Genomic DNA, 68,181 nt, shown 5'->3' with positions numbered 1-68,181 from the left:
AGGTCAGGGAGGTGGCACCCCTGTGCCCCACTGTGCATGGATTAATTGGGGAGGTGGCAGCCCTGTGCCCTCCTCACACATGGACAGAACAGGGCTGGCAGGACGGGGTGTGTGTCCCCTGTGCCCCCAGCATTTATTGGAGCCCCAATAAATGCCCCGAGCCCCCCCTGCATGCCCGCACTGCCCAGCCCCTGGGACAGAGGGGCTGATGGCAGCAGGGCCCTGCTGAGGGACAGCCAGGAGGAGCCGTGCCCAGGGGGACAGAGCTGTCCCTGGCTGTCCCCCTGCCCAGGGACCCCCGAGCCAGCCCTGCTGCCAGCCCCTGCACCCTCTGGGCAGCTGCTGACACCCGATCCCCCCGCACAGCTCCAGCCGTGCCAGCCTGGCCGAGGCACCGCTCAGCTGTCCCCGAGGAGGGGACAACAGCGAGGGCAGCACACGGGAGAACCCCCCAGCTCCAAAATCTCCTGGAGGGAGGGACACCCCCTGTGACACCCCCTGTGCATGCTGGTGGGTATCACCGGTGTCCCCCCAGCAGGGCAATGCCTCCCCCGGGTTTATTTACCAATAAAGGGATTTTTTCTGCATGGCCTCCCGCAGCTGGCGCTGCTCCTCCTCCCCCAGGCTGCCGAACTCGTAGCGGGGGCTGCCCTCGGCCGCGGGCGGGCTGGTGAACTTCACCTCGAAGGCCGAGGTGGGGAAGTCGATCTGGGGCAGAGGCACAGGGTGAGGGACCCCCGCCAGGAGCTCTGGGGGGGGGGGTCTGTGCCCCTGGAATGCCAGGACGTACCTGCAGGATGACGCTGTCGGGCTGGTTGAAGTTTGGGGCGCTCGACCTGGCCCTGGAGTTGTCCTGAGTGGCCGGCCACAAGCCCAGGAGCTTCCGCCCGCAGGTCAGGACCCTGCGGGGGACAAAGGGTGGCACTGGGGGGGCACTCTGCTGGGGCACGAGGGTGGCACCGCTGCTGGTGCTGAGCTGAGGCACTGGGGACCCCTGGCACTGGGGACACCGAGGTTTTTGGGACCCCACAGCACTGGGGACCCTCCTGTGTCCCCCAGGGATGCCAGCCCAGCTATTCACCGTGCCCAGGGGACCTCACAGCACTGGGGACACCGAGGTTCTGGGGACCCCAAGGTTCTGGGGTCCGTCCTGTGCCCCCCAGGGATGCCAGCCCAGCTATTCACCGTGCCCAGGGGACCTCACAGTACTGGGGACCCCAAGGTTCTGGGGACCCTCCCGTGCCCCCAGGGATGCCAGCCCAGCCCCTTGCCATGCCCAGGGTGCTGGCACACCCCACGTACTGCCTGAAGTTGAAGAGGGGGGTGGTGACCCAGCCCAGGGCCTCGGGGACCCGCCGCTGCTTGTTGGCGTCCGAGGAGCCGCCCGGGGGTGGCACGGGCACGGCGAAGAGGGTGACACTGAGCAGGGTCTCCCGGGGCAGCCGGTTCACCTGGACCGGGAAGCAGATCCTGCAGGAGAGAGGGTGGGGATGGGCTCGGGGTGCCGGGGATGGGCTTGGGGTGCCAGGGACAGGCTCAGGGTGCCAGGGATGGGCTTGGGGATGGGCTTGAGGTGCCAGAGATGAGTTTGGGGTGCCAGGGATGGGCACAGGCTACCAGGCACCAGCTTAGGGTGCTGGGGATGGGCTTGGGGATGGGCTCAGGGTGCCAGGGACAGGCTCAGAGTGCCGGGACGGGCTCAGGGTGCCAGGGACAGGCTCAGAGTGCCAGGACGGGCTCAGGGCGCCAGGGACAGGCTCGGGGTGCCAGGGATGGGCTCGGGGTGCCAGGGACAGGCTCAGGGTGCCAGGGATGGGCTTGGGGTGCCAGGGATGGGCTTGGGGTGCCAGGGACAGGCTCAGGGTGCCAGGGATGGGCTTGGGGTGCCAGGGATGGGCTTGGGGATGGGCTTGAGGTGCCAGAGATGAGTTTGGGGTGCCAGGGATGGGCACAGGCTACCAGGCACCAGCTTAGGGTGCTGGGGATGGGCTTGGGGATGGGCTCAGGGTGCCAGGGACAGGCTCAGAGTGCCGGGACGGGCTCAGGGTGCCAGGGACAGGCTCGGGGTGCCAGGGATGGGCTCGGGGTGCCAGGGACAGGCTCAGGGTGCCGGGACGGGCTCAGGGTGCCAGGGACAGGCTCGGGATGCCAGGGATGGGCTCGGGGTGCCAGGGACAGGCTCAGGGTGCTGGGGATGAGCTCGGGGTGCCAGGGATGGGCTCAGGATGCAGCAGATGGGCTCAGGGTGCAGGGACCAGCTCAGGGTGCCAGCGACAGGCTCGGGGTGCCAGGGACAGGCTCTCCCAGTCCCTTGCTTGGGATGCCCCGGGAGAGCCCGGCCCTACACCCGCCTCTTCTGCAGGCACCGGGGTGTCCTTGGAAGTCCCTGGAAGTCCCAGAAAGTCCCAGGTAGTCCCTGAAGTGCCAGCCACCCCGCAGGTTTGGGGACAGCCAGCTGGTGCTGCGGCAGCTCCGGGGAGCCCGGCTGCGCTCTCCGTCCCGCGAAGGTGACCGCAGGGCCAGGGCCCTCCACGGGGAGCCCCACCGGGCACTGACCTTGCCCCACAACCCGGGGGGAAGGGGCCGTGTGGGACCCCCGGGGCTGGGATTCCTCTCTGCCGCTCCCAGGGAGCTCGGGGTGGCAGCTACATCCCGCGGGAAGGAAGGGGAAGGATCCCCGGGATCGCTGCGCTCGCCGCCGTCCCGCCGGGCACCGTCCTTGGGGGCACCGGCGCCGTCTAAAATTATCCCGTGCCATCCCCACCTCCCGGGCCGCTGCGGATGCCAGGCGTGGCGAGGGCTCAGCACGGCCTCCCCGCCTGCTCCCGGAGCTATTTTGGGAGCAGATCCCCTTTCCCGGGGGTTGCTATTTCCGGGCAATGACACAAAAACTTCCAAAACGCGCGCAGAGGAGAGGAGGAGCAGGGGAGGGGAGGATGGTGGTGAGGATGATGAAGGCAGCGTGGGTGGGACCCCCGTGGCCAGCCCGTGGCCTTACTGCTGGTCCCAAATGATGAGGTGGAAGAGGTATTTGTAGACGTGGGCCTTCCTGGTGAGCAGGGGGCTGCACAGCTCCTTCCCGCCGTGGCTGAGGGAGCACGAGAGGTAGAAATCTTCATAACTGCGGGGAAAACACCAAATGAGCCGGGGGTGGGGGGGCACCTGAGCCCCTAAATCCTGTCCTGAGGATGGGGAAGGGGTGAGGGAGGGCTATACCAGGGTCACCAGAACTCCTAAATCCTGCCCCAAGGATGGAAAAGGGGGGGCTTCACCCAGATCACCAGAGCCCCTAAATCCTTCCACAATGATGGGAAAACCCAGATCACCAGAGCCCCTAAATCCTGCTCCAAGGATGGGAAAACCTGGATCACCAGAGCCCCATAATCCTTCCCCAAGGATGGAAAAGGGGGGGCTTCACCCAGATCACCAGAGCCCCTAAATCCTTCCACAATGATGGGAAAACCCAGATCATCAGAATCCCTAAATCCTGCCCCGAGGATGGAAAAGGGAGGGCTTCGCCCAGATCACCAGAGCCCCTAAATCCTTCCCCAAGGATGGGAAAACCCAGATCATCAGAACCCCTAAATCCTGTCTCAAGGATGGGAAAGGGGTGGTGGGGCTTTATCTGGGCCACCAGAACCCCTAAATCCTGCTCCAAGAATGAGAAAGGCAGGGGGAGCTTTACCAGGATCACCAGAGCCCCTAAATCCTGCCCCAAGGAGGGGAAAACCCGGATCACCAGAACCTCTAAATGCTGCCCCGAGGATGGGAAAGGGGGACAGGACGGGGACACGTCCCCCCCGCCCCGATGTCCCCAGCACCATATGGCACGGCGCATTCCGGCACACGGGGGGGCCCTGCCATGTGGCAGGTGCCGAGCGACAATCCGGGCAGGGCTGCGACAATCCGGGCAGGGCTGCGGGGCGCGGGGGTCAGGGGCTGGCGGCATTTCCCAGGCTCGCCGCTTTGTTCGGAGCCACTCACCAAGGGAATACATTAAGGACAAGGACAAAGGCGAGGGGTCCCCGGCGGGGCGGCTCTGCCGGCGCCGCTGTCGCCACCCCCCGGTCCCCTCCCGGTCCCCTCCGGTCCCCCCCGCGCCGGGCACGGGCACGGAGGAGCGGAACAAAGGGGCCACGCCGCTGGCGCGGGGCGCGGGGCCATCTGTCACCTCCCCCGGGTGGCCTCGGGATGAGCCAGCCCGGCCCGAGCTGCGGTGACATCCCGGCCTGCCTGGCAGTGCCAGCGATCCCGGGAACAGGCTGGGATTTTGGGGTGTCCCAGTGCCAGCGATCCCAGGAATGTGCTGGGATTCTGGGGTGTCCCAGTGCCAGCATTCCCAGGTGAGCTGGGATTTTGGGGTGTCCCAGACACACGTTGGGATTTTGGGGTGTCCCAGTGCCAGCGATCCCAGGAATGTGCTGGGATTCTGGGGTGTCCCAGTGCCAGCATTCCCAGGTGAGCTGGGGTTTTGGGGTGTCCCAGACACACAGTGGGATTTTGGGGTTTCCCAGAGCCAGCATTCCCAGAAATATGCTGGGATTTTAGGGTGTCCCAGTGCCAGTGTTCCCAGGAATGTGCTGGGATTTCGGGGTGTCCCAGTGCCAGCAATCCCAGGAATGTGCTGGGATTTTGGGGTGTCCCAGTACCAGCAATCCCAGGAATGTGCTGGGATTTTGGTGTGTCCCAGTGCCACCATTCCCAGGAACACACTGGGATTTTAGGGTGTCCCGGACACACAGTGGGATTTCGGAGTGTCCCATTGCCAGCATTGCCAGGAACATTTTGTTTTTTTGCTGACTCTGTCAGGTTTCTTTTTTGTTTTTGGTTTTTTTTTCACTATTGCATTTGTATTTTAATTTCCCCAATAAAGCACTGTCATTCCTCATTCCCACACCTTTACCCGACAACCCCTTAACTTCAAAATTACAACAATTCAGAGGGAGGGAGGGTTTAAATTTTCCCTTTCAGGGGAGGTCCTGCCTTCCTCAGCAGCCAGCTAGGTTTGGACACCGAGGCAGCGGGCGAGGAGGGCCCGGGCGATGGGGTGGCGTTGGGTGGCCTTAGCACACACCTGGCTGTGCACAGCAAGACACCAGGTGAGGAGGGCCTTACCTGGTGGCCCAGGTGATGGGGATGCGGTGCGTGGCGTAGACGGTGAAGCTCAGGGGGCAGGTGAGCAGCCGCGCCTCCTGCGCCACGCCCAGCTCGCGGCTGCCGGGCGCGGCCGTCTGGAAGTCGGCGTTGAAGGTGCTGCAGTAGAGCTCCACCAGGTTGAGGATGGCGGCCGTGAGGCTCTCCACGATCCTCTCTGCAGAGGGAGACACGGGGCGGGGATGCGGCAGTGCCTCGGGGATCCGCCTCTGCCTCAGAAACGGGGGTGGGGATCCATGGATCCCTCAGGGGAACATGGACAGGGATCCATCGACCCCTCAGGGAAACATGGACAGGGATCCATAGAAATCTCAGGGATCCATCGACCCTTCAGGGAAACATGGACAGGGATCCATAGAAATCTCAGGGATCCATCGACCCCTCAGGGGAACATGGACAGGGATCCATCGACCCCTCAGGGGAACATGGACAGGGATCCATCGACCCCTCAGGGAAACATGGACAGGGATCCATAGAAATCTCAGGGATCCATCGACCCTTCAGGGAAACATGGACAGGGATCCATAGAAATCTCAGGGATCCATCGACCCCTCAGGGGAACATGGACAGGGATCTGTCGATCCCTCAGAAAGAGGGGCAGGGATCCATTGATCCCCCAGGGGAACATGGACAGGGATCCATCAAAATCTCAGGGATCCATCAATCCCTCAGGGAAACAGGGAGAGGGATCCATCAATCCCTCATGGATTCATCGATCCCTCAGGGAAACATGGATAGGGATCCGTCAGTCCCTCAGGGAAACATGGATAGGGATCCATGGATCCCTCAGGGAAACAGTGACAGGGTTCCATTAATCCCTCAGGGAAACATGGATAGGGATCCACCAGTCCCTTGGGGAATCCATCAGTCCCTTAGGAATCCATCAACCCCTCAGGGATCCATCAATCCCCCACAGATCCATCAGTCCCCCACAGATCCATGAGTTCCTCAGGGATCGATCAATTTTCCTCAAGGAAACACAGACAGGGATCCACTGATCACTCATGGATCCCTCAATCCCTCAGGGATCCATCCCTCAAATCTGGATTTGGGACCCCCACGCTGTTTCCCCCCTACTCAGGGATGAATTAATGATGGGGGAATTCCAAACTCCCCATTTGGAGTAAGGGGAATTCCAAATTTTCCGTTTGGAGCTCACAAGGAGCAACAACCCCCCCCAAAATCCTCCTTTTTTTTTTTTTCTTTTTTAACCAGACCGGTTTCCAACGCGTTTTTTGGCCTCAAGAACTGAAAGGGGAGGAGGGGTTTGAAGATGAAAAGCATGGCACGAACTTGAGCCCAGAAAGGGGAGCAGGAGAAGAGAAATACCTCGATTTTCCCTCTTGGCCAGAACGTTTGGATCCTGTGGAGGGAAAGAATAAAAAAAATAACAAAAACCACACAGAAAAAATTGAGAAACCACCAAAAAAAAAAAAAAAAAAGCGAGAAAAACCACCAAAAAAAGAGAGAAACCACAAAAAAAAGAAGAAACCACAAGAAACCCCTGAGCGCTGCCAAGGCGGATTTTACGTAACCACCCCAGGCTGCCAGATCCTGGCTGCTCCCGGCTATTGAGGGATTTTCCCACAGCCAATCCTCCCTCCAGGAGATCTCTGCTGTCCATGGCCACTGAGTGTCCCTGCATGGCTGATCAAATTCCAGCATCCCACTGGGAGATGCTCCGCCCAGGGCAGGAGCCAAGCATTCCTACCTGGATACAATCTGAGCCTGGAACAGCACAGCAGCCTTTGCCCACTGCATTCCCAGAGGAGCAGCTTTCTCCTGCCCTGCATTCCCAGAGGAACACCAGGCCCATCTCCAGCAGCCCTGGAGCTCCAGAGGAAAACTGCAGCCTTGTGCAGGATCCCTGCTCCAGCAGAAGCACAGCTGGCACTGCAGGAGGGCTGAGCCCCCATGGGATGGGACTGTGCCACCACCCTGACACACAGGGCTCAGCTCCTGCTCTGGCTCTGGCAGGGTTGTTTTGTTGTACTACATTGTTATTTTATTTTTATTTTCTTTCCTAATAAAGAATTGTTATTCCTGTCCCATATCTTTGTCTGAGAACCCCTTAATTTCAAAATTATAACAATTCCGAGGGAGAGGGTTTACATTTCCCATTTCAGGGGGGCTCCTGCCTTCCTTAGCACACACCTGGCTGTTAAACCAGGACACCCCAGGCTCACCTTCTGGATTTTGGGCTGCTCCTCTTCTGACTCTGGCAGGGTTTGGTTTTCTTTTTTTTTGCACTATTGCAATTGTATTTTAATTTTCACACTAAAGAACTGTTATTCCTGTCCCATACCTTTGCCTGAGAGCCCTTTAATTCCAAAATCATAACAATTGCGAGGGAGGGGTTTCCATTTCCCATTTCAGGGGGGCTCCTGCCTCCCTCAGCAGAACCTGGCTGTTAAACCAGGACACCCCAGGCTCACCTTCTGGATTTTGGGCTGCATGCGGGACGGGCAGGGCGGCATCTGGTTGAGGGCGGCGGTGATCTCCTGCGACTCCACGGCCGCCAGGGCGCTGCAGATGGCCATGACCGACTGGATCACCCGCTCGGCCTTCAGGGGGACGTCGCCCTGGGGGGGACAGGGAGGGAGCCGGGCTCAGGGGGATGGAAGCTGTGCCTGGGGCTGGGAGTTCTATTGAGCGGTTAGAGGTGGGGCAGTTTTGTTTGTCTCTTTATTTCTTTATATTTATATTTATATTATGTCATATTATAGTGTGATACAGTATAATTACAATTATATTTATATTTATATTTATATTGTGTCCCAGTGCCACCATTCCCAGGAACACACTGGGATTTTAGGGTGTCCCGGACACACAGTGGGATTTCGGAGTGTCCCATTGCCAGCATTGCCAGGAACATTTTGTTTTTTTGCTGACTCTGTCAGGTTTCTTTTTTGTTTTTGGTTTTTTTTTCACTATTGCATTTGTATTTTAATTTCCCCAATAAAGCACTGTCATTCCTCATTCCCACACCTTTACCCGACAACCCCTTAACTTCAAAATTACAACAATTCAGAGGGAGGGAGGGTTTAAATTTTCCCTTTCAGGGGAGGTCCTGCCTTCCTCAGCAGCCAGCTAGGTTTGGACACCGAGGCAGCGGGCGAGGAGGGCCCGGGCGATGGGGTGGCGTTGGGTGGCCTTAGCACACACCTGGCTGTGCACAGCAAGACACCAGGTGAGGAGGGCCTTACCTGGTGGCCCAGGTGATGGGGATGCGGTGCGTGGCGTAGACGGTGAAGCTCAGGGGGCAGGTGAGCAGCCGCGCCTCCTGCGCCACGCCCAGCTCGCGGCTGCCGGGCGCGGCCGTCTGGAAGTCGGCGTTGAAGGTGCTGCAGTAGAGCTCCACCAGGTTGAGGATGGCGGCCGTGAGGCTCTCCACGATCCTCTCTGCAGAGGGAGACACGGGGCGGGGATGCGGCAGTGCCTCGGGGATCCGCCTCTGCCTCAGAAACGGGGGTGGGGATCCATGGATCCCTCAGGGGAACATGGACAGGGATCCATGAATCCATCAGGGGAACACGGACAGGGATCCATCGACCCCTCAGGGGAACACGGACAGGGATCCATCGACCCCTCAGGGGAACATGGACAGGGATCCATCGAAATCTCAGGGATCCATCGACCCCTCAGGGGAACATGGACAGGGATCCATCAATCCCTCAGAAACAGGGGCAGGGATCCATTGATCCCCCAGGGGAACATGGACAGGGATCCATCAAAATCTCAGGGATCCATCAATCCCTCAGGGAAACAGGGAGAGGGATCCATCAATCCCTCATGGATTCATCGATCCCTCAGGGAAACATGGATAGGGATCCACCAGTCCCTTGGGGAATCCATCAGTCCCTTAGGAATCCATCAACCCCTCAGGGATCCATCAATCCCTCAGGGAAACATTGACAGGGATCTATCAATCCCTCATGGATCTATCAATCCCTCAGGAATCCATGAATCCCTCAGGGAAACACAGTCAGGGATCCATCAATCCCCCACAGATCCATCAGTTCCTCAGGGATCAATCAATTTTCCTCAAGGAAACACGGACAGGGATCCATTCATCACTCATGGATCCCTCAATCCCTCAGGGATCTATCCTTCATAGCTGGATTTAGGACCCCCACGCTGCTTCCCCCCTACTCAGGGATGAATTAATGATGGGGGAATTCCAAACTCCCCATTTGGAGTAAGGGGAATTCCAAATTTTCCGTTTGGAGCTCACAAGGAGCAACAACACCCCCCAAAATCCTCCTTTTTTTTTTTTCTTTTTTAACCAGACCGGTTTCCAACGTGTTTTTTGGCCTCAAGAACTGAAGGGGGAGGAGGGGTTTGAAGATGAAAAGCATGGCACGAACTTGAGCCCAGAAAGGGGAGCAGGAGAAGAGAAATACCTCGATTTTCCCTCTTGGCCAGAACGTTTGGATCCTGTGGAGGGAAAGAATAAAAAAAATAACAAAAACCACACAGAAAAAATTGAGAAACCACCAAAAAAAAAAAAAAAAAAAAGCGAGAAAAACCACCGAAAAAAGAGAGAAACCACAAAAAAAAGAAGAAACCACAAGAAACCCCTGAGCGCTGCCAAGGTGGATTTTACGTAACCACCCCAGGCTGCCAGATCCTGGCTGCTCCCGGCTATTGAGGGATTTTCCACGTGGTGGAAAGGAGGGAAAAGAGCCAGATGTGACAATTTTTGTTCTCCTCCCACTCCTGGCTGAGTTCCTTCGGCTCCTGGATTGCAAGATAAGAGTGGACTCTATTGCCAACTCTTAAAGGAGGAGCAGTTGTCTGCTGTTCATGGGCCGTTAATTATTAATTATCTTCTGTCCATGGCCAGGGAGTGTCCCTGCCTGGCTGATCAAATTCCATCATCCCATGGGAGATGCTCCACCCAGGGGAGGAGCCCAGCATTCCTACCTGGATACAATCTGAGCCTGGAACAGCACAGCAGCCTTTGCCCACTGCATTCCCAGAGGATCAAAACCCCCCCAAATCCCCAAATCCCCAAAAACCCCAAAAACCCCAAAGCCAGCGCTGGCCTCACCTCGGCCGCCAGGAACGCGTCCACCTCGTTGTGGAAGGTGTCGAAGAGGAGACTCAGGGCCTGCCTGGGGGACAGGGGACAGCGCTCAGCCCCGGCCAGGGGACACGTGGGGACAGTGCCACCATGTCCCCTGGGTGGTTGGCACTGGGGACAGTGCCACCGTGTCCCCAGCCCTACCTGCTGATGGTCTGTTTGATGGGTCGCTCCTGCAGGTGGATGTGGTGGTTGAGGGTGGACGGGCTCTGGTCATCGCTGGCCTGGGGACACAGAGAGGCTGAGCGGGGCCACAGGGAGGTGACACCAACCCCTCGGTGTGACACTGACCTCTCAGTGTCCCAGGGAGGTGACACCAACCCCTCGGTGTGACACTGACCCTGCAGTGTCCCAGGGAGGTGACACCAACACCCGGTGTCCCAGGGAGGTAACACTGACCCCATGGTGTGACATCAACCCCCTGGTGTCCCAGGGAGGTGACCCTGACCCCTCAGTATCCCAGGGAGGTGACACCCACCGTGCGGGCCAGGTCGCTGCGCACCCCCTTCCTCCTGAGCAGCTGCAGCCGGATGTCGATGTCGAATTTCCTGCAGTGCTGGATGTGCTCGTGGCTGCCCAGCGAGTGCTTGCTGTGGGGACAGGGCCACGGGCTCACCCCACGCCCCAAAAACCAGCCTGGCTGCCCCAAAATCCTGCCTGGCTGCCCCAAAATCCCGTCTGGCTGCTCCAAAATCCTGCCTGGGTGCCCCAAAATCCCGTCTGGCTGCCCCAAAATCCTGCCTGGGTGCCCCAAAATCCCACCTGGGTGCCCCAAAATCCTGTCTGGATGCCCCAAAATCCCCTGGCCAGGCAGCTTTGGCTGGGGTTCCCAGTGAGACCAGGCTTCCTGCAGGGCTGGGTGAACTCGTTCTTGCCAAACGTGCAGGGAGAGCTCCACAGGCACATCCCGCACTCCAAAATCCTGCCTGGGTGCCCCAAAATCCCACCCTGGTGCCCCAAAATCCCCTGGCCAGGCAGCTTTGGCTGGGGTTCCCAGTGAGACCAGGCTTCCTGCAGGGCTGGGTGAACTTGTTCCTGCAGGGAGAGCTCCACAGGCTCATCCCACACTCCAAAATCCTGCCTGGGTGCCCCAAAATCCCGTCTGGCTGCCCCAAAATCCCCAAAATCCCCTGGCCAGGTGGCCTTTTCTGGGGTTCCCAGTGAGACCAGGCTTCCTGCAGGGCTGGGTGAACTTGTTCCTGCAGGGAGAGCTCCACAGGCTCATCCCACACCCCAAAATTCTGCCTGGGTGCCCCAAAATCCTGCCTGGGGTGCCCCATCCCGACATCCCCCAGCCAGGCAGCTTGGCCGGGGCTCAGGGTGGCCGCCCTGCCTGCGCAGGGACCTTTGTGGCACCAGGAAATCCAGAGAATGAGGAATTGTTTTCCCTCCTTCCCCTCCGGAGCCGGCCCGGCCTGCCAGGACCTGCCCAGGGATCCGTGGGAAGCAGGGCACGGATCTGAGAGTGGGACTGGGGGAATTCTGGAGCTGGGAGTGACAGGGGGAATTCTGGAGCTGGGAATGACAGGGGGAATTCTGGAGCTGGGAATGACAGGAGAGACAGCGCTCAGCCCCGGCCAGGGGACACGTGGGGACAGTGCCACCATGTCCCCTGGGTGGTTGGCACTGGGGACAGTGCCACCGTGTCCCCAGCCCTACCTGCTGATGGTCTGTTTGATGGGTCGCTCCTGCAGGTGGATGTGGTGGTTGAGGGTGGACGGGCTCTGGTCATCGCTGGCCTGGGGACACAGAGAGGCTGAGCGGGGCCCCAGGGAGGTGACACCAACCCCTCGGTGTGACACTGACCCTGCAGTGTCCCAGGGAGGTGACACCAACCCCTCGGTGTGACAGTGACCCTGCAGTGTGACACTGACCCTGCAGTGTCCCAGGGAGGTGACACCAACACCCGGTGTCCCAGGGAGGTAACACTGACCCCATGGTGTGACATCAACCCCCTGGTGTCCCAGGGAGGTGACCCTGACCCCCAGTGTCCCAGGGAGGTGACACCACCCCCGGTGTCCCAGGAAGGTGACACTGACCCCACAGTGTCACAGAGAAGTGACATTGACCCCATGGTGTCCCAGGGAGGTGACACCAAGTCCGCGGTGTCGCAGGGAGGTGACACCGCCGACCCCATGGTGTGACACCAACCTCTGGGTGTCCCAGGGGGGTGACACCAACCCCTCGGTGTGCCTGACCCCTCAGTATCCCAGGGAGGTGACACCCACCGTGCGGGCCAGGTCGCTGCGCACCCCCTTCCTCCTGAGCAGCTGCAGCCGGATGTCGATGTCGAATTTCCTGCAGTGCTGGATGTGCTCGTGGCTGCCCAGCGAGTGCTTGCTGTGGGGACAGGGCCACGGGCTCACCCCACGCCCCAAAAACCAGCCTGGCTGCCCCAAAATCCTGCCTGGCTGCCCCAAAATCCCCTGGCCAGGCAGCTTTGGCTGGGGTTCCCAGTGAGACCAGGCTTCCTGCAGGGCTGGGTGAACTCGTTCTTGCCAAACGTGCAGGGAGAGCTCCACAGGCACATCCCACACCCCAAAATTCTGCTTGGGTGCCCCAAAGTCCCATCTGGCTGCCCCAAAATCCCCAAAATCCCCTGGCCAGGCGGCCTTTTCTGGGGTTCCCAGTGAGACCAGGCTTCCTGCAGGGCTGGGTGAACTTGTTCCTGCAGGGAGAGCTCCACAGGCTCATCCCACACCCCAAAATTCTGCCTGGGTGCCCCAAAATCCTGCCTGGGGTGCCCCATCCCGACATCCCCCAGCCAGGCAGCTTGGCCGGGGCTCAGGGTGGCCGCCCTGCCTGCGCAGGGACCTTTGTGGCACCAGGAAATCCAGAGAATGAGGAATTGTTTTCCCTCCTTCCCCTCCGGAGCTGGCCCGGCCTGCCAGGACCTGCCCAGGGATCCGTGGGAAGCAGGGCACGGATCTGAGAGTGGGACTGGGGGAATTCTGGAGCTGGGAGTGACAGGGGGAATTCTGGAGCTGGGAATGAGAGGGGGAATTCTGGAGCTGGGAATAACAGGGGGAATTCCGGAGCTGGGAATAGCAGGGGGAATTCTGGAGCTGGGAATGAAAGGGGAATTCTGGGACTGGGAATGACAGGAGAACCCTGGAGCTGGGAATAAGAGGGGGAATTCTGGAGCTGGGAATGAAAGGGGAATTCTGGGACTGGGAATGACAGGAGAACCCTGGAGCTGGGAATGAGAGGGGGAATTCTGGAGCTGGGAATGAAAGGGGAATTCTGGGACTGGGAATGACAGGAGAACCCTGGAGCTGGGAATGAGAGGGGGAATTCTGGAGCTGGGAATGAGAAGGGGAATTCTGGAGCTGGGAATGCCACCCTGACTCCCCCCTCCAGCCCCGTTCCTTGGCAGGCTCTGGGCAGCAGGAGCCCCCTGGGGCCGGGTCCATCCCACGGGAATCCCGTGCCAGCAGCTCGGGATGGGAGCGGAGCCCCAGGGCCTGCCTGGCTCTTCGGGGAGGCCTTTGGCACTTCCAGCATCTCCTCGGCCACAAAAGGGGCTTTGTGTCCCTGGGCTTTCCCGGAGGAAATGTCCTGTGGGGTCTGCTCCCTGCCCCAAAAGGGGATCATTCCTTTGGGAATGGCAGCCCACAGCCCCAGGGCTGCCGTGCCCACCTGGACACAGCTGGACACATCTGGATACACCTGGAGACACCTGGACACATCTGCTGGGGCTGTTTGGCACCACAAAGGGCTCGGCACCCCTGGGAACAGCCCCTTTGGTGGCCCTGAACCCCCTCAGGGTGGCCCTGAATTCCCTCAAGGTGGCCCTGAGCCCCCTCTGGTATCCCTGAACCCCCTTTGGTAACTCCTCAGGGTGGCCCTGAACCCCCTCAGGGTGGCCCTGAGCCCCCTCTGGGTATCCCTGAACCCCCTTTGGTAACTTTGGCGGGGGGGGAATGGGGATGGTGGGGAATGCTGGGGATAGTGGGAATAGAGGTATTGGTGGGGATGGTGGGATTGATGGGAATGGTGGGATTGGGGGAATGGGGGGAATGGGGGCATGGTAGGAATGGTGGGGATGGAGGGATTGGTGGGCATGGTGGGATTGGTAGGAACAATGGGATTGGTGGGGAACCCCCTTTGGTAGTCCTGAACCCCCTCGAGGTGGCCCTGATCCCCTCTTTGGGTGTCCCTGAACCCCTTTGGATGTCCCTGAACCCCCTTTGGTAGTCATGAAGTCCTTCAAGGTGGCCGTGATCCCCCCTTTAGGTGTCCCTGAACCCCCTCTGAGTGTCCCTGAACCACTTCAAGGTGTCCCTGAACCCCCTCCGAGTGTCCCTGCACCCCCTCAGGGTGTCCCTGAAGCCCCTGGGGCTGCTGGAGCAGCTCTGGGCTCCCTCTCCCGATCCCAAACCCATCCCCAGGCGTCCCTTTAGGTCCTGATCCAGCTCCAGGGCAGCTCTCCAGAGGCAGCCCCAGGAAAGGCCAGGAATGCCGTGGCTGCTGCTTCTCCCTCTGCACAGAGCTCCCCCAAACCCCCTGGAAAACCAGAATTCCTCCAGGGAAGCAGGGATGGGATCCACTTTGGCCATCCCTGATTTCCTGAGCCCCCCAAATCCCTCTCCCACCTTCTCCTGGGATTTATCCAGAGCTGGGATTTATCCAAGCTCCGCTCCCTGACACGGCTTTTACAGAATTCTCCTCCAAAAAGCATTTTTGGCAGCTCCAGCTGGTTTTCCAAGGGTTTGGGAGTCAGCCTGACCAGGAATGACATTCCCAAGACATTCCCAACGAGCTGTTTTGGCAGGAGCAGCTCCAGAGGCAGGAAAAGGAGCTGAGAAGCTCCTGCTGTGCTCGCTGGGATCAACCCTGGGCCTTCATCACACCCTGGAGTGCCTGCCATGGATTTTCCCTGGTTTTTCCCTGGTTTCCCTCCTTCTTTTTCTCCTGTTTTTCCCATTTTATTGCATATTTTCCCTGGTTTTCCCATGGTTTCCCAGATTTTTTTTCCTGTTTCCCATTCTATTCCATATTTTCCCTGGTTTTCCCATGGTTTCCCAGATTTTTTTTCCTGTTTTTTACCATTTTTTTCCATCTTCCCCTGTTTTTCCCCCACTTTTCCCCTGTTTTCCCCCCATTTTTCCCTATTTTTTCCCTGTTTTCTCCATTTTTCCCTGTTTTTCCCCTTTTTCTCCTGTTTCCCCCCCCCCTCCATTTCCCCCCTGTTTTTTCCTGGTTTTCCCCCCCACTTTCCCCCCATTTTCTCCTATTCTTCTCCATTTTCCTTGTGTTTTTTTCCCCTGCTTTTTCCCTATTCTTTCCATTTTCCCTGGTTTTCCCTTTTTTCCCCTGGTTTTCAATTTTTTCTGGTTTTTCCCCCCTTTTTTTTTTTTTTTTTTTTTTTTTTTTTTTTTTTTTTTTTTTCCCCCCTTTTTTTTTTTTTTTTTCTTTTTTTTTTGTGTGGTTTCCCCTTGCTTTTTCCCATTTCTTTCTGGTTTTTCCCTGTTTTTCCCCCTGGTTTTTCCCCATTTTTCCCCACGGCCACTCACTTCTGCAGGAATTCCTCCAGGCCGCAGATCTTGAGCAGGAAATCCTCGACGTCCACGGCGTGGAGCTCGTCGTGGGTGTAGCACAGCGCCTGGTAGATCAGCAGGTCCACGGTGGAGGAGCCTGCGGGACGGGAACGGCCCCTGATCCTCGGGAATGGGGGAGTGGGGGATGGAGGGGATGGTGGAGGTGGTGGGATTGCAGGGATGGAGGGATTGGTGGGCATGGTGGGGATGGTGGGAATGGTGGAGGTGGTGGGAATGGGGGAACGGTGGGAATGGGGGGTGGGAATAGAGGTATTGGTGGGGATGGTGGGATTGATGGGAATGGTGGGATTGGTGAGATTAGGGGAATGGGGGCATGGTAGGAATGGTGGGGATGGAGGGATTGGTGGGGATGGGGGAATGGTGGGAATGGTAGGAATGAGGGAATGAGGGAATGCTGGGATGGGGGGGAATGGTGGAATGGCAGAGATGGCGGAATGATGGGAATATCAGGAACAGTGGGAATGGTGGGAATGAGGGAATGGGGGAATGCTGGGATGGGGGGAATGGTGGAATGGCAGAGATGGCGGAATGATGGGAATATCAGGAACAGTGGGAACATCAGGAACAGTGGGAACAGCGAGAATGGCGGGAATGGCAGGAACAGCGGGAATGGCCGGAACTGCAGGAGCAGCGGGAACAGCGGGAATGTGGGAATGCGTGGACGTGGTCATTCCGGCTCCTCCCGCGGCCGTGGCACTCACAGTCGCAGGTGAAGGTCAGCGGCTCCCTCAGGCTGTCACACAGCACTGTCACCTTCAGGCTGGCGCCGTGGCCCGGCTGCTCCGCGCTCCGGCTCACCGCGCTCCACACCAAGCCCGAGCCAGAGCCGTCCCTGCAGCCGGAGCTGGAGCGCAGCCTGCGGGAGCAGGGATGGCTCAGGGCTCCCGCTGGGGCTGGGGGGGTCCCCCGCCCCAAAAATCACCAGCGTGGAACGTGAATCCCCTTTTGGCACCACAAGGGCTCAGCACCCCTGGGAACAGCCCCTCTTGGTGGCCCTGAATCCCCTTTTGTGACCATGAAACCCCTCTTGGTGGCCCTGAATCCCCTTTTGGTGGCCCTGAAGCCTCTCAGGGTAGCCCTGAATCCTCTTGGGGTGGCCCTGAACCCTTCTGGCTGACCCTGATCCCCTTTTGGTGGCCCTGAATCCTCTTGGGGTGGCCCTGAATCCCCTTTGGGCGACCCTGAATCCCCTTTTGTGGCCATGAAACCCTCTTGGTGGTCCTGAATCCCCTTTTGGTGACCCTGAAATTCCCAGCTCTGAATTCCCAGCTCTGAATTCCCGTCTCTGAATTCCCAGCTCCATCCCAGCCCAGCTCCAATTCCCCCCTGGGAAGCCCCACCGGCTCCACGGAGATCCTGCGGTTCCTGTTGGCCGCCAGGTTCTTCCTGGTGCCCGCGCGGGCTCCGTAGGTGCGCGGGGGCACCTGGGGGGGCATGGTCTTGCTCCGCGCCACCGGCTTCCCGCTGGATTCCTTCTCCAGGATGCTCCTGCCTTCCTTCCAGCCCCGGGAACCTTCCCTCAGCACCTCGCACTCGTAGGTGGACTTGAGGTTGAGGCAGGTGATGGCGTCCACGCCGTAGGGATCCTCCTGGGAGATGCGGCGCCCCAAAAGCTTGTCCTGAGCCACCGAGAACATGTTGATGTCCCTGGGCTGGGCCTGGCCCTTGGGGGACAGCGGGGACGCCTTCCCCGAGCGCTGGCTGCCCTCGGGACAGCCCCACAGCGGGTGCCGCGGGGGCAGCGGGGGCGGCGAGAGCTTTTTGGGGGAACCGCCGCCGTCGTGGGGCTCGGAGCCGTTGAGGGGCTCCCCGAGGAAATCCCGCTGGGAGCCCTCGAAGATGAGCAGGTAATCCCCGCTCAGGGGGCCCTTCCAGGGCTGCGGCTCCGGCCGGGGCGGGCTGGGCCCGGGCGGCGCTTGGGGACCCTCGGGGACGGCGGGCACGGCGCGGCCGAGCGCGGGGTCGGAGCCGGAGAGCCCCCGCGCCGCTTTGATGGCGTTCCTGTCCACGGGGTCGTCCCAGGAGATGAGGGAGCGCTCCTGGAGCTGCTCCTTCCTGGCCCGACTCTCCTCCTTGTCCTGGCGGAGCCGGGATAAGGCGTCGTACTCCATCTGCAGCGCCTCGGCCAGCGCCAGCTCCTTGCGGCTCAGCCCCACCGACTCCAGCGCCGGCCACGGCTCGCCGGGGCCGCGGCGGCACGACATCCTGCGGGATGGGGGTCAGGAGAACGGCATCCTGCTGCTCCTGGAACCGGGAAGGGACAGGGTTAGCGGGTGGTGGCCGTGGGGATGGGAGAGGGGAAGGTGAGGGGTTGATGCTGGGAATGGGGAAAGGTGAGGGGTTAATGCTGGGAATGGTGACCCTGGATCCCCTTTTGGTGGCCCTGGATCCCCTTTTGGTGGCCCCGAAGCCCCTCTGGGTTGTTTTGGGGATGTTTTAGGGTACTCACACGTCCAGCATGTGACAGAAGGCGGCCACCTCCTCGTCCCGCTCCTCGGACACCTCGAAGAGCTCGTAGCTGTTGGCCAAGGAGTGGGGCCTGGGAGCCACCTGTGGGGCAGGGCACGAGCCTGTGAGCTGGGGGTCACCCCCAGGGCCCACACCCCCATGGGGACCCCCAGACCCCCCGCTGGAGCAGCCTGGGCCACGCCACGGCCACCGTGGTGGGGACAGAGGTGGCCCTGCAGCGGTGTGGGGGCTGTGGGCCATTATGGTGGGGGTTTGGCTTGCCCACAGATGGGAGACCCTCAGAGCCCCCCCAGAAATGGCCATTCCCAGGGATATCCCGCAGGGAGGAGCAGCAGGATGGGCAGGGAGTGTCCCCAGGCCACGGGGGTGCTGCAGGGGACACTGCCCACTGCTGTCCCCAGCAGGGCAGGTGGCACTGCTGTGCCAGGTCTGACCCACAGGACCTTCAGTTTTGGGGTTTTTGGCAGGACTGGCTCACAGGACCTTCAGTTTTGGGGTTTTGGGCAGGTCTGGCTCACAGAACCTTCAGTTTTGGGGATTTGGGCAGGTCTGGCTCACAGGACCTTCAGTTTTGGGGTTTTGGGCAGGACTGGCTCAGAGGACCTTCAGTTTTGGGGTTTTGGGCAGGTCTGGCTCAGTTTCTGGGGCTCTGGGCAGGGCTGTCTCATGGGACATCCCCATCCTCAGATGCCTCTTCCCACATCCCATTCCACGGACCCACGATGACAGCACAAGGAGAACCCACCCAGGAGGACACCCAGTTCTGGGACATCCCATCTCTGAATTCCCGTCTCTGAATTCCCATCTCTGAATTCCCGGCTCTGAATTCCCAGCTCTGAATTCCCGTCTCTGAATTCCTGTCTCTGAATTCCTGTCTCTGAATTCCCAGCTCTGAATTCCCGTCTCTGAATTCCCAGCTCTCAGGTCTGGCTCACAGGACCTTCAGTTTTGGGGTTTTGGGCAGGACTGGCTCAGAGGACCTTCAGTTTTGGGGTTGTGGCCAGGTCTGGCTCAGTTTCTGGGGCTCTGGGCAGGGCTGTCTCATGGGACATCCCCATCCTCAGATGCCTCTTCCCACATCCCATTCCACGGACCCACGATGACAGCACAAGGAGAACCCACCCAGGAGGACTCCCAGCTTTGGGACATCCCATCTCTGAATTCCCAGCTCTGAATTCCCGTCTCTGAATTCCTGTCTCTGAATTCCTGTCTCTGAATTCCCAGCTCTGAATTCCCATCTCTGAACTCCCATCTCTGAACTCCCATCTCTGAATTCCCGAGACTCATTCCCAGCCTGCAAATTCCCAGAGAATCCGTGGCTGCCCCATCCCTGGGAGTGTCCAAGGCCGGGTTTGTCGGGGTTTGGAGCACCCTGGGATGATGGATGGAATATCCCAAGGTCCTTTCCCACCCTCTGGAATCTCTGGGATAAGGAAGGCCTGGCTGGCTCAGCCCTTCCTGTGTGCCTGGAAAAAGGGAAACGAGCGGGGGCCCAGCAGGGCCAGGGGGTAAAAATAAAAATTTGGCTGCAGCTGCTGCTGCTTCCACTTCCCCAGGAGCCCACGGACACCAGGCAGGGAAGGGGCTGAGCTGGAATCCCAATTTTTTCCCCAAAGGGCAAAACCAGCCCCAAATTTGGGGAGGGCAGTGGGATCAGCTGTGGCTGAGCCACCCCAAACCCCACCAGGCTGCCCCAGCACCGGGATTTTATAAAAATTTCAATGATTTGAGGGAAAAAAAATCAGCCCCTGGCAGCAAATCCAGGGATTTTTAAGGCAGAATGGGAAAGGAGAGATGGGAAAGGAAGGGATGAGGGGGCAGCTCCCGTCTCTTACTTCAGGAGAGGGAACTGGGAATGGCCTGGAAGAGCCAGGAAATTTCTGGATTTCATGGATATTCCCCAGCACCCACGCAGGGCACTGCTCAGCTCTAAAAATCACCAGCAGGGACCTCCAGGTTTTGGGGGTTTTGGAAAGGTTTGGCTCATTAAACCTCCAGGTTTTGGGGTTTTGGATGGGTTTGAGTCATGAAACCTCCAGGTTTTGGGGTTTTGGATGGGTTTGAGTCATGAACCCTCCAGGTTTTGGGGTTTGGACAGGTTTGGCTGATTGATTCTGGTAATGGGGAAGGGTGTGGAGTTACTGCTGGGAATGGGAAAAGTTGTGGGGTTAACGGATGGTGGCCATGGCTGCTGGGAATGGGGAAAGGTGTGAGGTTAACAGATGGTAGCCACAGATGTTGGGAATGGGGAAAGAGGAGGGATTGATGGTGGGAATGGGGAAACATGAGATGGGTGCCCATGGATGTTGGGAATAAGGAAAGGTGAGGGATTGATGGGTGGTGCCCATGGATGTTGGGAATGGGGAAGGCTGGGATGAGCAGGTGGGAGGGGAAGGTTGGTGGATGGAGGGCGCTCCCAGAGAGCTGGAGAGGGACACAGGGAATGGGATCCCAATGGGAAAGGGGAGATTTAGATGGGATACTGGGAAGGATTTCTTGGCTGTGGTGGTGGGGAGGGGCTGGGATGGAATTCCCAGAGGAGCTGTGGCTGCCCCATCCCTGGGAGTGTCCCAGGCTGGGTTGGACAGTGGATCAAACGGATCAAATGGATCAAATGGCAGCATGGGACGGTGGGACGTGTCCCTGCCCCTGGGGTTGGATGATCCCTCCCAACCCAACCCATTCCAGCATTCCCTGGGCTGCTTTGGGTGGGATATTGGGAATAAATCCCTCCCTGGAATTCCCAGGGAATCCGTGGCTGCCCCTGGATCCCTGGGAGCCCCCAAGGCTGGATGGGGTTTGGAGCACCCTGGGACCACGGGCTGGGAATGGGCTGATCCTTAGGATCTTCCAACCCAAACCATTCCAGGATTCCGTAAAAAATCCCAATTTCAGCACTCCAGACTCATTCCCAGCCTGCAAATTCCCAGAGAATCCGTGGCTGCCCCATCCCTGGGAGTGTCCAAGGCCGGGTTTGTCGGGGTTTGGAGCACCCTGGGATGATGGATGGAATATCCCAAGGTCCTTTCCCACCCTCTGGAATCTCTGGGATAAGGAAGGCCTGGCTGGCTCAGCCCTTCCTGTGTGCCTGGAAAAAGGGAAACGAGCGGGGGCCCAGCAGGGCCAGGGGGTAAAAATAAAAATTTGGCTGCAGCTGCTGCTGCTTCCACTTCCCCAGGAGCCCACGGACACCAGGCAGGGAAGGGGCTGAGCTGGAATCCCAATTTTTTCCCCAAAGGGCAAAACCAGCCCCAAATTTGGGGAGGGCAGTGGGATCAGCTGTGGCTGAGCCACCCCAAACCCCACCAGGCTGCCCCAGCACCGGGATTTTATAAAAATTTCAATGATTTGAGGGAAAAAAAATCAGCCCCTGGCAGCAAATCCAGGGATTTTTAAGGCAGAATGGGAAAGGAGAGATGGGAAAGGAAGGGATGAGGGTGCTGAGGGGGCAGCTCCCATCTCTTACTTCAGGAGAGGGAACTGGGAATGGCCTGGAAGAGCCAGGAAATTTCTGGATTTCATGGATATTCCCCAGCACCCACGCAGGGCACTGCTCAGCTCTAAAAATCACCAGCAGGGACCTCCAGGTTTTAGGGGTTTTGGAAAGGTTTGGCTCATGGGACGTCCTGGTTTTGGGGTTTGGATGGGTTTGGCTCATGGAACCTCCCATTTTTGGGGGTTTTGGATGGGTTTGGCTCATGGAATCCCCAGTTTTTGGGGTTTTGGATGGGTTTGGCTCATTAAACCTCCAGGTTTTGGGATTTTGGACAGGTTTGGCTCATGGAACCCACATTTTTGGGGGTTTTGGACAGGTTTGGCTCATGGAACCCCCATTTTTTGGGGTTTTGGACAGGTTTGGCTCATGGGACCTCCTATTTTTGGGGTGTTGGATGGGTTTGCCTCCAGAGCCCCCCCAGGCTCTCCTCTGCCCCACACAGGGCTCTGTTGATGCCCCAATTTAGGGTCAAAAGGGGCCCCTCCCCCTTCCCAGTAACAACAAATGTTTTACTGGGAGCCCTGGCCATCACCAGGCCCATTTTGAGGAAAGCAGGAAAATCCTAAATCCCAGATCCAGGAGAGCCCTGGGACCTCCCCCAGCCCCACAAGTGGCCCCACACCCCCCCCAGTGAGCAGTGGCCACCTCCCTCCAGCCCAGGGTGTCCCCAGGCTGCTCCTGGGGTTTTTTTTGTCCTCCTGACCCCGAGCTCTGCAGGACCAGATGGTTCCTAATGAGCTCCACAATTCCCACAGGATTTGTCCCTCTCCAGGTGCCTCTCAGCCCCCCAGCACCAGCTCATCCAGGGATTTTGGTGCTTTCCAGCTGGAAAAAAGTGGCTCCAGGGGGGGCTGAGAGGTTGGGAATGTTCCCTTCCCTGGCATTTCGGGCCCTGCTGGCAGCTGTGGCTTTTTCCTGGAAAAGCAGAAATCCCAAAAGCTGGAAGCCGAACAGAGGAAAATCTGCTTTTAACCCAAAAGCAACAAAGCCCCGGCTGAATTTTGTGGCTGACGAAGCCACAGCTCCGTGCTGCTCTCCAAGACAAACATCTCCATCCCCTCCAGCCACGTGTGGGGCTGGGATTGCCAGGGAATGGGGTGGGAATGGGGTTTGACCCCACAGAGCTGAGTACTGCCCTGCTGAGGGGTCTTGCTGCCACCAGGGGATGTCACTTGGGTTGGGGACACCCTGAGCAGGTGGCTCAGCCCCTTCCCTTCTCAGAAAGAGCAAAAAAATCCTATGGAAAAGCCCTAAAATCGCCTTCTAAGTGCTGGTCCAGTGATGCTCGCTCAGAGCCTCTTGCTCCAGGGATTTAATGGGGATTTAATGGGGATTTAATGGGAATTTTAATGGGAATTTTAATGGTGCCATGGTTAAAGGGGGCTCTAGAGCCACCCTGATCCCGGGAAAGCTGGCAGGATCCCATGGGATCCCATGGCAGATCCCTGGCTCCCCATGGCCAGGGATGGGATCCCAGGGGCTCCTTGAGCACCCCCATCCCTTCCTTCCCCCTCTCAGGATCCCCCAGGGTCCCACCTGTGGGACAAGGGGGGTGACAGACCCCTCCTTTTAAAGAGACCCCGACTCCTGTCCCCATGCTGTCCCCACAGTGTCCCCAAGCAGCTCCAGACCCCAGCCCGGCCCCGGAGCCACCTCCTGTCCCTGTCCCCGTGTCACACCCACACCCGGACTTTTGGAATCTCCCACCCCCCCCACCGGGGCTGGGGTTTTTGGGGGGCAGGGCCACCCCCGGGGGACGCTGGAGGTGGCACTGCGCTGTCCCCGATGCCACCACCCGTGTCCTATGCAAATCTCAGCTCGGCTTCTTCCTGCCACCCACCTGGGGACAGGAGGGGCAGCGGGGACAGGAGGGGCTGGAGCCCTAAAAACACCCCAAAACACCCAAATACCTCCCCAAAAATGCAGCAAAAACACTCAAAAAAATGCCCCAAAACCATCTCAAACCCGCCTCAGAAAGGCCCCAAAACTGCCCCCAAAGCACTTCAAAAACACCCCAAAAACACCCCAAAAACACCCCCAAAACGCTGCAAAAACACTCAAAAAATGGCCCAAAAATGTCCCAAACCTACCCTAAAACCACCCTTAAAACGCCCCCCAAACCACCCCCAAAACACCTCAAAAAACACCCCAAAATGCCTTAAAAACACCCCAAACCACCCACCAAAACACCTCAAAAACACCCCAAAATGCCTTAAAAACACCCCAAACCACCCACCAAAACACCTCAAAAACACTCAAAAAAATGCCTCAAAAATGTCTCAAACCCACTCCAAAACCACCCCCAAAAAACCCCAAAACACTGTAAAAGCGCCTCCAAATTACCCCCAAAATGCCTTAAAACCACCCAAAATAACCCTAAACCTGCCCCAAAACCATCCCTGGGGGTGATCCCTGTGGAGCGCAGCTTGGGAAGCAGCAGCAGGGTTTGGGATCACTTTGGGATCACTTTGGGATCGCTTTGGGATCCCTCCCTGATCCCGCTGCCCATCCCTGATCCCGCTGTCTGTCCCTGATCCCGCTGTCTGTCCCTGATCCCTCTGTCCATCCCTGATCCCACTGTCCATCCCTGATCCCGCTGTCCATCCTTGATCCTGCTGTCTGTCCCTGATCCCGCTGTCTGTCCCTGATCCCTCTGTCCATCCCTGATCCCACTGTCCATCCCTGATCCCGCTGCCCATCCCTGATCCCACTGCCCATCCCTGATCCCACTGCCCATCCCTGATCCCACTGCCCATCCCTGATCCCGGCGCTGCCGGGCGGCCCCGGGGGATGGATCCCGCTGCTGTATCCATGGAAAACACTCCCAGCCCTTCCCTGTTGCCATGGGGCGCCTCTCCCGCAGCCAGATGCTCCATCAGGAGAAGGGAGCACAGGGATTATCCTGGGATGCAGGAAAATTCAGAATTCCCATCCCAGGGAGCACATGGATCATCCTGGGATGCAGGGAAATTCAGGATTCCCATCCCAGTTTGGAATTGCAAGTCCCAAAAGGGAAGCAGGTGTCAAAAATCATGGAAAAAAGAAAAAATCCCTGGAGGGTTTTGCTTCTGGAGCCACAAATGGATCCATCAATCCAAAATCCAGCAAATCCAATTGTCTGGAAGGAAAAAAGGGATGCAGGGAGGACCGGGATTGTCATCCCAGGGATGTGGGGAGGACTGGGATCATCCCAGGGTGCATCCCAGTACATCCCAGTGAATCCCAGTGCATCCCAGTGAACCCCAGTCTATCCTGGTGAATCCTGCTGCATCCCAGCCCTGCTCCCACGTGGAGCACCTGCTCCCACTGCAGCAGGCTGGGAATTCCCGGCTGCAGGGTTGGAAGGGCCGATCCTCCAGATCCTCCGGATCCTCTGGATCCTCTCCCCAGCCTCCTCTGGAATTTAGGGCTGTGCTCCGAGGTGGGGCAGGTGCCTGGCTGGGGCGGTTACCCCGGGAAATCCGGGACAGGCGGGTTCCTCACCCCCAGCTCCCTGTTATCCCATCCCTGCTGCTCTGGGAAGGAAGGGCTGATTTTCCTGGGAAATCTGGGTTCCAGGAACGTTCCTTCATCCCTCAGCTCCCTGTTATCCCATTCCTCCCACTTTGAGAGGGAAAGGATTGATTTTCCTGGGAATACCAGGCTCCAGGAGCATTCCCTCGCCCCCCAGCTCCCTGTTACCCCATCCCTGCAGCTCTGGGAAGGAAGGACTGATTTTCCTGGGAATACCAGGCTCCAGGAGCATTCCCTCACCCCCCAGCTCCCTGTCACCCCGTCCCTGCCGCTCCGGGAGGGAAGGATCGATTTTCCCGGTCACGCTGGTGCTCATGGAGCCGGGCCCAGATGCCGGGAACAATCCCTCGCCTGCACGAGCAGGGAGCCCCTGGAGCTCCCAAACCTCTGGAATTCGTGATCCACGAGCATTCCCGCAGGGATCCAGGATCCCACCAGCATCCTCAGCAGAGCCTCCTGCCCCTAAACCTGTGCGGTTTTAGGGCTGGGATTGAGCTGACCCTGCTCGGCCTCAACCACGGCTGGCCTGTCCCTGTCCCTGTCCCTGTCCCCGTCCCCGTCCCCAGCCACTGATCCAAAGGGTGGCATCCCTGCCCAGCGCAGGGGGGTGGGGACCAGAGGGTTCAAAACCAAAAATCAAGCCCAAAACCACTCCAGGATTCCGTGATCCTCGTCCCCATCCCTTCCCTATTTCTGTCCCCACCCCTGTCCCCATCGCTGTCCCTCCCCCTGCCCCGCCGGGAGGGGACAGGACCCCAACCCCCCCGTCCCCTTCGCCCAACTTCGCCGTTCCTCGGGCACCATCTCGTTGTTCCAACCCCCCAAATTCCCGAGGGGACATTCCGAGACCCCCGACCCCTCGGCGTGCCCTGGGAAGGGGCAGCCCCGCGCTCCCCCCGCTCCCTTTTGGGGCTCCCTGGGGCAGCACCGGGATGAGCCGCAGCTCTTGGAAAGCTCCGGGAACCCGGCAGGGCAAATTACGGATCCACAATCCTCCATTTAAATAGAAAATATCATTTTTTAGCGGGACGAGCCGAGCAGAGCCCCCCGCTCCCTCCGCGGCCCTACCTGCTCCGAGCGGCTGCGGCGGCGGCGGGGCCGGGGATGCGGGAGGAGCCGGGAGGAGCCGGGGGGATGCGGGAGGAGCCGGAGGGATGCGGGAGGAGCCGGAGGGATGCGGGAGGAGCCGGAGGGAGGCGGGAGGAGCCGGAGGGAGGCGGGAGCTCCGCGGCGGAGGAGGCGGACAATGGCGGGCGCAGCGCGGGGCGGTGCGGGGCCATGTCTCTGGGATGTTCCTGATTGCACAGAGCCCCAGCTGGTGTCCCCCTGAATGGCCCCGAGATGTTCCTCATTACATAGAGCCCCGGCTGGTGTCCCTTGGTGTCCCCCTGAACATCTTCGGAGTGTTCCCGGTGTCCCTCCTCATTGCACAGAGCCCCGGCTGGTGTTCCCCGGTGTCACCCTGAGATGTTCCTCAATGCACAGAGCCCCGGCCGTTGTCCCCCGGTGTCCCCCTGAATGTCCCCGGGATGTTCCTGATTGCACAGAGCCCCGGCTGGTGCCCCTTGGTGTCCCCCTGAACATCCCCGGGGTGTTCCCGGTGTCCCTCCGCATTGCACGGAGCCCGAGCTGATCCCGGGCCGTGTCCCTCGGTGTCCCCCAGTGCCCCCCAGTGTCCCCAGCACGCTCCAGCTGCCCCACGGAACCCCCGGGACGCTGCAGTCAGTCAGGGGGTGCAGAGGCCGTGGGGGGGGGCAGTGGGGTGCAGATCGGGGTGCAGGCAGAAGGGGTCGGTTGGGGGGTGCAGATAGTGGGGTGCCGATGGGGGGGCAGTCAGTGGGGTGCAGGCGCAGTCACAGGCCGGGAAATCCAGGCAGCCACGCAGTTCCTGTGTACGGGGATATATCGGCAGCACGGCCGCCACCAGCAGAGCCCGGATAGCTCAGTCGGTAGAGCATCAGACTTTTAATCTGAGGGTCCAGGGTTCAAGTCCCTGTTCGGGCGACTGTGTTTTTCTACATATTAATTTTTTTTTTTAATTTCCTTTTTTTTATTTCCTGCCAGGATTCCCCGCAGACGCAACCGAAACCCTCCGGCAGGCAGCTCCGACCGTGCCGCGGGTATAAAAAAGGGTTTTTTGGGGAAAAAAAAAAAAAGGGGCCGTAAAAAAATGAGGAAAAACCGTAACGCCCGAACAGGGACTTGAACCCTGGACCCTCAGATTAAAAGTCTGATGCTCTACCGACTGAGCTATCCGGGCTCTGGGTACAGGGCTTGCTCATTGCTTTTATCAGCGCACAGCGGGGCGGCCGCTCCTGCTTTTTCCAGGAATTTGGATCCGCTCCCGGTACGCGGCTCCTTCCCCCGGCCCAAACACATCACTGGACAAAACATTCTAATTGTTCCTCAAAACATTCTAATTACTCCTCAAAACATTTTAATTACTCCTCAAAACATTCTAATTACTCCTCAAAATATTCTAATTACCCCTCAAAATATTCCAATTATTCATCAAATATTCTAATTATTTCTAAAAATATTCTAATTATCCCTCAAAATATTCTAATTATTTCTCTCCGAGCAGCGCAGCCGGCCACAAACCCAGCCCACCTCAGGGGATTTTGCTGTCTGCACCCAGCGCTTCCCAAGCGCTGCCCCCGAGCTGAAATTAATTCGGAATTTTCCAAACGTTTGGAAAACATTCCCAGCTTGGAAGGGAGCTCTGGAAATAATTCAGTCCACGCTTGTGACAAGGCAGGGTGACTGGAGCAGGAAAGTGTGGGGTTTTAAATGAATATAAGTGGATATTCTGATACCCAGAATATTCTAATACCCAGAATATTCTGATATCCAGGTGGATATTCTGATATCCAGGTGGATATTCCGATATCCAGGCGGATATTCCGATATCCAGGCGGATATTGTGATATCCAGGTGGATATTGTGATATCCAGGCGGATATTCCGATATCCAGGTGGATATTCCGATATCCAGGTGGATATTCCGATATCCAGGCGGATATTCCGGTGGTTGTTATAATGTCCGTTCAAACGAAGCTAACTCAGCTCCAGGACACAGGGACCTTGAGTATTATTTTATGCCTTTATTGTTATTTTTTAAAAAATATTTTTCCAAATTAAAATTTGAAATTTTTTATTTATATTTATTTTTATTTCAATTTATAAATAAATAAAGTATTGACGTTTATATAAGTTTAATCGTTTATATACTTTATTTAGTTAGTTTTAAGTTTGATTGTTATTTATTTTTATTTATTTTTATTTCAATGTTTTCCCCCGAGGGCTGAGAGGACGCACACTAAGTTTAAGAGTTTATATAAATTATTAATTTATTTATTTAATTAATTTCTTTTTATTTATTTTTTTATTTCGGTGTTTTCCACGAGGGCTGAGAGGACGCACCGCCTTGGTCCTCCAACCCGCTAGGGAGCGCCACACACCTACTGCCCCACCACGTCCCTTCCAGCCGCACATCCCGCTCCGCTCTATGGCCCCGCCGCCATGTTGGCCGTGAGGGGAAGCGGCGGCCCGGACCCCGCTAAAATGGAGGCGCGGAGCCCTCAGGGGGTGTAGGGGCTCCTTCCCCTCCCCGACCCCCTGCCCGGAGCCCATGGAGCGGCTGTAGGGTGAGCACGGCGCTGAGGGGACGCGGGGACCCCCGTGGGCGCAGCGCTGAGGGGGCGGTGAGGCGGCTGAGGGGGGGCGGGAGGCGGTGCCGGCGGGAGGGGCCTGAGGCGGCGGCGGGAGCGTCCGGGAATTTTTATCTCTTCCCGGGAAATTCTGAGATTATTGCGATTGTCCCGCCTGGAAAATGAAAGCTTCGGGGTGGTTTAATTGTGAGCCGGGCGAGAAAGATGGATGGGGAATGTTCCCAAAGGCCTGGAGGGACAGGAGAAGGGGGAATGGCTGCAGGCTCACACAGGAGTTTTGGGAATAAATCGCGATTTTGGGAATGAATCCCTCTCCGGGATGGAATTCCCAGAGAATCCGTGGCAGCTTGGAAAAACCTGGCATTGTGGAAGATGTCGCTGGCCATGGAATGGGATGAATTTTCAGGTTTTTTCCATCCCAAACCACTCTGGAATTCCATTTTTCCAGGATTTCACCCCATAAATGCGAGCTGAGGGATTGATTGATCCCACTTTTTTAAAAAATTTTCTTGTTTTATTTGGTTAAACTGCCTCAACTATTGTGGGAAAACCCCCAAAAAAGCCAACTTTTTCCTCCTGAAATAGAAACAAACACAAATCAGGAACATTCAGGGTGGTGGAAGTGTTTCCTTATCCCAAATTCCTGCGGGGATTGAGGGAGATTTGCAGGGAAATTCGCTTTTTTTGTCATTTTAATTGCTCACCTTTGGTTTTCCTCCCTCTCACAACATTTCACAACCAAAGGAGCAGTTCCACAACGTTTTTTTTTCCATTTCTTATCTTTTATTTACCCAAGATTTGGATGGCATTTTTTGGGGCAAAATTCCCAAAATTTGCCTAAAATTCCAGATGAATCGTGCCGGCCACAAAACTCACGTATAAATCAGAATTTTTGAAAATATATTGTTAATTAAAAGGGCCAAATTTAAGGTGTGAAACCCCTCAAGGACAAACTTAATTAATCAGTGACTTGATTGCATCAGTGCCTGTTTAAATCCTCCCCTTCGGGGCTGTTTTACCTAAAATCCCAAATTTATTTTCAATATTTTACTTTATTTGAAAGCTGGAAAAATCGCTGTCACCTGAGCCCCAACCCCTGCTCTGTTCTGTTTTAAACAGAATTTAAAAAACTAATTTTTTCCTTCAATTCATACCTTAAAAAAACCCCACCTAAGCTTGAATAAATTTTAATTTGACTTTTTAGCCACTTGAACAAAAAAGCTGCGGTTTCTCGGGGGGGTTTTTTGGTGGCTCAAAAAGGAAGTTTTAGTCATAAAAAAGGCATTTTTTTTTTTTTTTTTTAGTCATAAAAGAGGCAAATGAATCTTTCCCCTGGCTGGGGTGAAATTTTGGAGTGGAAAATTTGCTCAGCTCATGACTCGGGGGTGATTCACGATTTCCTCTCGAGATTTTCAGCACCTAAAAATCCCCGGAAATCCATTTCTGGATGAAGGTCGGGAGGTGAAATTATCCCAAATTTGGGATTGGAAATATCCCAAAATTGGGATTTGAAATACCCCAAATTTCTGAGCTGGCAGAGCACGAAATTCCTTTTTTTTTTTTAGGAATTTCCACCACGTGGCAGCTTTTCAATGGGGCTATACCCCTAAATTTCTTTATATTTTCCCCTGGAAATATTCTAAAACTCTTGAACAAAACCTTAATTAACGCCAAAATTAATTCCTGATCAAATACGAATATTAACGAGGAGCAAACTACCTAAAAAAAAAAAAAAAATTCTCTGCAAAACCCGGAGGTTTTGAGCGATAAAATCAGCGCTGAAAAGGTTAAAATTCATCTCCCTCAGCCTTGAATTTCTTTCCAGGAAAGGGGAGGGAGAAGAAATCCGAATTTTTTCCCTTTTTTCGGGCTGATTTTCAGCCCAGCCCAGCCGTTATCGGCCACTTTCGGTCCCTCCCTCGGGCGAGGTTTGAAAAAAGCGAATTTTAGAAAAACTCCGGGAGCATCCTCGGGAATTATCCCGCAGGAAAATCCCGGGAAAATAATCCCAGGATATTCCTGCCAGGCAGAAAGAGTCAAGGTCGGTAAGTCCAGCTCATTTTAAAGGGGTTTTTGGGCAATAATGTCATTTTTTTTCCCTCAGAAATTGGTTAAAAATTAGGGAAATATGAGCTGGGAAGGGATTAAAGCTGTAATAATTTGAATTATTCCAGGTCACTGTCAATGGTCCTCATAAATTTAAATATTTGATAAGTTTGACTCTACCCTGTCCAGCTCATTTTCAAGTTGATCCTGGGAAATATTTTCATTTTTTTCCCCTCAGAAATTGGTTAAAATTTAGGGAAATATGAACTGGGAAGGGATTAAAGCTTTATAATTTGAATTCTTCCAGGTCAGTGTCGATGCTCTAAATAAATTTTAATATTTAGTAAGTCCAGCTCATTTTAAGGGTGTTTGTGGGCAATATTTTAATTGTTTTTCCATTATAAATTTGTTGAAATTTAGGGAAATATGAGCTGGGAAGGGATTAAAGCTGTTATAATTTGAATTATTCCAGGTCACTGTCAATGGTCCTCATAAATTTAAATATTTGATAAGTTTGACTCTACCCTGTCCAGCTCATTTTAAAGTTGTTTGTGGTCAATATTTTCATTTTCTTCCCTCAGAAATCGGTTAAAATTGAGGGAAATATGAACTGGGAAAGGATTAAAGCTGTTATAATTTGAATTATAATTTAGAGGTTTGAATTTTTGATGTGCTTGAATCAACCCTTCCCAAATACTTTTCCTTTTTTTTTTTCTTTTTTTTTTCCTTTTTTCCCCATTCCAGCAGCTCAAAGCAGGAGGGGCCCTGGCCAGGATTAAAAATAAGATTTTAGGGCTGATTTTAACCCCAAATCCATTTGCAGGTCGGTGTTTGAGCAGCTCCTCACTGCCAGGATGAGCTTCCCAAATTCCACCCAACCTCCAGGAGCTGGGAATTCCTGCAGGATCACCCTGGGCCAAGCCAATCAGGTAATTATCAATTAATTATCAGCTAATTACCCCTCGCTCCCATCATTTATTTGTGTTATTTCCTCCTCAGAGCGACGATTTTTATAAAATCCAAAATATATTTAAATCTGGAGAATTTATCCTGAAAAAATTGGGATTTTTCCCAGAAAATTGGGATTTATCTCAAGGAATTTGTTCTCTTTCACATCCGTGATTTAGGAATATTTTCAAGGGAAAATATAGATTTAAAATGTCATAAAACCAAGGAATTGTGGCTATTTTTGGTGGTGGATTTTTACTTAAAATATCACAGGTTTGTTTTTTTTTTCCTGAGGTAGGAAAAAATCCTGGATTTAGATTTCAAAATATTGGAGCTTTTTCACCTTAATTTGATTAAATTTATAATATTTAAATTTTCTTTAGTAATTAATCCTCGGGTTTTTTTTTTTTGTTTTTGTTTTTAAGGTAAATTAGGGAACATTTGGACTTGGAATGTTCCCATTATTCAAAATTCCTGGAGTTTTCCTGGAATAAAAAAAACCATCAGAGCAGAAAAATTCCCAAACAATAAAAATCAGCTGGAAAAAAAAAAATCAAAAATTCAAACTTCCAGTTTCTTGGGAGGAAAAAATCCTTCCAATATCAGGGAAAGTGTGGTGGGAGTGGGAATAAATTTGGATTTTCCATTTGAGGAAAATTTAGGAGCTTGGAAATGGAGCCAAATCCAGAAAAAAAGGAATAAATAGTGGGAATATACTGATAATATTGAGAAATAATGGGAATATATTGATCAATGGTGGGGAAATGTTGATAATATTGATAATTGGTGGGATAATATTGATAAATGGTGGGGAAATGTTGATCAGTGGTGGGGAAATATTGTTAATATTGATAAACAGTGGGGAAATACTGATAGTATTGATAAAGAGTGGGGAAATGTTGATAAGTGGTGGGGAAATATTGATAGTATTGATAAATAATGGGGAAATCTTGATAAATGGTGGGGAAATATTGATAAATAGTAGGGAAATATTGATAGCATTGATAAATGGTGGGAAATATTGGTAAATAGTGGGAAAATATTGATAGCGTATTGATAAATGATGGGATAATATTGATAAATGGTGGGATAATATTGATAAATGGTGGGGAAATATTGTTAATATTGATAAACAGTGGGGAAATACTGATAGTATTGATAAAGAGTGGGAAAATATTGATAAATGGTGGGGAAATACTGATAGTATTGATAAAGAGTGGGGAAATGTTGATAAGTGGTGGGGAAATATTGATAGTATTGATAAATAATGGGGAAATCTTGATAAATGGTGGGGAATAGTGGGAAAATATTGATAGTATTGATAAATAATGGGGAAATCTTGATAAATGGTGGGGAAATATTGATAAATAGTAGGGAAGTATTGATAGCATTGATAAATGGTGGGAAATATTGGTAAATAGTGGGAAAATATTGATAGCATTGATAAATTAGTGGGGAAATATTGATAAATAGTAGGGAAGTATTGATAGCATTGATAAATGGTGGGAAATATTGATAGTTTTGGTAAATAGCATGAAAATATTGATAAATAGTGGGATTATGTTTCGGTGTGGGCTATTTTTTGCTGTGCATTTTTTCTGCTGTGGGTTTTTTGGGATGGCTCCAGGTCTGATCCCAGAATTCCAGGGATCCCTGCTGTGTTTTGCAGGTGGTTCCCAAGCTGCCCCTGCTGAGGATCCTGCAGGCTGCGGGTGCCCAGGGCGACTCCTTCACGCTCAAAGAGGTGGGGGCACCTCCCAGGCCCTGCCTGGGGCTCATCTGGGATTTGGGGGGGATTCCCTCCTTCATTCCCTGGGGAATATTCCCATGTACCTGTGGGGGCACTTCGGGGACACTTTTTGGACACCTTTTAGGGGCACTTTGGGGACACTTGGCGATCACTTTGGGGTCACTTTTTGGGTCACTTCAGGGTCGTTCTGAAGGTACTTTGGGGTCGCTTTTTGGGGACACTTCAGGATCACTGTGGGGTCACTTCAGGGGCACTTTGGGGATGCTTCAGGGTCAGTTTTTAGAGACACTTTAGGGACATTTGAGGTCACTTTTTGAGGACACTTGAGGGGCACTTCATGGGCACTTTGGGGTCACTTTTTGAGGGCACTTCGGGGTCATTTTGGGGACACTTTGAAGGTACTTTGGGGTCACTTCAGGGTCACTTCCTGGGGACACTTTGAGGACACTTTGAAGACATTTCAGGGTCAGTTTTTGAGAAGACTTCAGGGTCACTTTGGGGACGCTTGGTCACTTTTTGGGGACGTTCTGGAGACACTTTGGGGTCACTGGGATAGTCCCATTTTGAACTGGGATAACCCCATTTGAACCAGGACATCTCCATCCTCCACCTCAACCCCAAACCTTTACTCCAACACAACCCCCCCATATCTACCACCCCCAAAATCCCCTCTAATTCCCCTCCCACCATCCCAACCTGCAGGATATCCCAAATCCCAGGAATTCCCAGGATTTTGGCACCTGAGGGAATGTCCTGTCCTCTCATGGTTTGAACAGCCAGGTGTGTGCTAAGGAAGGCAGGAGCCCCCCTGAAATGGGAAATGTAAACCCCTCCCTCTGAATTGTTATAATTTTGAAATTAAGAGGCTCTCAGGCAAAGATGTGGGACAGGAATAACAATTCTTTAGTGGGAAAATTAAAAATACAAATGCAATAGTGCAAACAAAAACCCAAAACACAAAACCCTGCCAGAGCCAGAGCAGGAGCTGAGCCCTGTGGTCAGGGTGGTGGCACAGTCCCATCCCATGGGGGCTCAGCCCTCCTGCAGTGCCAGCTGTGCTTCTGCTGGAGCAGGGATCCTGCACAAGGCTGCAGTTTTCCTCTGGAGCTCCAGGGCTGCTGGAGATGGGCCTGGTGTTCCTCTGGGAATGCAGGGCAGGAGAAAGCTGCTCCTCTGGGAATGCAGTGGGCAAAGGCTGCTGTGCTGTTCCAGGCTCAGATTGTATCCAGGTAGGAATGCTGGGCTCCTCCCCTGGGCGGAGCATCTCCCCGTGGGATGATGGAATTTGATCAGCCCTGCAGGGACACTCCCTGGCCATGGACAGAAGATAATTAATAATTAACGGCCCATGAACAGCAGAGATCTCCTGGTGGGAGGATCATGGAAGAAGATAGATGAACAGAAGATAACTTATCAGATGAACAGAATCCAAAGCTCCAGGCACATCTTGCAGCTGTGAACTTTCCCCGCAGGTGATGCATTTCCTGGGCCAGTACATCATGGCCCGGCAGCTCTACGACAAGAGGCAGCAGCACCTGGTGCACTGCGGGGGAGATCAGCTGGGAGAGCTGCTGGGACTGCAGAGCTTCTCTGTCAAGGACCCCAGGTAGGGAAAAAATCCCATTTTTATCCAGAAAAGCTGAAAAAATGACAATTTTTATCTGAAAAATCTAAAAAAACCCCAATTTTTAGCTGGAAAAGCTGAAAAAAATCACATTTTTAGCTGGAAAAGGTACCTGTTTTTATCCAGAAAATCTGGAAAAAATAGCAGCTTTTATCTGGATAAAAAGCTGAAATTTCCCCCATTTTTATCTGAAAAAGCTGCCTATTTTTATCTAGAAAATCTGAAAAAAATTACCCATTTTCATCTGGAAAAGCTGAAAAATTTCCTGGTTTTATCCAGAAAATCTGGGGGGAAACTTGCCATTTTGATCCAGAAAATCTGGAGGAAAGTTACCATTTTTATCCAGAAAATCTGAAGAAGATTGCCATTTTTATCTGAAAATGCTGAAAATTATTTCCAATTTTTACCTGGAAAAGCTGAAAAAATGTTCCATTTTTATCTGGAAAGTCTGAAAAAAGATCCCCATTCCTCTCTAGAAAAAGCAAATCACTGTGATTTTTAGGATTTCTAGAAAAAAGCTAACGACCTCAAAAAAACCCCATAACCAGTGGTTTCTGGGGTCTCTCTAGTTTAAAAACCCACTGGTTTTTGAGGTGTCTCTAGGTAAAAAATTCACTGTTTTTTGGGATCTCTAGGGAAAAATTCCCTCTGGGTTTTTTGGGGCTTTCTAGGAAAAAAACCTCAGTGGTTTTTGACATTTCTCTAGGAAAAAATCCACTGTGATTTTGGGGTCTCTAGGGAAAAATTCCATGTGGTTTTGGGACCTCTCTAGAAAAAAAAAACTTTATTTTTTGGGGGATCTTCAGGGAGAAATTCCCTATGGTTTTTGGGATCCTTCTAGGAAAAAACCCAATTTTTTGGGGTCTCTCTAGTAAAAACCCCCTTTTTTTGAGGTCTCTAGGAAAAAAACCTCCCTGATTTCTGAGATCTGTAGGAAAATCAACTCCCTAAGAATTTTTATAATTAAATCCATGTAAGACCAAATGGTTTTGGGATTTTTGGGCTCTTTCTGGCCACTAAAAGGGGATTTTTGGCCCTCCCCAGCCCCGTGTACGAGATGCTGAAGAGGAACCTGAGCCCTGCTGCCCTCCCAGGTAGGTTGGTCCTGTTCCATAAATGTTGCTCTGACCTGGTAAGTACCAAAAAAACCAAAAAAAAATCCAGGAAAATGCCAAATCCTGGCGCTGCAGGAGGAATAAACTTCTCTCAAAAACTTTGCCAAGCAAATCTCTCGGAGTTTGTGTCTTTTCTGTGTGCCAGGAGCTGTTTGAGTGGTGCCAAAAAACCCCAAATTTGGGTCAAAGCTGAATCCTGAAATCCCATCCTTGACTGGAATTAATATTTTGATGTTTTTTCAGATTCATAGCTACAATTTCTTGCTCTCACCTCATTTTATATTTTGATCACTGTGCTAAAAATTCTGCAAGGCTTTAACCTTGAACCTTGCAGCTTCCCCAGCTCATGGGAGAAATTCAATTAAACTCCATCAAAATGGAAATTTATTCTTATTAATTAATTAATTTATTTATTCAAATTAATCTGAGCTGGGGTGGCTTCTTTGAAACCAGTTCTTGGTGTAGAACTGGGAAAAAAATCAACTCCACTGGCAGAGCAGGTGAATTTTGTGCCACATTTCCCATTTTTTAAAACAAAACCCATGGATTTAATCCCCAGCTGTGGAATTTCATGCCACATTTCCCATTTTTTAAACAGGTAAAATGGATTTGATCCACAGCTGTGGAATTTCGTGCCACATTTCCCATTTTTTAAACAGGTAAAATGGATTTGATCCACAGCTGTGGAATTTTGTGCCACATTTCCCATTTTTTAACCAGATAAAATGGATTTAAACCTTTAAGAGGGCTCAGGCACGTGTGGAAAAAAAATAAATTAAAATTTAAACCGTGGCCGTTTCTGCCTTGGATTTTTTTACAGAAGATTCCTTTTTTTCATTTGGATTTATTTTCCAGAAGAATCTTTTCAATTCTATTTGGACTCTACCTGTAGGAAGATTGTGTGAGTGCTGCTCCCTGCTCCCAGACCAAGCTGTGTGTGTGGAGAGCTGAGGATTGCTCCTTTTCCTGCCGCCGCGGCTGCTCCTGGGCCAGCCCTGGCCTCACTTTAAGCCTGGCTCAGGAAAAGCTGTTCCTAGGGCTGAGTTAGACCTGCCTGAGTGTGAGTGAGACCCAAACCAACCAAGCTTGGCAGACCAGACCTGGGAGTGCACAGGGAGGGAGCCTCAGGCTCTTTTGCTTCTTTTTCCCCTCCCCTTTTCCTTCTTTTTTCCCCTCCCCTTTTCCTTCTTTTTTCCCCTCCTCTTTTCCTTCTTTTTTCCCCTCCCCTTTTCCTTCTTTTTTCCCTCCCCTTTTCCTTAATTTCCCACCTCTTTTCCTTTTCCCCTCCCCTTTTCCTTCTTTTTTCCCCTCCTCTTTTTTTTCCCTCCCATTTTCCTTCTTTTCCCACCTCTTTTCCTTCCTTTTCCAGCTCTTTTCCTCCTTTTCCAGCTGTTTGCTTGCCTCCAGCCCAGCACAGGAATGACTGGATTTGGTTAATTTTCCTCCTCTTCCTTGTCTAATGTTTCTCCCTTCCTTTTCCAATTTCCCCCCCTCCTTGCCTAATTTTCCTCCTTGTCAATTTTCCCCCCTTTTTATAATCTCCCACCCCCTTCTTGCCTGATTTTTTCCATTTTCTTGTATGATTTTCCCCCTTTTCTTGAATAATTTTTCCCCCTTTACTAATTTCCCCCCTTGTCTTTGCTGATTTTCCCCTCCCTTTCTTTTCTAATTTCTCCCCCTTTTCTGATTTCCCCCCTTTTCTAATTATTTTCCCCTTTTCTGTTTTTCCCCCTTTACTGCTTTTCCCCTTTTTCTTTTCTAATTCTTTCCCCCTTTTCTATTTTTTCCCCTTTTCTAACTTTCCCCCTTTCCCTGCCCACTTTTCCCAAGTCTGACTCCCCCAGGCTGCATTTAGGAATCCCTCCCTTCAGGCTGGTTTTTATGGAATTTACCAGCCCCAGAAGGAAGCCTTCCATCACCTGGAGTATTTTCACTCTCTAAAAATCAGATTTTGGAAGGGTTTCTCCCTGTTCCCATCTCCCTGCAGAGCCCAGGCTCCTGTTTTCCATCAGGGATTAAACCCCAGCAGCTGGAAAGTGATGAAAGGAATTTAAAAACCCAGGAATTTCTAAATTTTGCTCCATTTAAAGGCCATTTTTAGGTGGAATTTTCTGCCATTTTCAGATCTTCCCTATCCAGGTGTGATTCCTGGTGGGATTCAGCCTCATCCAAAGGGAATTTTCCTGTTCCATGGGAAGGGGAGCAGGCAGGAGCCAGCCTGGCATCTTTTGTTCTCTCTGCTCAAAGCCAGGCTCAGAAAGATTCCTGTTAATTGGATTCTTGTTAATTTAGCTCGGCCTTTTAATTAACTCTTGGGAGCAGCTGGATCCAGCTGTGTCCAGCCCTGTGCATGGAATTTTCCCTTCTTTGCTCTTTATCTTCAAGCCCAAACCCTTCAAGAAGAGCAAGAAATCCTCAGAAATTCCCAAAAAATTCCTGTTCACCTTCCAGGCTGGATTCCCTGTGCAGTCCTGGTGTTTGAGGAATGGCTTTGCATTCATTCCCTGCAAACCCAGCAGGGAACTGAACAAAAATGGGATTTTTTTTTTGGGTGGATCTGTCATATTTTAACATTTCCCCCGTGGGATTTCTTGCTGGGTCACTCATGGAGATTTCAGAAGTTTTTGGAGCAATTTTCCTGTTTTTCCATTTTTTATTCTCTTTTCTCAGTTGGAAAAGCAGCTCCTTGTGAAACGTGGGTGTTTCCAGCTGAAATGGGATTGGGGAAATTCCCTGGATGTACAAAAGAGCCTTGGAAACTCCAGGGAAATTCACACAAAACCGTGGTGGTTTTTAGGGAACCTCAGGAACAATTCCAAGTTCAAAATAAAAATAATAATTTTTCCTTTTGAGACGAATATTCTAAATTTGGCTGTAGGAATAATAACTTTTCCCTTTAGGAAGAATATTCTGAATATGGGATGGCTGTAGCAAAAAATAATTTTTCCCTTTAGGAAGAACATTCTGAATTTGGGATGGCTGTAGGGAAAAGAATAATTTTTCCCTTTGGGAAGAATATTCTGAATTTGGCTATAGCAAAAAGAATTATTTTTCCCTTAGGGAAGAGTATTCTGAATTTGGGATGGCTGTAGCAAAAAATCATTTTTCCCTTTGGGAAGAATATTCTTAATTTGGGATGGCTGTAGGAATAAGAATAACTTTTCCCTTTGGGAAGAATATTCTGAGTTTGGCTGCAGCAAGAAGAATACTTTTTCCCTTTGGGAAGAATATTCTGAATTTCCCTGCAGCCGCTTCTCCCCAAAATCCACGGATCCCCCCTGAGCAGCCCAGCCTTTCCCTGCAGGAGTGCCCAGGTCTGCCAAGCCTGGCTGGTTGGTTGCTTGCCCCGAGCCCTGCGTGCTGTGAGAGTGGGAATTTCCAGGGAAGGCTTTTCCTTGTGTTTTGCCTGCCATCTGCAGATGCTGCACAGACTCTCCCAAAGGAGCAGAGCGTCGCTAAGCCCAGCCCAGACCAGCTGCAGGTAAACCCCACTGCCCAGTGGGTTCTTTTTTTGTACAGAGCCGCCCCTTCTCTGTACCTCTGCATGGTGGACTGCCAGAACTTTTTGTTGTTGTTGTTGTGCTGCTCCTCACCTTTTTTTCCTGAGAGAAAAATCCCCCCAAAAAATGAAAAAGTTCTGGAATCCACAGAGCAGGGACAGAGCCACCCTTCTCTGTTCTCCTCGTGACAGAGTGCCAGTCTCTGAGCGCGTTGTTCTGGGGTGCAGCACTTCCAGGCCTCAGCTTCTCCAGCCCTGTTTTCCTGCTTTTTCCCCTCTTTTCTCCTACTAGGAATTGCCAAATAAATAATTCACTGTGCCTAGTTAGGATTTGTTTCCAGCAGCTTTTCAGGCAGAGGTGAAAACCTAGGAAAAATCTTGGCGCCTCCAAAGTTTTTTCCAGGTGTGGTTTGGGGTGAAGGCTGGGAGGTGTCAGAGCCACAAAATCAACTTTTAATGCATGAAAAACACCAACTTTAGGATTTTTGCCAAGCTGAAGATTTTTCCCTGGTTGTTCGTGCTGATTCCAGAGGCTTTAAAGAGAAATAGTTTGTAGTTTTTATTCTGAATTATTTCCTCTTCCTACCTGCTTGGTCTCATCCTGCAGCTGGTGCCTGGGGATGGAAGTGCTGCATCCCCTTGTCCCTGCAAGCTCTGCTGGGCTCATTCCTGGATTTTCCTTCCTGCAGCTCAGCCAGGAGGAAGGATCTGACTCTGGGATCCTGGAGGGTGACAGCAAAACCTCAGCTCCTGCTACCTCAGAGTCCAAATGTGACACTTGTGAAGGTGAGGGACACATTTCTGCATTATCACAGCACTTACAAACCACCTGTGTGGGACACAGCAGCAAAATTCTGGAGGAGGGACTCAAAAAAGCCCTGGTTTGAAACATTATAATTAAAAATCTTGATGCTGAAGACTGAGAAATTACAGAGTTCACCACAGGTATTTTCTTAATTTGTGGTCATAAATAAATGCTCTGAATGCAGTGACAGGTTAAGCCCCAAAATCCCATCTCTCATTGAGCAATGCCATGAGAAAAAAATCTTCCAGACCTTGCTGGAGGGTGTTTTAAATGCTGGAATTATCTTTGGATCCATCCCCCTTCCCAAGGGAGGCTCCTGAGCTCACAGAACCCAGCCTGGGCTGGCTGCAGTCGTTCCCTGCAAACCAAGCAGGGAACTGAACAAAAATGGGGATTTTTGGGTGGGTCTGTCATATTTTGACATTTTCCCTGTGGGATTTTTTTGCTGGGCCACACATGGAGATTTCAGAAGTTTTGGGAGCAATTTTCCTATTTTTCCACTTATTGTTCTCTTGTATGAAGGAATCTCAGTTGGAAAAGCAGCTCCTTGTTTCCAGCTCAAATAGGAAAGCTGGAAATTCCCTGAATTTACAAACCAGCCTTGGAAACCCTTGTGAAATTCCCTGAATTTACAAACCAGCCTTGGAAACCCTTCTAAAATTCCTTGGATTTACAAACCAGCCTTGGAAACACTTGTAAAATTCCCTGGATTTACAAACCAGCCTTGGAAACCCTTGTGAAATTCCCTGGATTTACAAACCAGCCTTGGAAACCCTTGTGAAATTCCCTGGATTTACCAACCAGCCTTGGCTGTGCCTTGGAAACTGCAGGCACTGGAGGGAGGGAGGGAGATCCAAGGTGATCCTGGAATGCAGAGTGCTCAGTTTGGGATCCCAGGCTGGAGCATGGGCACTTCTTGGGAATTCAGGAGCTGCCAACTGAATTCCAACTGATCCTTTCTGCGTTTTAAATCACTGCAGAAATCCCCTCGGGGCTGGCTGGGGAAATGTTTGTGTTTCTGTGGTGAAACTTGAAATTAAACTCAGCCTATCCCAGTGCAGGGGCACTGGGGACACTGGGATGTTCCTGACTTGTACATGGATTTTTACCAGATGGGACATCCAAACCCCAAAGCTCTCAGCTTGATGCACAAAGTAAAAAAAAAATGGGATTTCAGCCCAATTTTTTTCTCTGCTCGTGTCTCTTACCCAATGACTTGGACTGTGCTTGGCTCTTCCAGACAGTGATTTGATAGAAAACCTCTCCAAAAGCAAAAAGCCCAAGCTGGACCTGGTTTTTGAGGAATGGGATGTGGCCGGGCTGCCGTGGTGGTTTTTAGGGAATCTCAGAAGCAATTACAAATCCAGGAGTAACGGATCCACGGATATTCAGACTAACCAGGTGTGTAAAAAGGGGCCTTGTGTCCTCTTCCTCTCCTCTTTTGACTTCCAAGGAAATCAAATATTCTATTTTTTTTCTCTCTTTCCCCTTTCCCACTCCAGGATTTTCAGCCTTTTTCCTACTGTGTGCCTTTCCCATTGGGTGTTTGGTGAATTTTAGGGTTTTTAATCGACCAAACTTTTTTTTTAAAGCCCTCAGAGGTGCCTGGATTTCAGGAGTTTTCCTTTTTTTTTTTAATGGGGTGAACATTGCAGGGTGGTGGCTGAGCTGGAAGTTGGAAAAATGGGAGATGGTGAGGTGGAAATTGGGAAACTTTTGAGATGGAAAATGGAGAAAAGGGAATCTGTGAGGTGAAAATTTTAAGAATTGACACCTGTGAGGGGGAAATTGGGAAAATGGCAGCCTCTGAGGTGGAAATTGGGAAAAACTGAGTTGATGAGGGGGAAAGAGGGAACTGGTGAGGTGGAAATTGGGGAATTGGGGTGAACATTGCAGGGTGGTGGCCGAGCTGGAAGAGGTGGAAGTTGAAAAAAGGGGAGATGGTGAGGTGGAAATTAGGAAAAGGTTGGGAAGAGGGGAGAATGGTGAGGTGGAAATTGGGAAAAGAGAAACTTTTGAGGTGGAAATTGGAAAAAAGGGAATCTGTGAGGTGAAAATTTTAAAAATGGAAACCTGTGAGGTGGAAATTGGGAAAAGGGGGGCCTGTAAGGGAGAAATTGGGAAAAGAGAAGCATGTGAGGGGGAAGTTGGGAAAATGGCAGCCTCTTAGGTGGAAATTGGGAAAAACTGAGTTGATGAGGGGGAAAGAGGGAACTTGTGAGGTGGAAATTGGGGAAAAGTTGGGAAAAGGGAGAGCCTGTGAGGGGGAAATTGGGAAAATGGGGAACTTGTGAGGCGGAAATTGGAAAAAAGGGAATCTGTGAGGTGAAAATTTTAAAAATGAAAACCAGTGAGGTGGGAAAAGGGGGGCCTTAGGGGCAGACATTTTCAAAAGGTGTGTCTGAGGGCAGGGAGGTGCCCAGGGCTTTGGAGCTTTTGGAGAGGAAAATGGAACAGTGCTGGATGTGGAGTTCTCCTAAATGATTTTTCCTGTTTTTTTGCCCCTCAGGACATTGACACTGCCATAGTTTCAGACACCACTGATGACCTGTGGTTCCTCAACGAGTGCCCCCTGGACCAGAGCACTGCTGGGCTCAAGGTGGAAGTGCTGGACTGTGAGGAGGTCACAGAAGGTGACACCAAGGTACCTCTGGCACATTTTTCTCTGGTTTAATTCATCCCATGCTGCCCTTGGAAAGGCTGGATCTGTTCCCATCCAGAGGCTAAATCCTGTTTAGAAAATGCTGTCACCATTCCTCATGTGTTTGATGGTTTTCCTGCTTGGGTTTTGGTTTAAATTCAATTTTTCAAGGCATAAAATCAATTGAAAATGAATTAAACTCCTTGCAGTGACTTAAGTGGGTTTCTAACCAATACCTGCAAGAGTTATGAATCAAAAATCATGGAATTAAGTTTGGAAAAGGCTTTTAAAAATTGAGTCCTGCTAAAGACTCAAAGAGGAGAATCTGATCATGTAAACCAGCAAAAGTTACCAACATTCTTCAAAAGAACCACTGCAAAAATGGTTTTTAATTCACTTTTAGAAGTGATTTAATAAACAGGGTGATGCTATAATCCTTTAATTGGGTGTGCAGCACCAGGAAAACGATAAATAGGGAATATTCCAACATTCCCACCCTCTGATAATGCTTTCCTGGAATTCCAGGTGCCTGAGGATGTGTGCTTGGATGAGCTGGAGGATTCCCAGTGCCTGAGTGATGACACGGACACAGAGGCTGCTTCTGAGGTGGGAATTCTTTGGGATCACCTGGGGCTGCAAGGGCTCATCCCACATCTGCTGCTGGTTTTGGGGTGGGAAAAGCTGATTTTCTTGTGGGTTTTCAAAAAGAAAAGTGTCTGGGTGTAGTTATGTTGATACCCAGGCATGGTTTAATAAGATTTTAATTCCGTGTTGTCCTCTGGATGGAAATCTGGAGGGTTGTCCTTGGAAGGGACCTGGAAATCTCAAGCAGCACTTTATAATCACTCAAAAACTCAGAATTCTAGTGATTTTTAGGAGAATTTTAATGGTTTTAGCAGAATTTTAATGGTTCTTAGCAGAATTTTCCAGCCTGGAATAAATGGGGATGTCCCTGGCTTTGGACAGCTGAGTCCTGGTTCTGCACTTGTGCAGCTCCTGCCCTTTTCTGTGAGATAATGAATTAATAAATCCATTAGTTGTGCAGATTCAACAGCTGGTAAGTGATGGGTGAGCCTGCAAAACAAATTCCTGCCAAATTCCAGGAGCTCTCCTCTTAAATTTGAAACCTGTGAGGTGGAAATTGGGAAAAGGGGGGCCTGTAAGGGAGAAATTGGGAAAAGAGAAGCATGTGAGGGGGAAGTTGGGAAAATGGCAGCCTCTTAGGTGGAAATTGGGAAAAACTGAGTTGATCCATTAGTTGTGCAGATTCAACAGCTGGTAAGTGATGGGTGAGCCTGCAAAACAAATTCCTGCCAAATTCCAGGAGCTCTCCTCTTAAATTTTGAGCAAAATATTGAAAATTCTCTTGAAATTAAATAAAAATAAACTGCCCCAACTTGGATTCTTCCAGAGGGCTGGGAGAGAGGAAGGAGAGGAAATAATGAGGGACAGATCTGGGATGAATCAATCCCAAGCCACAAAATGTTGATTTTCCAGCTTACAAATCACTCATAAATAATTTTTTTTTTAACGAGGCTTACTTGCTGCTTTTCCCACACGGCTAAAATGAGGAATACCCAAAAATAAATTGATTTTTTGCTGGAATTTTTGCCTTAAATCCCTCAGGATTGCTGGCAATGCTCCAAGTGCAGGAAATTCAACTCTCCAGGCAAAAGGTACTGCTTCCGCTGCTGGGCCCTGCGCAAGGACTGGTACCGGGACTGCCCCAAACTGCCCCACTCCCTGTCCCTTTCCAACATCAATTCCATGGAAAATCAGGAGCAGGATGAAGGGACTGACGTCCCAGACTGCAGGAGGACAATCTCAGCCCCGGCTGGCCAACCCAGACATCTTTTCCTGGGAGAAAACAAGCCCCACGTGGATCCCAGCAGCTCCATCGAGTCCTTGGATTTGGCGCGGGAGGGGAAAAATCGGGATTTTGCCAAGCTGAAGAAAGAGGAGGAGATGGAATCTTTGGAGAGCATCAAAACCCTGCTGAATCCCTGCTTCCTGTGCCAGCACAGGCCTCGGGATGGGAATATTGTCCACGGAAGGACTGCTCACCTGGTGGCCTGCTTCAGGTGTGCCAGGATGCTGAAGAAGAAGAGATCGCCGTGTCCCGTGTGCAGGAAGGAGATCAAGATGGTCATCAGGATCTTCATGGGGTAGGGAGGCTTTCTGCCTCTAAAGTAAACCCAAAATCTGGATTTTTGCACTCAAACCTCTATTACAGTGTGTGCAGGAGGGAGATCACGATGGTCATCAGGATCTTCATAAAATAACCCCAAAATTTGGATTTTTGCACTCAAACTCCCATTATGGTGTGTGCAGGGAGGAGATCACGATGGTCATCAGGATCTTCATGGGGTAGCAGGACCTTCTAATCCTAAAATAATCCCAAAAAGAGGATTTCTGCACTCAAATCCCAATTTCAGTGTGTGCAGGAAGGAGATCAGGATGGCCCTCGGGATCTTCATGGCCTAGCAGGACCTTCTGCTAAAATAACCCCAAAAATAGGTTTTTTTGCACAAAAACCCCAGTTCCAGAGCTCGGTCTGGAGGATCAAGATGGTCATCGGGATCTTTATGGGATAGCAGGACCTTCTGCCCCTAAAATAACCCCCAAATGAAGATTTTTGCACTCAAACCCCAATTCCAGAGCTCAGCCAGTGAAACCAAAGAGTACCAAGATTTAACTCCCACCAAGAATCCTCTACAGAATCCACTTTTCCATGGAAATCACCTCGAGATCAAAACCCAGCTTGGAAATTTTCCCAATTTCCCATCTTCAACCCGATTTTATCCCTTGGGATTCTTTCTCCTGACCAAGAACAGCACATTTGGGAAAAATTGAAACCTGTGGTTTTTTTCCATAAATCCTGACTTGTGCAATTCCTTTGGAGCCGAGAGTTAAAAACAGAAATAAATATTTATGGTTGGAGGGCAGGGGATTTGTTTTGGAGAGAAGAAAAAGAACTTTATTCCTAATTGTTTTATTGTTTAAGGTCGGCAGGGTGAAGAATTCCTTGCTCGCAGATGGGAAATAAATCCAAGTTTTTAATCCACACCTCTCAGGTCACAAATGAGATGGAAAAATAATAATAGTGTTATATTTTTCGTTCTTTTTGGGCTCTTTAATTTCTATTTCTTCTCTTTTTTGTATATTTAAATCTAGTCTGTGTCACCTCTATTCAGCAGGATTCAATTCCAGCCATTTTGGGATATTTTGGGATGTTCCACCTGCCCTCACCTGTCCTTTAGGCTAAAACAATCCTCATTTTTGAGTGAAAAGTGGCTTAAAAATGAAACACATTGTTTTGAGGGATAAAATAATTCCTTTAAAAGCTCATTTTCCCCCTTTTCAGGCAGATTTTTCCCCTTTTCAAATACATTTTTTCCTCTTTCCAGGTAGATTTTTCTCTTTTCAGACAGATTTTTTCCCCCTTTCCAGGTAGACTTTTCCCCCTTTTTAGGAATTTTTTCCTCTTTCCAGGCAGGTTTTTTCTCTTCCAATGTCTGCAAAATCCCTCAGGCATGACAGCAGTAAATCCTCTGGATTTGACCCTTTGTTCTCCAGCCCGTTCCCAATCCCATTTCCTCTGACATTCCCGTGGGATCACCCACCCCACCCCATCCCTGTGACAATTTTCTCCCTTTCCCAGCTGTTTTTTGGGATCATTGCTCCTGCAGAAAGCAGAGCTCACTAGAGGGCACCCATGCCCAGCTCCTGCCACTTTCCCTTCTCCCAGGATCCACATTCCTGGCTGGAGAAGGTGCTCAGGGACACAATCCCGTGGTTGAGTGTTGGTTGTCCTGATTTCCCAAACCCACAAATCCAAGATTTCCCCATTCCCAAATCCCAGCGGTGCCCCTCGGACCCCTCCAGTTGCATCTCAACATTCCCAGGTTTTTTTCCTGCTTCTTCCCCTCTTCCTTTCTTTTTTTTTTTTTTTTTTTTTTTTTCCCCGGTTTTCCCTTTTTCCCCAAAAATTTTTGGGGTGCTCAGGGACACAATCCCGTGGTTGAGTGTTGGTTGTCCTGATTTCCCAAACCCACAAATCCAAGATTTCCCCATTCCCAAATCCCAGCGGTGCCCCTCGGACCCCTCCAGTTGCATCTCAACATTCCCAGGTTTTTTTCCTGCTTCTTCCCCTCTTCCTTTCTTTTTTTTTTTTTTTTTTTTTTCCCCTGGTTTACCCTTTGTCCACAAAAGTTTTGGGGATCTTGTGGGATCCAGGATCCATCCAGCCCCACAGGGAAGTGTCACCGTCACCATTTCCGTGCTTCTATCCCAAATCCTCCCTTCCTGCTTCCCTCCAGGTGACAGCAGTGACAGAACAAGGGGTGACGCTTGGTTTGATGATCCCAACACTCCAAAAACCCCAAAAAATAACCCCAAACCCCACACGGATCCCAAAGGAAAAAAACCTTTTTGTTTTAGGGTTTTTTTTTAGGTTTTTCTTGTATTTCCAAAGCAGGGACTGTCCAGCGAGGGAGGCGACACTGGGGATGCTTTGTTTGATGATCCCAAGGCTCCAAAAAAACCCAAAAAAGAAACCCTAGGCCCCACACAGATCCCAAAGGAAGAAACCTTTTTTTTTAGGGTTTTTTTGTATTTCCAAAGCAGGGAGTGTCCAGCGAGGGCGGTGACACCTCTGGGGTGTCCCTCGTGCCAGGGGGATGCAGGTTTGGGGTTCCTTTTATGGCTCTTCGCCCACTCGGGGCATTGTCCCTACAGTGTTCTCCGTTCCCTCCCATCTTCCCAGTGGGTTTTTTTTGGGATCCATGGCCAAATCCAGGACCACCAGAGGCTCCTCTCCCATGGATCCTGAGGCTCCTCAAGGTCACGTCCACAAAATCCCTTTTTTTTCCCAGCGTCCGTCTTTTTTTGGTAAAAAACCCTTTCCCCTCTCCCCACCCACCCCAAAACCCCGCTGAACCCCCCAAAATCCATCCTCCCTCAGCACTCCAGGGGTGCTGCCTGCACCTCCACGGCCAGGAGGTGTCCCTGGGGCTGCACAGGATAAACCACGCGCACGGCCCCGGCGCCACGGAGCGATTCCCGCCGGGATCCGGCACGCGCTGCCGCCCCCAGGAGCAGCAGGCACAGCAGCAGCGCCGTCACCAGCGTCCCCTGTCCCCACGGCATCCCTTGGGTGGCCTCTTTAGTCCTGGTGGTCACACAAGCCACCCTGACCGGCGATGCCACCAAGGTGACATGCAGACACGCCCGGTACTCGGTGTCGGGGCGCAGCCGGGTGACGTTGAAGCTGTGGGTGCCCGCCGGGATCCGCGCCGCGCCCAGCCGCCAGCCCAGCGCCGGGCTGGCCCAGGTGAGGTTGGAGGAGACGGCGTTGAGGCACGGCCGCCAGGCCAGCAGGACGTGATGGGGCTGGACGTCCACCACCAGCAGCTCCAGCTCGGCCTGGCCCAGCGGGAAGGAGCGGTTGACCAGCACGCGGACGCCGCGGGTGTCGGCACCCAGCAGGTTGTGAGCCACGCACGTGTAGAGCCCGGCCTCGCGCGCCGCGATCCCGCGGATCTCCAGCGTCCCCTCCGAGTGCACCTTGAACTTCCCGTCGTCCCCGAACGGCAGCAGCTTCACCCCGGCTGGCGTCACCCAGTAAATCTCCGGCTCCGGCTCCGCCAGCGCCCGGCAGTGCAGGGCCACGTTGTCGCCGACCTCGGCCTCCAGGCGCGCCGGGATGCTGCGGGCGGAGATGAGCGGCAGGCACTGCTCCGTCATCTCCCGGAAGGGGACATCGCGGATGTGGCGGCGCTGGAGGTCGGGGGGCTCGGCGCAGAGCGTGGACTGGGGCTCGATGAAGCGCACGCGGGGCCGCGTGCTGTTGACCCAGCGGATGACGCAGTCGCAGCGCAGCGGGTTGCCGTGGATGCTGATCTCCTGCAGGTTGGGCAGCGACTCCACCGTCTGCCGGTGCAAGGCACTTAGGGCGTTGTTGTTGAGCATCAGCGTCTCCAGCTGCGGAAGGTGCTGGAAGGCCTTGGGGTGGATGAAGGACAGCTTGGGGTTGTTGGTGACGTCCAGCTTGGTCAGCTCGGGGAGGTTGATGAGGGCGAACTGGTCGATGGACACCAGCTCGTCCATGTTGTTGAGGCCCAGCTCCTTGAGGTGCAGCATGTTGGTGAAGTCGCTCTGCTTCACCCTCTGCAGCGGGTTCTTGTTCAGATCCAGGAATTTCAGGCCGGGCACCTGCTGCAGAGCCCTCTTGGGGACATCTGCCAGCTTGTTGTCGTAGAAGGACAGGCTCTCCAGGCTCCTCAGCCCTTCCAGGGCGTAATCCGAGATCTCCCGCAGCTGCATCCCGGCCAGCACCAAGCTCCGCAGGTTGCCCAGGGGCCGGAAGTTCATGTCCAGGATGGCGTCCACCTTGTTCCCCCCGACCATGAGGATCTCCAGGCTGGGCAGCATCTGGAACCAGCGGCTGTCCAGCGTCCTCAGCAGGTTGGAGTTGAGGTGGAGCCGCAGGAGGCTGCCCAGGCCGGCGAAGGCGCGGGGGGCGATGCTGCGGAGCCGGTTGTGGTTCAGGTAGAGCTCCTGCAGGTTCCCCAAGCCCGGGAAGCTGCTGTCGGGCAGCTCGGAGAGCTGGTTCTCCTCCAGGTGCAGGCTGAGCAGCTGGGGCATGTTCCTGAGCCCGAAATCCCAGACGTCGGAGAAGCTGTTCTGCGACAGATCCAGCTCCGACAGGTTCCGCAGGTAGCCCAGCTCGCCCTGCTCCAGCCTGGCGATGTTGTTGCTCTGCAGCAGCAGGGTCTGGGTGCCCTCGGGCAGCTCGGGGGGCACCGAGGTGATGAAGAGGTCGTTGCAGTCCACCGTGGCCGCCTCGCGGTAGGCGGAGCGGGGCGTGTACCAGGGCCGGATCTGGCACACGCAGCGCGGGGGACACGCCACCCGCCAGGGCACCGTGGGCATGGCGCTGGCCGCCACCACGCACAGCAGCAGGCAGCTGGGCTGGAGGCCTCTCATTTTGGGCTGGAGAAGGTCACAGGGAGCATCCAGAGCTGGCCACGGGGTGACAGCAGTGATGGTGAGGTGGGGACGGCGCCCGTGGTGGGGGATGCTCCATGCGAGCCCCTGGGAGCGTCGGCCCCGGCCTGGTGCCCCCAAAATGGGAGCTCAAAGTGCTGGGGGCACCTCAGTCAGAGCTGGGCCTCTTCTTCCCCCCCAAAGGAGTCGTTCTCATGCTTGGCTGCATCTTCCGGGCTCCTCCTCGAGGTCATTCCTGGAAAAACAGCAGAGTTGGGTTAGAGGAGGGTTTGGGTTCCTGGAGAACAAGGGGCAGGTTGGGGAGGTAAAAACCTGAGGATGGCACTCCCAGGACTATGCCCGGGACCCCCAGTGCCCTCAAAACTGCCCAGCAAATCCATGAATTCCATTTTATATCCGTGGCATTCACTGTGCCCTCCCATCCCCGAGAATCTGAGTGGAATTATCCCATGGAATCTGCCCAGGACCCCCCAAACAAATCCATGAATTCCACTTTATATCCCTGATTGAACTGTGTCCTCCCATCCCGTGGGATCTGAGTGGAATTATCCCGTGGAATCTTCCCAGGATCCCCGAAACAAATCCATGATTTCCACCTTATATCCATAGCATTTTCTGTGCCCTCTCATCCCAGAAAATCTGGGAGGAATTATCCCATGGAATCTGCCCAGGACCCGCAGCAGCCTCTGGATCTGTGGCTGAGCAGATCCAGAGCTGTGGGAGTTGGGAATAATTATTATCCATGGGAATAATCTTCCTGCAGGCTCGTGGCATTCACTGTGCCCTCCCATCCCCGAGAATCTGAGTGGAATTATCCCATGGAATCTGCCCAGGACCCGCAGCAGCCTCTGGATCTGTGGCTGAGCAGATCCAGAGCTGTGGGAGTTGGGAATAATTATTATCCATGGGAATAATCTTCCTGCAGGCTCTGCTCCCTGCTCCTCATCCTCCCCAGCTCCAGCTTCCCCCATCCAGGAGCTCCAGCCCCTTTTGCAGCCCTCCAGTGGGATATTCCTTAGGGAAAATCATCCCCAAACACCGGGAATTCTCAGGGGGGATCTGGGACAGGTTTGAACCCTCCAGCATCTCCTGCTCCTCTCCCAATCCAGCCTTTGATTCCATGATTTCCTCCAGCTCTCCTGCCCCACGCTGACCCCAGTCCAACCTTTCCTTCCTTTAAAAGCCTCTCACCCAGCAGGGACAAAAAACCAAAAAAAAACAAAACAAAAAACATTAAAAGAGCGGGGAAGGCAAAGTTCTGGTTTTATCCCCGCCGTCCTCTCCCTGGAAAGGGCTCCTGAGCCGAGTTTATTCCACATCGACTCCTCCTGGATCGATCCCGCTCTTTTCCCTCCTTCCCCGCTGCTTTTAAAGCAGCTCCTGCAGAACCAGCATGAAAGGAAAGGATGGATCCATCGATTCCCGCTTCCCTCTGATGGATCCACACCTTTCCTTTTAAGTGCTCCGGCGTTTTCGGGTATATAAAATCTCCAGCTGTTCAAAATCTCGGGAATCTTTTCTCCTTTAAAAAAAAAAAATGGAGGAATTTGGAGGAGTTTTATTTATTTTCTTGGAGGTGTGAAGGAAAGGCTGGAAAAGCTGCCTGGTTCCAACCCTGATTTTCCAGGGAAAACCCCCCCAGCTCTGCTGGTTTTATCCATAATTGGATTTGATCTCGGTTTTTCCCAGCACAGGGCAGGGTTGCAGCATGGATGGCTGGGAGGAATCTTGGATATGGGATAATCCAGGGGTTTGTGTGAGTCACAGGATGGGAACTTGGTGGATTTGGGGAAACTAAAATTAATAAGAAATAAATACAGGGAAAAAGGAAAAATATAAAAAAATATAAATACAGGGGAGAAAGGAGAAATACAGGGGAAAAAAGAGAAATGCAAGGAAAAATGAGAAAATAAAGGGATAAAAGAGAAATAAAGGGACAGAAATGAGAAATAAAAAAGGATAAAGGAGAAATACAGGGGAAAATGAGAAATAAATAAAGGGACTAAGGAGAAATGGAGGGACAAAGAAGAAATAAATAAAGAGACAAAGGAGAAATAAATAGAGGGGCAAAGAAGTGTTAAAAATATGTTAGAAACGGTTGTAAAATAGTTGATAATTGTTAAGCATGTACTGCTCGCTTTCTAACCTATTTTTAACGGAAGAAATAAATAAAGGGACAAAGGAGAAATAAATAAAGGGACAAAGGAGAAATAAATAAAGGGACAAAGGAGAAATAAATAAAGGGACAAAGGAGAAATAAATAAAGGGACAAAGGAGAAATAAATAAAGGGACAAAGGAGAAATAAATAAAGGGACAAAGGGCCCCGAATGTCGCCGGCACCGTGGCAACCGCCCCCCCTCGCCCCTCATCTGTATGCCCGGGCTGAGCCCCGCGGCCGCCGCGGCTCCATGGAAACCCCGAGCTCCCGGAACCCCGGGATGGAGACGGGAGATGGGATTGAGGAGCTGCCACAGGGAGAACTTTGTGGTTTTGGGGCGTTTTCGGAAATTCCGGGGGGTTTTGGAGCTCGGCAGTTGCGGGGTGGGTGTTCCCGAAAAGGATGCTGCCGGGATGGGAGGGTTTTTCTGGGGTGCGAGGCTGTTCCTGGGATGGGAGAGTTTTCCTGGGATGTGAAGCTGTTCCTGGGATGGGAGAGTTTTCCTGGGATGTGAGGCTTTTCCCGGGATGGGAAGGTGTTTCTGGAATATGAGAGTTTTTCTGAAATATGAGGGTTTTCCTGGGATGGGAAGGTTTTCCTGGGATAGGAAAGTTTTCCTGGAATAGGAAAGTTTTCCTGGGATAGGAAAGTTTTCCTGTGATACGAGGCTGTTCCTGGAATATGAGAGTTTTGCTGGAATTATGAGGCTGTTCCTGGGATGGGAAGGTTTTCCTGGGATAGGAAGCTCTTCCTGAAATAAGAGAGTTTTCCTGAAATATGAGTGTTTTCCTTAAAAAAAAAAAATGGAGGAATTTGGAGGAGTTTTATTTATTTTCTTGGAGGTGTGAAGGAAAGGCTGGAAAAGCTGCCTGGTTCCAACCCTGATTTTCCAGGGAAAACCCCCCCAGCTCTGCTGGTTTTATCCATAATTGGATTTGATCTCGGTTTTTCCCAGCACAGGGCAGGGTTGCAGCATGGATGGCTGGGAGGAATCTTGGATATGGGATAATCCAGGGGTTTGTGTGAGTCACAGGATGGGAACTTGGTGGATTTGGGGAAACTAAAATTAATAAGAAATAAATACAGGGAAAAAGGAAAAATATAAAAAAATATAAATACAGGGGAGAAAGGAGAAATACAGGGGAAAAAAGAGAAATGCAAGGAAAAATGAGAAAATAAAGGGATAAAAGAGAAATAAAGGGACAGAAATGAGAAATAAAAAAGGATAAAGGAGAAATACAGGGGAAAATGAGAAATAAATAAAGGGACTAAGGAGAAATGAAGGGACAAAGAAGAAATAAATAAAGAGACAAAGGAGAAATAAATAGAGGGGCAAAGAAGTGTTAAAAATATGTTAGAATCTGTTGTAAAATAGTTGATAATTGTTAAGCATGTACTGCTCGCTTTCTAACCTATTTTTAACGGAAGAAATAAATAAAGGGACAAAGGAGAAATAAATAAAGGGACAAAGGAGAAATAAATAAAGGGACAAAGGAGAAATAAATAAAGGGACAAAGGAGAAATAAATAAAGGGACAAAGGAGAAATAAATAAAGGGACAAAGGAGAAATAAATAAAGGGACAAAGGAGAAATAAATAAAGGGACAAAGGAGAAATAAATAGAGGGACAAAGGGCCCCGAATGTCGCCGGCACCGTGGCAACCGCCCCCCCTCGCCCCTCATCTGTATGCCCGGGCTGAGCCCCGCGGCCGCCGCGGCTCCATGGAAACCCCGAGCTCCCGGAACCCCGGGATGGAGACGGGAGATGGGATTGAGGAGCTGCCACAGGGAGAACTTCGTGGTTTTGGGGCGTTTTCGGAAATTCCGGGGGGTTTTGGAGCTCGGCAGTTGCGGGGTGGGTGTTCCCGAAAAGGATGCTGCCGGGATGGGAGGGTTTTTCTGGGGTGCGGGGCTGTTCTTGGGATGGGAGAGTTTTCCTGGGATGTGAGGCTTTTCCCGGGATGGGAAGGTGTTTCTGGAATATGAGAGTTTTTCTGAAATACGCGGGTTTTCCTGGGATGGGAAGGTTTTCCTGGAATATGAAAGTTTTCCTGGGATAGGAAAGTTTTCCTGGGATGCGAGACTGTTCCTGGAATATGAGAGTTTTGCTGGAATTATGAGGCTGTTCCTGGGATGGGAAGGTTTTCCTGGGATGGGAAGGTTTTCCTGGGATGGGAAGCTCTTCCTGAAATAAGAGAGTTTTCCTGAAATATGAGGGTTTTCCTGGAATTGTAAGGCTGTTCCTGGAATGGGAAGGTGTTCCTGGAATATGAAAGTTTTCCTGGAATGGGAAAGTTTTCCTGGAATTATAAGGCTGTTCCTGGAATGGGAAGGTGTTCCTGGAATATGAAAGTTTTCCTGGGATTCGAGGCTGTTCCTGGAATATGAGAGTTTTGCTGGAATTATGAGGCTGTTCCTGGGATGGGAAGGTTTTCCTGGGATGGGAAGGTTTTCCTGGGATACCCGGCCATTCCCACCCCCCTTTCCAGCAGCTTCACCCCCTAAACCCAACACCACCCCCAAGGGTGACACAGCGTGGGACAGCGATGTCCCCACACATGTCCCCATCGTGTGCCACCCTGTGTCCCTCACAGCAGCCTCCAGCTGCCATTTCGGGATGTTATTCCCTAAAAAAAACCATTTCCACGAGTCAGGGAGCACCTGGCCAAGTCCCTGCCGAGGTCTGAGCCGGGATTTTTGCTCGGGAAAAGCGGCTTTGGAAGCGTTTGCTTGGAGCTTTTCCCAGCAGAAGGAGGGGCCGTTTAGATGGGATTTTGGGAAGAAATCCTTCCCTGCGGGGGTGGCAAGGTCCTGGCACAGCTTTCCCACCCCTGGAAGAGTCCAAGGCCAGGCTGGGCAGGGTTTGGAGCCACCAGGATGAGCAGAATCCGCTCCAAACTCCCTTTTCCAGCGATTTCTCTCCTCATTTAATCCTTGTTTTGTGCACAGGGATGAGATTTTTATTTTTATTTTTTTTCCCCATCCTCCTGCATCTCCGCGGGCAGGGAGGGCGATAACGTGATCCCTGTTATTCCTGCTTGTCTGGGAGGCAGCCGGGAGATAAAAACGCAGCCGGGAGCAGCGGAGAGCTCGGCTCTGGCTGGGGAGCCCGGGGGCAGCAGCCGCCTCTTATCTCTTATCTCGGTGCTTCTGTGCCTCTCTCCGGCTGGATTTTAATGAGGAGGGCTGGGAAATCAGCCTGGTGTGCTCATCCGGCCGCTTCCAGGCCCTGGGATTGTTGTTTCAGCTCTGGAATTGTTGTTTTGCCTCTGGTATTGTTTTCTCAGCTCTGGAATTGTCATCTCAGCTCTGGAATTGTCGTCTCAGCTCTGGAATTGTTATCTCAGCTCTGGAATTGTTTTGGTTGTGGTTTTCCCCCTCTGAATGCTCCCACAGGTTTCTGTGGCTTCCCCATTCCAGGCTCAGCCTCCAGCCTGGAAAAAGGAGCAGAGTTTGGGCCTCTCTGCCACAAGCTGCACATTCCAGAGGGGTTTGGATGCCACAGTCATTCCCTAGGGATCGCACATCCCATCCCAAGGGAGCTTTGGAGGCTGAGGAGGTGCTCAGGTCCCTTGGCTGGGTCCCTTCTCCAAAATTCAGCTTTTGGAGTTTGGCTTTTCCAAAGGTTCATTCCTGTCGGGATAAATCCCCAGGGATTTTCCCAACATTTCTCCCTCCTTGGCTTGGGAAAATCAGGAGAGGGGTGGGCACTGCTGGGAACAGCGACAGATCCTGGGTGACTTCCAGCTCCTCCTGGGACATCCCAGACCATGGCCAGGATCAGGAGTGAAATCCAGGAGAGAAATCCAGGAGTGAAATCCATGAGGATCATTCCTCCCTGCCCCGCAGGAGCTGCCTCTGGGGCGGCACAAAAGCCCCGGAGGTGACAGCTTTGTCCCCTGCGTGTGGCACCTTCCGGGATGTGGGAAGCCTCAAATCCATGATTTTCAAACAGAAAACTTCAAATCCATTATTTTCAACCAAAAAGATTTTCCTGATTTTCACTCAGGAAGCCTCAAATCCATGATTTTCAACAAGGAGGACTCAATTATACAATTTTCAGACGAGAAGCCTCAAATCCACGATTTTCAGCCCAGAAAGCTTCAAATCCATGATTTTCAACCAAAAAGATTTTCCTGATTTTCAGCCAAGAAGCCTCAAATCTACGATTTTCAACCAGGAGGCCTCAATTCCACAATTTTCAGACGAGAAGCCTCAAATCCACGATTTTCAGCCTGGAAACCTCAAATCCATGATTTTCAGCCCAGAAGCCCTGGGGCCGTCTCATTTTATCCCTGAACCTCAGGCCGTGAGGTTAACCTGGAGCATTTGGAATTGCTCCAATTCCATGAGGGAAAAAGCTGGCTGAGCTCTGCCCCTGGAGAAATCCGGGACCCGGGGGGATGGAATTTCAGCTGGATTGTTCTTCCCTCTGGAAAATCCAGGGTTTTTATCCCCCTGAGCCACACTGGGCTGCAGCTCTCTGCATTTTTGGGAGCAGCTCCAGCGCCTGGCAGCGGCTCCGGGCTGCAGCAGGAGCTGAACTCCGGCTGTGCCTGCGGATCGCCGTTCCCAAATCCCACATTTCCATCGGCAAATGAGAACATTGCAGGCAGGAAGGGGGTGGGGAGGAGGAAAAAGCTGATTTTTGGGTATTTATCTCCCTGCCACCTCTTTTTTTTTTGGTGATTTGCAGAGCCTTGGCTCGTTTTCCTCCCACACAGGGCTGGTTCCATGGAAATTCCCAATCCAACCCCTTCCCATCCGGGCAGGAGAGGTCACAGGAGCATTCCCAGAATATCCCAAATATTCCCCTCCTGCCCCAGGCCCTTCCCGGCTGTTCCTGCCTCATTTTCCCTGAGCCATCCCCAGGATCTCCTTCCTGAGGGATAATTTAGAGCCCTTCATCCCCTCAAAGCTGTCGCTGAGGGTTCCAGGGAAAGCTTCCAAATGGAATTTGCTTCCGGATTTTGGGAAGTTCTGTGATCAGCGCTGCTCCAGTCCCTGCACTGGGAACTGTGGGGAGCTGGGAGCCCCCAGCATTCCCACAGGGAGATCCAGGATTCCCTGAGGATCCTAGAGAGAGCCAGGATTCCCTGAGCAAACCAGGAAAAGTTCAGGATTCCCTGAGGATCCCAGAAAAATCCAGGGTTCCCTGAGCATCCCAGAGAGATTCAGGATTCCCTGAGCAAACCAGGAAAAGTTCAGGATTCCCAGAGCATCCCAGAGAGATCCAGGATTCCCTGAGGATCCCAGGAAATGTTCAGGATTCCCTGAGGAACCCAGAGAGATCCAGGATTCCCTGAGGATCCCAGGAAATGTTCAGTATTCCCTGGACATCCCGGAGAGGTTTGGTGACAGAGGGCGGGCGGCCGCGCTGACAGGCTGTGACACGCACGGACACAACCCTTAAATTAAACCTTTATCAGATCTGGGATCTGGAACACGCCAGGAATTCACGGAGAAATTCCCGGGAAAAGGGCCGGGGATGCCAGAGGGGCCGAGGGAGCAGCAATGGAATCACTCAGCCTTCATTAGGGAAAATTAAAACGGGATGAGATGACAATTGCAATTTGTGAGTGTTAATTGTTCTGATGGCTCCGCAGATTGGGAGAGTTAATTGTGCTGGCTCCCAGGTGGGGCCTGGATCGGGCATGGATCGGGAATGGATTGGAAATGGATTGGGAAGGGATCGGAAATGGATCAGGAATGAATTGGAAATGGATCAGGAATGGATTGGGAATGGGTTGAGTATGGATCGGGAATGGATCAGGAAATGGATCAGATGTGGATTGGAAATGGATTGAGAATGGATCAGACAATGGATCCCACCTGCTGAGAAACACTAGGATCCCCATCCCATGGATCCCATCCCATGGATCTCATCCCATCCCATCCCATCCCATCCCATGGATCCCATCCCATCCCATCCCATCCTCCCAGGTGGGGCCTGGATCGGGCATGGATCGGGAATGGATTGGAAATGGATCAGGAATGGATTGGAAATGGATCAGGAATGGATTGGAAATGGATCAGGAATGGATTGGAAATGGATCAGGAATGGATTGGGAATGGGTTGAGTATGGATCGGGAATGGATCAGGAAATGGATCAGATGTGGATTGGAAATGGATTGAGAATGGATCAGACAATGGATCCCACCTGCTGAGAAACACTAGGATCCCCATCCCATGGATCCCATCCCATGGATCTCATCCCATCCCATCCCATCCCATCCCATGGATCCCATCCCATCCCATCCCATCCCATCCCCTAAAGGAGCTGAGGGATTTTCCTGGGATCAGGCTGTGTTTTTCCATCCCATGGGTGCAGGGGGAAGGCTCAGGATCCACATCCCGCTGGAAAATCCCTCTCTGGGAGCCGAGGGAAGGGCTCAGCCCCCCAGAATTCCATAAAACCAGCGCTGCTCCATGCAGGGCACATCAGGGACACTGCTGTGTCATTCCCTGTGACCTTCCCAGCGGATCAGGAATGATCGATAATTAATTCCTCATTAACGCCGCCTCGTTTGCAGAGCAGCTCCCCCCAAACCTCCCCCCTTTCCCTTCCGCCTCCAAGGGCAGCGGGATGGGGACAGGAATGTCCGGGAATGTCAAAGGATTTCAGCTCCTGGGAATGCCAAAGGATTTGAGCTCCCAAATCCCCATGGTTTTCCATGAATTGTGGGATCCAAAGGACACAGAGGATGGGGAGTGCATCCCAAGCAATCTTCCAGCTGGAATGCTCCCAGCATTCCAGGATCCTGGATTGGTTGGAAAACCTCCCAGCCCCCAGATCCAGAGGCTGGGAATGGCTGGGAGCGTGGCCCTTTGGAGTATTTTGGGAAGCAATATTCCTGCAGCGCGGCGTTGGGGTGGGATTCCCTCCGGAGAGATAAATCCAGGCTCCTTCAGCTTCCCCCAGGCAGGGAGGGAGGGCTGGGAGCGGAAATCCAGATTATTGAAAATGAAAAAAAACAGGGAATGATTCCCTGGGTGTGATTAAAACTGAATCTGTGGTGGGAGCGCTCCTGTTGTTTCTCCAGAGGTTCCTGTGGTTGGAAAAATATTCCTGTGGTTGGGAAAAATATTCCTGTGGTTGGGAAAAATATTCCTGTGCCTCAGTGTTGCTGCTGCAGGTGGGAATGCTGCTCAGGGAAGAGGCTGGAAAGGGCTGGAGAAGAGGGAATCTCACTGGAGAACCAGGAATCTGGCTGGAAAACCGGCAATCTCCCTGGAGAACTGGGAATTCTGCTGCAGAACTGGGAATTTTGCTGAAGAACCAAGAATCTCCCTGGAAAACTGGGAATTCTGCTGGAGAACGGGGAATTCTGCTGAAGAACTGGGAATCTCCCTGGAGAACTGGGAATTCTGCTGAAGAACTGGAAATTTCATTCAGGTGTGGATGCTCCGCTGGGCCCTTCCCTCTTCCAGTTTTTTGTCTCTCCATCCATGGATGAATCTGTTCCTCCCAGAGGAAATGGAGGCAGGGATGGGGCAGCGATTCCAGGGAATTGCAGAGTCAGGAATGGACCCTGGGATGGGCTCACAAAGAGCAGGGAGACCCCCAGGGCTGCTCCCAGGGAATTCCAGCTCAGGGTGACACCTGTGGGAGCGCCGTGGGATCAGAGCCATTCCCAATCCCAGGGAAGCCTCTCCCTGCTTTTCTCCTGGAACATTCCGGCCTCCTTGGATGCCACAAAGGCCTGGAGTGACCAAACCCTTGGAATCACATCCCAGCCGTGTCTGCAGGATCTGGGATCCTCCTGGGGATCCCTGGATCCTGCAGCCGCTGCTCCAGGGCTGGGATCCCTCTGGAATTCCAGAATGACTCTGGAATTCCACAAGGACTCTGGAATTCCACAAGGACACGAGGTCCTGATGCCAGGGGACAGCCCGAGGTGTCCCAGCTCCCAGTTCCTGACAAATTCCAAGTCTGGAATCGGTGGTCGCTGGTCAGGGCGGAAAGGAGGGAAGCTCCAGCAGTTAAAAAAACCGGGAAAAGATCAAATCCAAGCTTTTCAAGCAGATCCAGCCCCGCCAAGGAAGGGGAACAACCTCCAGCATCCCAAAAAAAGCCGTGGATCGGCGCGGATGCCACGGAGTCATTAGGAATCCTAAGGAAAACCTACGGTTGCCATGGCAACTGCCAGGCACGGCTCCGGGGCTGCCTCACCCCCTCCCCGGGCACGGAGCGGATCCGTGGGATGGAGGCAAATCCCTCTGGAAGCGCCGGGAAAGGCTCGGGGAGCTGGGGAGGGGACGGAGCAGCGCTGTTTTTATGGAATTTTGGGGGCTGAGCCTCCCAGGGAGGGATTTTCCAGCGGGATGTGGATCCTGCTCATCCCCCCTGCGCCCACCGGGTGGAAAAACCCTCCCTGGTTCCCGGTAAATTCCATTTCCAGCTTATCTGGAATAAAATCATCCCACTGAGCGCTGGCAGAGGGGGGAAAAGGGAATTAATCCATGGAGGAAAAACTGGGATGAGCCAGGGTGAGCTCAAACACTGCTGGGTCTGGAACTGCAGCTGGAATGGCTCCGGAGCAGGAAGGAAAAGCTTTGGAGAGGCAAGGAACATCCCAGCTGCTCATCCCCCTCATTCCCGTGGAAAAACCCCTCAGAATCCAGGGATGCCACAACAGGAAATGGGAAAACCTGGAAAATGCAGCAGGAAAAGCTGATCCCTGTCCCCACAGACCTCGAGGGCTCCTGATGGAACCAAATCCATCTCCCAAATCCATTTTCCAATCTACTTCCCAAATCCACTTCCCAAATCCGTTTTCCCAAATTCATTTCCCAAAGCCATCTCCCAATCTGTTTCCTAACTGAGCAGGAGAAATTCCTGCTCTCCCATCTTTTCAGCATCTTGGAAATTCCAGGAAAACTGGGAAAATCCATGGCCAAGCCAGGACAACCCTGCCCAAGAGGATTTTACTGGGAAAAAGGGAGCCAAGGAATTATTAAAGAGCCATAAAAACAGCTGGAAAATGTCCCTGAAATCCCTTTTTTAAACAAGAATTCCATGGAAAGGGAATTCCAGTGTGGGATTTCAGCGTGGATGGAAATTCAGGGAATTCCGGAATTCTGAAGGACTGACCCTGATCCTGCCCCTGGTTCTTCCAAAGGGATGAATGCTGCCAAACTCTGGGAATTCTGGAATGCTGGAGCTTCCCAGAGCCAGGAGCTCGTGGGAGTTGGGAAAAATGATTCAGAAATGGGACAGTCAGAATTTTCCATGGGAATCCAAACATTCCTGGGAAAAACACGTCTCCGCAGCAATTTGCAAATCGGGATCAAAGCCGCCGCCCCATTTCCTTTTTCCTTTTGGGATTTCAAGGCGAGGGAGAGGCTTTGATGAGGCGTCAAACGCCGCTTGGAGCAGCCAAAATATTCCTTGGAATTTAAGGATCATCCTGGAAAGGGCGACAACCACACGATGGAAAAGCTTTGGAAAAGCTTCTCCTGGCACAGACCGAATTGGTGTTTTTTTAATGGATCATAAATAGGAAAAATCCCTTTTTTCCCCCCCTTTTTCCAGGTAGAATTTGTATTTTTAATGTTTTTTCCCCCCTCTTTATTCCCAAAGGTCCTGATGGGAATCAGGAAAGCAAAGCTGCTTCTTTTCCTTCCTAAAAAAGATCTGTAGCTGGCTGCTCTGATCCTTTGGGAAAAGATGGTTAAGATGCAAAACCCCTTTTCCTGCTGATTCCAAATTCCTCATTTAAAATTCCTTGTTAAATCCTCTCTCTTCCCAAAAAAAACCATTTTTTTTTTTTTTTCCCAGCCTGGATTCTCCTCATTTTTACCACCGGGAAGGACAAAGCTCCAACCCTCAAATTTCACCTGGGATTGATTCTTTTTTGTTAGGATCATTCTAAATTCCATTAAAATGGGATTTTTAACAGAGATTGGGAGACTCTGGAGCTTGGAGAGGGTTGGGAAGCTCCAGGATCATTCCTGCAGGGAAAACTTGCCTTAATTCCAAGCAGAGCTGGTGAGGAATTGATCCCGGATAATTTATCCCAAAGAATTTATCCCGGATAATTTATGGATCCAGTCTGGGTGAGAAGAGCCCCAGACTTCAGTCCCAATTAAGGCCTTTGTGAATTGTCTGGGAACGGATCCCAATTTTTCCCATATTTATTTGTTACCCGGGACCGCGCTCCAAACGGAGCCGCCGCACAATTCCTGCTTTTCCCGAGTGTTTGCAAACAGCTCCCACTGCCAGCATTTGGAGGGGGTTTTCCAGCCCCTATCCCACCTTGGAATCTGTGGGAATTTTCATGGAAATGATCCCCAAGATCTCCTGGCTGGATGGAGAGGGGACAACAAAGGCTCCCGAGGCGATTTTCCCAAAAATTCCTAAAACTCAGCCGCTGGATCCACCTTTTCCAAAGCCTTCCATAAATAAATGGGTGGCCTGGAATGCTGCTGGGAATTCCAGAGGCTGCCTGAGTCCTGGATAAGTGGATGCTGGAAGTAGCCAGGTTTATCCAGGTTTATCCCTCTACTCAGGAGCAGCGATCCCAATCCCAAAATTCCAACTCCAAAATCCCAGTGCAGGGTTTTATCCACAGGGAACGCCCCCAAATTTCAGGAGTTTTGAACTCATCCCATTTTCCTGCTTATCCCTGGTGGGAAGCAGTGTCTGGGATCGGGATTCTCCTTCCCGAGCTGGGCTGGGAATTATTCCCTTGGGAATGATCCCATAAAACCAAAGTCAGGAGGAGGGAGAGATCCCAGCCCTCATTCCAGGGGCTGGAACCTTGGGATTGGGAACAGACAGTGGGAACAGCTCCTTCATGTCCTGGAAAAGGGATTTGGGAGCAAAAGGGGGGATGGTGAGGAATTTTTTGTGTCCTTTTGGGACATCAGGAATGTTATCCCATGGAATCTTCCAGGGAAGCGAAGAGGCGTTAATGACCAGGGTGATCCAGGGGAAAATCAGGGAATTAAGGGGCAAAGCCTTGTGTTTGGGATTCACCTGCACAGGTGGAATTCCCAACCTCCCCCGCGCCAGCTCTGGACATTCCCAGCATCCCTCCAAATCCCTGTCCTAGCCAGGAAATCCAGGATACGTCCCGAAAGGGCAAGGAAGTGTTTTTCCAGCTGAAAGCAGGAGCAGGGATGATCCCTGGCCTTCAGGAGAAGGAGCCGTGGATGGGCAGGGTGGCAGGAGCGCTGCTCCACCTCTGGAATTCCATGGGAATCTGAAGGAATTCCATGAGAATCCGAGGGAATTCCATGGGAATCCGAGCTTTGATGGGAATGGGAACAGCCCCTCTGAAGCCCCGAGGGGACAATTCCAGCTCAACACCCGCGGTTTTGGGAAAAGCCAATTCCTGCAGCCCCGCTGAGGCTGGATGGTGTTGGATGGGGATCCTGCAGAATTCCTGGCCCTTTTCCCTGTGCCAAAGGGATCCTAGGGCTCTGCTGGGGATCTGGGCATGGCTCAGCTGCTGGTTTTCCTCCGTGAGAAGAGAGATTCCAGCCGAAGAAAAGGGTTGGGAATGGGAAGAGAGGTTCCAGCCGAAGAAAAGGGTTGGGAATGGGAAGAGAGGTTCCAGCCGAAGAAAAGGGTTTGGAACGGCCGAGGAGCAGAGGCCGAGCCCGGCTCTCAGATCCCGATCCTGCTCTGCCACTTCCAGCGGTGCCAGCAGGTGACAAAGCCGCTCCCACTGCCCGCAGAGGGGACACAGAGAGCCGGGAATGGCAGGAAAAGCCTCAGCAGGGCGGGATCGGGATCCTCGGGCACAGGGAGCCGGGACTGGAGCCGGGACATGCTGCCCCATGTCCCTGGAGTGACCTGAGGGACATTCCAGGACAATGCCCAGGACAGGGAATCTTGTCCTGAGCCACCTCCCGCCTCCGCAGGCTCGGGATGAGGGAGGCAGGGACGAGCCATTCCCATCCCAGCTTTTCCAGGGGCTCTGCCCGCTCCCAGGCTGCTCCGGGGAACGCTGGGCTGGCTCCTGGCTCGGCACAGGGGACAGGAGGGGACACACAGGGCACACGGAGGGGACAGAGGTGACACCCGCGCGTGGCTCCGGAGCCGCCAGCCTTGGCACATCCCGGCTGGAGGAAGCGGATCCCGATGGCAGCGCCCACCTGCAGCTCCAGCCACAGCATCCCCGGGAGCGCCGCTCCCAGGGCTCCTCCCGGGCCCGGGCTCTCGCCGGGAGCAGCCCTGCGTGCCCAGCGCTCCTCCCGCTCCTCCTGGGCGCCTCCAATCCCTTTTTCCAGGCTCTGGGAGAAGCCAGCGCCGGGCTGAGCGCCGGGAGAGGCGAGGGCAGCGCTGGCTCAGCCGCACACGGAGCGCGGGGTCCCTGCCGGCCCCGAGCCCTTTCCCGGAGCGGCTCCCGGGATCACCGCGGGCATTCCCGGCTGGCTGGGCACGGCCCCGGGCAGGGCTGGGCGCTGGCACAGGGAGCCGGGCACTGCGGGCGGGTGCAGCCGCGGCGGGGAGGGGCAGGGCTGGGCAGCGGGGGGAGGTAAACACGGCACAGGCACAGAAAAGCAGGAAAATGACATTAAAATGACACCGAAATGGCACCACGGCTCTTCCCGACGTGTCCTTTGCCATCACCTTTGCTGTGCCCCCTCCTCGGCTGGCTGTCCCCTCCCTGGGGTGGCCGAGCAGGTGAAGGAGGGCTGGCCAGGAGCCCCAAGGACCGCTCTGTTCCTCTATTTCACACCCAATGTCCCTCCCCTCACATTTTCCGCGTCGCTCGGGCACAGAGGGGTTAATGCCCGGGAAGCGCTGCTCCCGCCTGGATCGCATCCTGCCAGCATCCCTGGATTCCAGCCCCGCCGGCGGCTCCGTGACCAGCGCATCACCCCCGGCCCCGCCGCCGCCACCCCCCATTCCCGGCCGTGCTGAGCCAGGATCCGCTGGATCCCGGAGGAGTTTCCAGGAGCGGGAATGCAGCTCCCCGCTGTACCTGGGATCCATCCCCGCCTGCCTCCCGTCCCTTTATCCCCTCCCGGAGCGCCGCTCTCCGTCCATTCCCTGATTTTTTTTTTTCCCCCACCCCGTTTATTTCCAAACGCGTTTCTCCTCAAATCCGGCATCGAGCAGGGAAAGCAAAGCTCTGGAACGGGAAAAAAACAACCCCGAGCGAGCGGCCGAGGCGTCGGCTCGGTGCTGCAGAGCCTCGGAACCCCCCCAAAGTCACCCCCGGCCCAAAACCCGAACCACGGCGGTGGTCCCCAACTCACCCTCCGAGTCTGTCCCCGTCCCCCGGCGCCGCTGTCATCGCCTGCCACCCCACGCCACAGCTGCCCGCACATCTGGCTCGGCTGGCAGACAAAAGGCGGGCTGGCTCCGGAGCTGTCACCGCTGGCGGGGCCCGTCCTTGTCGCTTAGGACGGGGACAGGGCCAGCAGGACCCTCCGGCCACGCTGACCCTCAGGGCTGGAGGCGGAGGGGAGGGAGAGCCCTTCACCCTTCGCTCGCCCGGCGCCTTCGCAGCCGCACAGTCCCCGCTCCCCCTCCTCCTCCTCCTCCTCCTCCTCCTCCTCCCTCTCCTCCCTTCTCCCCTCCCTCCCCAATCCTCCTCCTCCTCACTCCAGCCTTGTCGCCACGACGTGCCACCCACCCGAGGCAGCTCCTGCTTTAACCCCTGCGGCTCTGGCAGCCCCCGCGGCCTCTCCCGGGGGATGATCCCGAGGGATGAAGGCGCTCCCGGGGATGCTGAGCCGGTCCTCGGGATCCGCAGTGCTCCCGCTGCGCCACCGCCGTCCCCTCCCAGCAGCCGGGGGTCGCCCAGCCCGGGTGTGGGTGGGAGGGGAGCACTCGGTGGATTTGGGATTTGTGTCCCAAATCTCCTTCTGCCCACGGGGGTTTCTCGGCATTCCCAAAGATGCGGCCGCGTGCGGCCGCGGCAGCGCCGTGTCCCTCCCCGAGGGGACAGCGCGGCCACCCCGCGGGGCTCCCCGGCTCGGTCCCCAAGCAGGACGCGCTGCCAGGGGCTCGTTTTCCCCAAAAAGGGATGTTCAGGGACTCTTAACCTTGGGGGGAAAAAACTGGGAAAACCCCGCCTTTTGCTCTGGAGAGAGCTGGGGTCGCAGCTGCGTCACCCAGAGGGGGATGGAGACCCCCACGCACGGTGACATCCGGCGTGACACGGGGACAAGGACCTGCCAACGGCAGCTGTGGGGCTGGGACACGGGCAGGATTTGGGGTGGGGGCAGCAGAGCACCCCCAGATTATTTTTTTGCATCCCAGAAAATCCTTTCCGAGCCCCGGGGAGTGACAGAGGGCCCCGGGAAGGGGGGCGGTGACAGCGGTCATCGAGTCCCCATTTCACGCTCGGCTTGGCGAGAGGAGCAGGGGCTTGGCTCCTTCCCAGAGCCACCGCCCGGGGCTGGAGCGGGGCTGGGACCGGAGCGGGGCTGGAGCGGGTCTGGAATTCGGGGCTGGGGCTGGAGAGGAGCCGGAGAGGGGCTGGAATTCGGAGCTGGATCGGGACCAACACGGGGCTGGAGCGGGGCTGGGGGCTGGATCAGGGTTGGAACTCGAGGCTGGAGCAGGGCCAGAGCGTGGCTAGGGGCTGGATCAGGTTTGGAGCTCGGGGCTGGAGCTCGGGCTGGAATTGGGTCTGGATCGGGACCAGCATGGATCTGGAATTGGGTCTGGATCGGGACTGGAGCGGGACTGGGGGCTGGATCAGGGTTGGAGCTCGGGGCTGGAGCGGGGCTGGAGCGGGGCCGCGCACACGCCGAGGAGAGCTCGCAGAGAGCTCGGAGTGACCTGATTTAATTGGCAGCACTTCAATGGCATCGAGTCCTGCCCGCCCCCCTCGGCAGAGCCCTTCTGCAGGCACCGAGCGGGAGCTGGGCTCGGGTTTAGCGTCACTGCCGGGCTTTGCAGCGCGTCCCCGGGGTCGGGGGGCTCAGCTGCACCGGCCCCTCCAGGATTCTCCAACAGCGAAAGGAAAAATCGGAGCTGGGTCATACGAGGAAATTCCCATTTATTTTTCCCAAATCCAGTTAGCATCCTGTGGAAACTGCTGAGGAGCTCCCGGTGGGCTGGGAAAACACTTCCAGAGGGATTTGGTGGGCTGGGAAAGCCCTTCCAGGTGGATTTGATGGGCTGGGAAAGCCCTTCAAGGTGGATTTTGTGCCCGTGCTCGCTGCCAGGGCTGGGGGTACCTGGAGCAGGGGCTGGTTTGAACCCCTTGTGTTGTGGGGCTGGCAGGGAAATGCCCCTTGAAATCCCGAATCCCTGTGCAAGGCCCTGTGGAACTCCTGGAAAAGCCCTTCCAGGTGGATTTTTTGTTGCTCCAGACATTCCCGGGGGATGGAGCAGCCGCTCCCAGGTGTCCCGGAGCCGTGTCCGTGCCCCATCCGGCCTCGCCCGGCTCCTGCCGCGCTGCTGCAGAGGCTGAGTAATTCCTGAGGCTCCCGAGATGCTCCTCAGGCTGCCGAGCACATCCCGATCCAGGTTTTAATTGCGTGGGATTGCAGCCGAGATGGCTCTGATTTATCTGCCCTGCTGTGCCAGCACTTCTCCCCGGCCGGCTCCGGGATCCGCCTGGAGAATATTCCCTGGGAAAGGGTTAAAAATGTTCCTTGGAATCAGGAAAAAAACCCCAAAGTCTTGGAGTCTGGAGTGGGTTTTTCCCTCTCACACTTGTGG

At 53.2% G+C, this 68,181-nt stretch overlaps 3 protein-coding genes and 2 non-coding genes across 6 annotated transcripts in view; 2 read left to right on the top strand and 3 right to left on the bottom strand.

Moving 5' to 3' along the window:
* Window positions 1-18,341, bottom strand: part of PIK3C2B (phosphatidylinositol-4-phosphate 3-kinase catalytic subunit type 2 beta) — a 24,508-nt gene extending 6,167 nt beyond the window's left edge. Inside the window, exons 1-13 of one of the 2 annotated variants that reach the window (XM_041470483.1) lie at window positions 18,251-18,341; window positions 16,503-16,657; window positions 15,757-15,877; window positions 12,469-12,580; window positions 11,900-11,979; window positions 10,208-10,271; window positions 7,590-7,736; window positions 6,484-6,517; window positions 5,116-5,311; window positions 2,999-3,121; window positions 1,303-1,470; window positions 791-902; window positions 566-708 (exon numbers count right to left, since the gene is read on the bottom strand). In XM_041470483.1, coding sequence (XP_041326417.1) covers window positions 566-708; window positions 791-902; window positions 1,303-1,470; window positions 2,999-3,121; window positions 5,116-5,311; window positions 6,484-6,517; window positions 7,590-7,736; window positions 10,208-10,271; window positions 11,900-11,979; window positions 12,469-12,580; window positions 15,757-15,877; window positions 16,503-16,657; window positions 18,251-18,261 — 1,466 coding nt within the window. In that variant the 5' untranslated portion in view covers window positions 18,262-18,341. Of the gene's footprint in view, window positions 1-565; window positions 709-790; window positions 903-1,302; window positions 1,471-2,998; window positions 3,122-5,115; window positions 5,312-6,483; window positions 6,518-7,589; window positions 7,737-10,207; window positions 10,272-11,899; window positions 11,980-12,468; window positions 12,581-15,756; window positions 15,878-16,502; window positions 16,683-17,071; window positions 18,046-18,250 lie in introns of those variants that run through there. The other variant, XM_041470484.1, reaches the window with a different exon arrangement.
* An 8,869-nt stretch (window positions 18,342-27,210) lies between these two features.
* TRNAK-UUU lies at window positions 27,211-27,283 on the top strand. The gene has a single exon. It is a non-coding gene; the product is annotated as a tRNA-Lys (tRNA).
* Window positions 27,284-27,466: 183 nt separating this feature from the next.
* On the bottom strand, window positions 27,467-27,539 carry TRNAK-UUU. The gene has a single exon. It is a non-coding gene; the product is annotated as a tRNA-Lys (tRNA).
* Window positions 27,540-28,795: 1,256 nt separating this feature from the next.
* MDM4 (MDM4 regulator of p53) lies at window positions 28,796-46,494 on the top strand. Its single transcript, XM_041470514.1, has 11 exons — window positions 28,796-28,925; window positions 31,819-31,924; window positions 33,613-33,687; window positions 35,166-35,299; window positions 36,362-36,411; window positions 39,852-39,913; window positions 40,621-40,717; window positions 41,977-42,137; window positions 43,246-43,380; window positions 43,903-43,983; window positions 45,004-46,494. The coding sequence occupies exons 2-11, from the start codon at window positions 31,850-31,852 to the stop codon at window positions 45,544-45,546; spliced, it is 1,413 nt and encodes a 470-aa protein (XP_041326448.1). The 5' UTR covers window positions 28,796-28,925; window positions 31,819-31,849; the 3' UTR covers window positions 45,547-46,494.
* Window positions 46,495-48,292: 1,798 nt separating this feature from the next.
* Window positions 48,293-65,961, bottom strand: LRRN2 (leucine rich repeat neuronal 2). The gene is made up of 2 exons (XM_041470505.1): window positions 65,760-65,961; window positions 48,293-50,620 (listed from the first exon to the last, which is right to left on the bottom strand). The coding sequence occupies exon 2, from the start codon at window positions 50,362-50,364 to the stop codon at window positions 48,337-48,339; it is 2,028 nt and encodes a 675-aa protein (XP_041326439.1). The 5' UTR covers window positions 50,365-50,620; window positions 65,760-65,961; the 3' UTR covers window positions 48,293-48,336.
* Between the last annotated feature and the right edge of the window lie 2,220 nt (window positions 65,962-68,181).

This window comes from Pyrgilauda ruficollis, unplaced genomic scaffold, assembly GCF_017590135.1.
Source record: "Pyrgilauda ruficollis isolate IOZ18807 unplaced genomic scaffold, ASM1759013v1 scaffold247, whole genome shotgun sequence".
NCBI classification, from domain to species: domain Eukaryota; kingdom Metazoa; phylum Chordata; class Aves; order Passeriformes; family Passeridae; genus Pyrgilauda; species Pyrgilauda ruficollis.
This window is presented reverse-complemented; position numbering and strand designations above follow the sequence as displayed.

Excerpts from the sequence above, each read along its gene's own strand:
- LRRN2 (XM_041470505.1), bottom strand. The coding sequence starts at position 50,364 with ATGAGAGGCCTCCAGCCCAGCTGCCTGCTGCTGTGCGTGGTGGCGGCC.
- MDM4 (XM_041470514.1), top strand. The coding sequence starts at position 31,850 with ATGAGCTTCCCAAATTCCACCCAACCTCCAGGAGCTGGGAATTCCTGC. Across the intron at positions 39,914-40,620 it reads CCAGCCCAGACCAGCTGCAG|CTCAGCCAGGAGGAAGGATC; the intron begins GTAAACCCCACT and ends TCCTTCCTGCAG. Across the intron at positions 43,381-43,902 it reads TCACAGAAGGTGACACCAAG|GTGCCTGAGGATGTGTGCTT; the intron begins GTACCTCTGGCA and ends CTGGAATTCCAG.